Source organism: Sebastes umbrosus, chromosome 4, assembly GCF_015220745.1.
Source record: "Sebastes umbrosus isolate fSebUmb1 chromosome 4, fSebUmb1.pri, whole genome shotgun sequence".
NCBI classification, from domain to species: domain Eukaryota; kingdom Metazoa; phylum Chordata; class Actinopteri; order Perciformes; family Sebastidae; genus Sebastes; species Sebastes umbrosus.
Window position 1 is genome coordinate 32,546,732 of NC_051272.1, and position 60,948 is coordinate 32,607,679.

The window sequence follows — 60,948 nt, forward strand, 5'->3', positions numbered from 1 at the left end:
ACATTACATTCTTGCAGCACTTATTTCTTTCCCCTTTGGCCTTCATTGACTGTTGACACAACAGCAGATAGTCTGCCGGCGGGCTGCTCGGCGTGTTGTAACTTGTCTCCAGAACAATACTGGCTCGAGTGCCCGGGTGACTGGGTGGTGCTGCGGCAGGAAGGACTCTGCTGATGGGGGATTGTGGGGGCGGAACGGAATAAAAAGAGGCTGGAGGAGAACTGCGGGACGTCCCGGCGGGAACATGTGAAAACCTCAGAGCTGACACAGAGGTGGTTGTTGTTGTGCGTCGGGACCCTTGGGATGGGAAGCTGTGAAGCCTCTAGAACCTTGTCAGTTATATTCAGTACAGACTGTTGCACCTTGCTGCTCTGCCCTAACACTCACCTGTGTTTCTAAAGCCTCGCTCCCTCTGGTTCGTTCCTCCGGGACTTTCTAAACAGTGATGTCATCAAGCAGGATTTTTTACATATAAAACATAATCACTTGACCTGAAGTGCACTTTTCAGCTTGTATTTTAGGGATGTGAATGGTCATTTCCCACCTCATATCCAGGTATTTATATACCCATATGAGTTCACTGCCATCACCTCGGTACAATGAAGGTGAATGGAATTTAGTTTGTGGTATTTTTGAAAAAATAGTGATTCCTTTTTTCACTTTTATCTTTGAACACTTTAGTGTATACTTTATACCAAACAAATAGTCCCCATGAAATTAAACTGTGACACTGTTCCTGGACATATTGCTGTAGATTTTTTTCATCATTTTCAATGATGTGAGCCCCAACATATATACTGTAAAAACAAAGTTTGGAAACTTGTGTTTGGTGGATTATTTCTCTGTTGTTACAATGCTAATGGTCATTGTATTTTACATTCTTGGGCGCTACCCACATAATCAGCTGTGCTGCTCATCCCACAAATGCATGATCCTTACAAGTTGGGCATCATTGTGAAGGTAAATAAACAGGCTTTCCAACGATGTAAAATACAATGCCAATTAGCATTGTAACAGCAGAGAAATAATCCACCAAACACAAGTTTCCGAACTTTGTTTTTCCAGTTTATATATATATATATGTATCTCCCTGGGCACTTTACAGCCGCCCACTGCTCCTAAATGCTTAGGATGGGTTAAATGCAGAGGTCAAATTTCATGTTTGTAGGCTATATGTATGTGACGATAGCAATAAAGTTTAATTTTATTTACCTTTTCCGTTGACCTTTTTGACAGGAGGATATACAAGCTATGTTGTTTAAATGCTGACAGGAAAAAATTACTGAATAATTGAAAGGTGCTGATGGAATCTGGTTAATCAGAGGCGCTATTTAAAGCAACAACAACCTGGGAAGCATTAAACCAACCGGACCGATAGCATAACTCAACTTTCTATGGCCCACTTAAATATTTAAGTTGATGGAAACATGAGCACTGACTGACTTATAAGTGAGTGTTAGTGCTGGAATGGTTCTTTAAGTGGAAGACATGACTTCAGGGCCTTGTATTGTTCAACATCCGCCCTGCTGAAGTATCCATAACAAAGACAATAAATATCTTCCGAGGTGTGGCAAGGTGTGCTCCTCTCTCTGTGCCGTAACTCAGCTAACCTGAGTCCAAACTTGATCTGGTGGAATTTTATTTATCATCGAGACTGGAAAGCCAGCTAATGGCCCCTAGAGGCTGTGATATTCATTGCACATTACAATATGATTACAAATAGGTCGAGGAAAGGTGAATGATTGAAAGAAAAAGTCCTCTGAAATGAACCTAAACGTGTGTTCAGACCATTATAATAGTTTTGAATGTTCAATTAGTTTTTATTATATTTGAATTTTGATTTCATTTTAGTTTCAATTTCGTTTTCAGAGTGTGCCTGCTAGTTTTAGATTCAGTTCAGAAAGGTTTAGTTTTACTTTTTATATTGGCTATTTAGTTTTAGTTTGTTTTAGTTTGGGCCAGCTGTAATGTCTCAGAAGTATGTAGCTACATATACATACAAAATACATAGTTGAAGAACTGTAGGAATGGCCATAATGTTTAATGTTCAAAGGAGCAATATGTAAGACTGACAGCTAGCATTTAAAATGGGTACCAGCAGCCCAAAAAACTAAGATTAAAAAACGAAAACGTTCATTTTTTAATTTGATTTATATTAGTTTTTAACCAGGCGATATTGTTTCAGTTTAGTTTGAGTTTTTCCTTAAAGGATATCGTTTTATTTTGTTTCAGTTTCTAGCAATATTTTTCACTGCTTATTTTCATTTTCGTCTCAGTTTTCGTTTACTATAATAACCCTGGTTCAGACAGAACGCCAAGCAAATTGTAGACAGCGCAATTGCATAAAAAGAGGATGGAAAGACGTGCCAGTTATTTTATTGTGCATCTGAGGAGTTTACATTCTACAGTTAAAATTCACATATGGTGGGTATTTTTTATAAGTTGATTCCATGGTTAAACTTAATTCAATTTGACTACATTTAGGCAAACAAAATAATAAGTAGATAAAAGCTTTAGCGCTCTCCCCCAGAATGTTAGTCCTGTAGACCTCCAGTAGACCTCCCATTTGGTAAATAAAATGAACACAGTAAATGTAGAATTAGTTTGGAGGACACGTGACATCAGTAATTCTAAAATCCAGTTACATTACATTACATATACTGGTGTCGAAGGACTGAATGAAGTGTTGTAGTGGTAAATAGAAATGTATAGGGTAAACCATGGCCACCAATCAGTCGTAATTATAAGGAAAAATTACTTCAAATTCAGCAAACTATTAATCATTATTTTTCTTCCAAGAAGTAGGTTGTTTTAATATCTTGCCTCATGATAGGGTGAGTTACCCTAATGTGGGACACCTATAAGCTCCAGTGGCTGTAGGTCTTCCTCAAACAAATAAAAGTAAATAAAATTATTGGCTAACACAAGCTGTGGTGTCAAGTGATCAAAATCACATGACAATCTCCAATGTCCAATCCTAGATCAGTGTGTAACGATCATCAAACTGGAAGCTACCAAATTTCAATGACATAGTGTTTGGACAAAAGTAATGTTAAGGGTTTACATTTCTTATAAATAAAACAATCCTGCTAGTTTTTATCAGGATATGTTTAAGATGTGTTTGTTCATCAAAAGATATTATAATATGGTGTAAATATACTCTATGTTTGTTCCATTGTCCCACTGTAGGAAATAAGGTTTCGAAGATTGGGACAGGATGATTTGCTTAATGTGGGACGGCATGAATTGTGCAATATCAATGGTTATTTATAGGGTTTTAGTCTTTTAATGCATTATTTAAGATATTTAAAGTGAAGGGCAAATTATATTCCATAACTGGAGGTGGCTGCATCTCTGTTAAAGTTGAGTTGAGTTATGAGTTGTTGTTTTTTTCTAATTTCTGCAGGTTGTTGTTTTTAAGACTATGAATTACAGGTTACTCAATAATTACCCATAATGCAGTGTGTGGTAAGCAATGGTTTTATGCAGGTTCAGGTTTAATGTGTTGCCTCAAGGTTTGATGTGTTGGCTTCTAACAGGCCCTCTGCCTGTTACGGTTGTATGTGTTCCCTGTATAGCAAAATAAAAACATTTCAATGGTTTAACATTTTAACTTTACAATGCACAGCACATTTTTATCTGTGCATTTAATTAGGCCTTCTTTGTATAACAGATAGGCTATTTAATGTCTTTTTAATATGACTAAATGATTTAAAACTATTATAGTCTTGTTGTTTTTTTATGTTGTTTGATTCTCCATGTAACATCCACCTATAAACCTAGATTTTATAACAGTAATAACATTGTAAGTGGTAAAATTACTGAACATGGGATCATTGCACATTTAGCCTGGAGTGTTCCCTACATTAATTAAGGTGATTTTTAGGCCTTTTAACAGACTTTTCAGTGTCCCACATTTCGGACATGACTTTCCCACATTAGAAAATCAAGATTTGTGATAGAAAACGTGGCATTAGAGTACTGATATGTCTACCATTTCTTTTATGATATTTGGTGATATTTGCATTTTCTTTTTTTGGTTTGATTAGGATACATCCTGGGGATTTGGGAGTGGTACTGGGTTTGGATTTAATATATTGGCTTCATATCACAATATATTTCAGAAATCTGAAATGCAATATCTATAGAGTAAACCGTGGCCACTGATCAATCGTAATTATAAGGAAAAATGACTTGTGATAAATTCAGCAATCTATTAATCAATATTTTTACGTTGTTTTAATATCTTGCCCGATACTAACAGCCCATTATGATTACCATAAATAATGCAGGTTTCTATCAGCAGGTATTAAAGGTCCCATATTGTGCTCATTTTCAGGTTCATACTTGTATATTGTGTTTCTACTAGAACATGTTTACATTTTGTAATGTTCAAAAAAAACTTTATTTTGCTCATACTGTCAGCCTGAATTTACCTGCATATTTAAGTTCTGTCTGAAACGCTCCGTTTTAGCGCATTTTGAGGGAATTGCAACAGAATTGCGTTGCTAGGCAACAGCTTGGGTCCATGTGTACTTCCTGTCAGCTGATGACATTCACATACACTGCAACGGGAAATTACCTGGGACACATTTAGAATGTTTACGTTTAAAATTATGTCAAGGGTCTAAATATTGTATATTCGTGACATCACGAATGGGCAGAAATGACAGCTTGTTTCAAATGAAGAGTTTCTGAATACGGGCTGTGTGTATTTCCCTGTGGATTGAGTGTTTCGATACTTTCACAGTATTTATATAGGACTTAAGCCTGCTTTATAATAAAGAAACATGAAAATCTCACTTTTTTTGTTTTTTTTTGTTATGTGTGTATTTTTTTGTTTGTTTTGTTGTTGTTGTTTTTTTTTTTAACTCTATTCTTTCTTTTTATCATTATTGTTGTTATTTCTTTTCTTGGTTTTGTTTCGGTTTTGAATGTTGAGGTTGTTTTCTGTACTTGATGGGTTTGTCTGTAAGGTCATCTACTTAAAAGTTGGTTTATAAACTGTTGTAATTACAAACAGTGGATTGCATATATGAAAACAGCCTTGAAAAAAGGGAAAAAACAAAGTATAAAAAAAAAATAGAAAATCTCACTTTTTTTATAATATATAATATGGGACCTTTAATGTTAGTAAACTCTACCTGAGTGATGTCACCGCTTCTTCCTCTCTTAATACAATCACCTGATAATGCATCAACACCTCGTCATAACTCTTCTCGTCTGCGCACCTTCCCAGGAAGATGATGTGGATGTTCGACAAGCTGCATCACTTCCAGTGAAAGAAAAAAAATGAGGACTATTCTCATGAAGTCCCTGCGCCCTCCTCCATGTTTCTCTTTTTTTTCCTCTCAGGAGGAGGAGGAGGAGGAGGAGTAGTGGGGGGTGGGGTGAGCGTGCGCCCTCGGCAGACAGTCAAGCGCAGAAGACACAGGACGGGCTCATCCGCTCGCCTCCCCATTGACGTCAGTCCGGTATCACATGAACCACAGCGGACCAATCGGCGCTGCGCTGCCGGAGAGAGAGAGCTGGCTCCTTTACACCGAGATAGATAGGGGGAGAAAAGAAAAGACTGAATAAAAGGAAACCGTGCCAGTGAAGCCTGTAATGACCACCAAACGCCGCGGAGGAGCATAGACACGGCCGCCATTGGATATTTTAGACCGTTTTCTTCTTCTTCTTCTTCCCGTCCGTCTCTCGCTGTGGATTATTGTGTTTTTACGCACACTGGAGGCGGACGGAGTGGATAAGGCCATGGCCCTAACATACTGAATAGCTCGCTGTTGGTGCTGGTGGTGGTGTTGGGAGGTGGAGGATACGAGACGAGTACCGTGGAGACAATATCTGGGGAGGAAAATGGTGGATTATATCATAAAAAGCTTCCCTTGTCTGGATATCCTGCCGTAAGACGCTGTTTCGTGGCGTTTCTTCTCGTGTCTCAGGTCGTGTTGTAGCGGTCGGTAGGTAGGTAACCCCCACTCCTCCTCTCCAAACGACCTTATCCATTTCTATTCCTCCACATACATGTAGGATTCTTTGTGTCGTTTCGACGCGTAAAGCCTCCCCGTCACCGAGAGGAACATTTGGAGACAATAAAGTGTTGGATTACTGCGTTATGGATTTCACCAGCGGTGGTGGAGGTGGAGGCGGAGGAGCCAACGAGCTGCACAACAACCAGTTCTATCAGTGCGAGGAGAACAAGCCTCTGCTGGGGGAGATGTCGGTGTCGGTGTCGGAGGGCAACAACAACACCAAGCTGAGCGCGGGGCCGTGCAAGAGGAGCCTGCACCACTGCAGCAGCAGCGGCATGCGCTACAAGCTGCTGCACGAGGGCGACATCCAGGTGTGCGTGGTCAAACATCCGCGCACCTTCCTCAGCAAGATCCTCACCTCCAAGTTCCTGCGGAGGTGGGAGCCGCACCACCTCACGCTCACCGACAGCAGCCTCACCTCGGCCACTGTGAGTTGCCTTTCTATCTGGCCTCCTGTATGTGTGCGCGTGTGTGTGTGTGTCACTATATAATATGCTGCGTTTCACATTCCACAGGCAACTTTGGTGTTTGTCTTTTCTTGTCCGGACGCAGCGAGATTACAGGCAGTTTGTTGACGCAGTTTAGCAGAAGGCAGCGTGTCACTGCTTTTCATGGCCTGTTCTTTGTTGATAATTTTGGTTATGCTGTGGCCTTCACTCCTCCTCCTCCTCTCCCTCCTCCTCCTCTCCATCACTTCCCTGTGCAACACTGTACCTGCAGCCCCAGTGGTTCTCACACTGGGCTGCAGCTGGTGCCTTGAAGTGGACGTTGCTGAAGAGGTGTGTGCATGTTGGGTGAATTATAGCCCAATGTGGGAATTTCCCACAAGTAATGTTTCCTTATAATTATGACTGATTTGGTGGCCATGGTTTGCTCAATAGGGTGAATTAAGCTAATTAGTTGATTCATTTTTTGCTTTTCAGATTTCTGGAATATATTGTGATATAATAATAGTAATAATAATAATTATAATAAACTTTATTTGTATAGCACCTTTCCAAACATAGTTACAAAGTGCTTTACATAAGTTAAAATAGTGCAAACATCAAGATAAAAAACAATACAGAATAAAAACATAGGCCAAAATAACATGTTGAACATAAGACTTGTGTACAAAAAGTCAACAATAATGAAATTTAAAACAAGGGATTGCTATAAAAAGGCCTTCCTGTAAAGGTATGTTTTGAGGCGTGATTTAAAAGAAGAAACAGAGTTATGAAGCCGATACATTAAATCCAAACCCAGTATACCACTCCCAAATCCCCAGGATGTGTCCTAAATAATCAAACCAAAAAAAAAAGAGAATGCAGATATCACACTCGTAAAAGAAATGGTAGACATATCCGTATACTCTAATGCAAAGTTTTTTATCACAACTCTTGATTTTCTAATCTTGGACAGTCATGTCCGAAACTTTTGACACTGAAAAGACCGTTAAAAGACCTAAAAATCACCGGAAACCTGAAGTAGGCGAGAATGGAGCAAATATGATTTAAAAAAAGTTATTTTTATAAAAGAAATCATGTTCCTCTGTGTCCTCCGGTGCTCCTAATGGCAACTGTAAGATTTCACAGACTGGAGGAAAACAACCAATCAGAGCTGATCTGAGGTCTGCTGACCAGCTGCAGTCGATGAGAGCCGGCTGTCAATCACTCACGAACTCCGACCAAACGGTCAAACTAGGCAGTGCTGATCAAATATGAATCAATATTCTGTTACTGTAATGCCTATTTCTCTCCTCAAATGTTTTCAGAAACATCTTATAGTGTACTGTTTAGCTGTAAAATGAGAAAGTTTGTGACCCGGCAGCCATGTTGAGATCTGTTGAAGGAACGCCAAGTTCCGGTCACATGACCGGAGCACAGCCAATAGGAACACTCTCTCTCTCTGAAATGACCTGTGATTGGCCATAGTCTCCCGTCCACTTTTACCACTTACAATGTTACTGCTGTTACAAAACCGAGGCTTATAGGTGTGGATGTTACATGGAGAATCAAACAACATCAAACAAACAATAAGACTATAAATAATAATAAATGAACAAAGAATAAAGAGTATAATAGATTTGAAGCATTTAGGCGTAATAGAAAGACATTAAATATCAATAGTTTTATTGACTTTTATTTGTTTGAGGAAGACCTACAACCACTGGAGCTTAGGGGTCCCACTTTACGGCAACTCACCCTATGTGTGTTGTTATTAAACAACAAAGATCTTCTCTTCTCTTATTAGTCCCTGGAAATAAAACCCATCAGCAGGGGATCTGAGGGGCCTGTTGGGTTTGTGACATGAAACCAGTTGAGAACCCCGACTGCAGTAAGCTGCATCCCCATAACCACTAGGGCTGTGACGATTCACCTATCTCCAGATTCAATACTATCACGATACTTGGGTGCCGATTCGATTTGTATTGCGATTTTTAAGTATTGCGATCCTACAAGTATTGTGATTCAATATTACGATTTATTGCAATTGTTGTTAACTTTTTTAACACTAGACCATGGGAAAAAGTTGAATCATACACCTCTAGGGACTTTTACTTTGAAAAATCTCTAAATTAATACATTAAGAATGTTTGATTTTCAGCATGTATGTAGTCAGAGATGTCCTGAAGTCAAATATATCAGTCATTGTCAGGAATTATTTATTAATTTTTTTTCCAGCAACCCAAAAATCAAAGAATAAAGACATGTCTCTCACAAATTAGTGGTATTTTATTTTTAATTTATAAGGGACGTGTAATGTTTTATACTTCTGGTGAATATAATCCAATCAATCTTATTTCCATATATGTATTTTGTATATACGGTTCCTTTTGTTAACACCTTATTTTGAAAACCGGACGTAGTCCCTCGTGTATACTTCCTCTAACTTCTCCAAGGTGGTCTTTAGCTCTCCCCGTCAGCTCCGTTCTCTTTATACATCCATGATCAGCTCCATCGGGGCCGTTTGAATGCATTTAACATAAATGTCAGTATATGGGTGCTCTACAGTTGTAGTGTCGGCCCATTTGACCACAGAGGTGAGAGTGACGGCTGGCTCGACCGCACGTTACCGCGATACGCTAACGTTTCCTGTCCGTGACAGAGTTAGCATCCAGCTTTAGCCGTGATGTCTAGCTCTGCTTTTCATTGCAATGTGTGAAACCCAAAGTGTTTCCATACTTTACTGGATGTGTAGTGTTTACCACGCTGGATTTAACATGGGAGGGTGCAGGTCGTATCCATGTTGACCCTCCAACGTTTTCTACTTTTTCGTTTCAGCTCGCTGCGGTTTGTTTTGGTTGAAGGATACGGAACGGATATGACGTCACGTTACTCAGACTACAACAATAGAAGCGGTAACTTCCTTCTAGCTCTGCATAGACTCAAATGAAGCAAATATATTGATTATGGCATTAAAAAAATCTATTTCAAAATAGTAAAAAAAAAGAAAATCATGATACATAGGTGAATCAGGTTTTTTTTCCCACCTCTAATAACAACGGGTGTTTATGTGTTTCTTCCTGCCTGTCTTATGGAAGGAGTACATAATCATAACTTTAACACATATACTGTATATATATATATATATATATACACACCAGCCTGGAGGAATTATAGACAGTTTAATTATTAACCACAAAAGGAGTCATGTCTGTGGTAATCAATGTAATTGTTAGTATTTCAGCAGAATAATGCCAAAATAATAAAGGCCTTTATTGCCTCTTCTGTTTTTATCAACACCTCTGACATTTCCCACAAAGCCAGGCCCATTGTTTTATCAACACACCTTGCTAGAGGCTTTTTGGATGTCCGCCTATCACACCCAAGCTACAGGAGTGTGCTGCTTACTGCAGAGTGCAATGTCTCGGAGACTGTTATTATTGCAAAAGGACTTGTGGATGTAGTTCAGGGTAAACACACCCGAACCTGGTATACCTGCTTGTCTACAGGAGATTGATGCCTTTTTAGTCCACTACAAATCTCAATAATTCAGCTGAATTAATTGTACAGATGACCCTAATAATAATAATAATAATCGAAGTTATTAAAGGATATAGGCCTTTTATGGGAAAATGCATTCATCAGTGCTTTTCTTAAAGGGCCAGTGTGTAGGATTTGGCTGTATCTAGCGGTGAGGTTGCAGATTGCAACCAACTGAAACTTCTTCCGTGTGCCAAGTATGTAGGAGGACTACGCTGGGTGACGTAAAAATGTGAAAATGTGAAATTGTCCTTTCTGGGGCAACTGTAGAAACATGGCGGCCGGCTCCATGAAGAGGACCCGCTCCCTATGTAGATATAAAATAGGGATGTTAATAATTAGCCGTTTAACCGTTAGCCGACATTAAGAATTTTAACCGATTAATGCTATCGGTGAAACGGTTAAAATAAATATTAAAAAGCTGAGCAAAACTCAGAGGAGCGGCTTGTCTCTTTAAGGAGCAAAGCTGGTCCACCTTAACAGTCCACCTTAAGAGAGTCTGAGCCGGAGTTGCAGGATACAGGAAGTTGGCTCGGGTCTTGAGGAGTTGTAGCATTTATTCACTGACAAATAAACTGTACACACACTGCTACAGTTACGTTCACAGCTACAACGCCACCGACAACACACACACGGTCTGTCGGACACTCGCTAAGCCGGGTTGACAGACCGTATGTGTGTGACAACGGGGCGCACGAAGCCATTAGCTTCAGCCGCGAACGTTACGCAGACACACAGCCTACAACCTGGCAGCTAAACTAAATGATGCGCTGGTGATAAATGATGGATTTAACCTGTTTGTGCATCGGCTTTTCGTTGCAGCTGGGCGGTTTGTTAGGCACTAAAAATAGCACCGCTGCATGCGACGCGCGAATCTTGTCGGTTAATAATCGGTCAACGAGAGTCGGTTATCGGTTAAAAAAATAAACGGCTCATTCTAAGCCAACAAAAACTCAAAGACTTATTTTCAAACATACTCATTAATATTATCATCCATCTCTGTCAATAGATCCCCCGTAATGCTACACACTGTTCCTGTAACATGTAAATGGATTTGGTTTATATTGGTCCCTCATATTGATCACTGACTGGCGGTCACAGTTTAGTCTTCTTTTCATTTTTCACTTACATTGATTACTTGTTGATAGCTTGTATACATGTGGTTGTTATTGTTGTGGGAATAACATGATGATATAAGTGAATGATGCTCTGAAAGTGTATTTTATGATGAATCAATTAATCTATGGAACATACTTGGGTAGATGACAAATGATGCATGAAGCATAATGTTATGTAAGTTTCCTCATGGTGACCAAATAACGGTGTAAACACATCAAAACTGGGCGGCTAGAGGTAGAGGTAGAGTGGGTTGTCCACCAATCGAAAGATCGGCGGTTCGATCCCCGTCTCCTCCAGTCCAAGTGTCCTTAAGCAAGATACTTAACCCCGAATAGCTCCTGAAGGCTGATCCATCGGTGTGTGAATGAGTATTTAGATTAGATCCTGATGGCACCTTTGTGAATGGTTGAATGCTGCCATGTAGTGTAAAGAGCTTTGAGTGGTTGGAAGACTAGAAGAGCGCTATATGAACGCAAGTCCATTTACCATGTTGTGTTTATCGAGAGGTAAGAATTTACAGTTCCAATTAACTTACAGTGTAATATCTACTTGCTGTTTTTTTATTTATTTATTTTTTTCTCTAATATTTCCCAGATGTGGTTTTAAGTGGTGTGCTGTGAGCTCCACTACAAACCAGTGATTTTTTTGTATTGATTGTGGTTGCAATGGGAACAGGGAGCAGCCTTCGAACTTTGGCCAGTCAACAGCAGCCCTCAGTGACGGGCAGGAAATCATCTCTGTGGGAGCAGGAATTAGGCGAACCCTTTCTACATCCCTTAAGTCACAATGTTCATGGAAATTGTTAAAATGTAATAAACAATTCCTGACAGTGACTGGTATATTTGACTTCAGGACATCTCTGACTACATACATGCTGAAAATCAAACATTTTTACTGTATTAATTTAGATATTTCTCAAATTAAAAGTCCCTAGAAGTGTACGATTCAACTTTTAAAACTTTAAAAAAAGTTTTAAAAAATCACAATAAATCATAATATGGAATCGCAATACGTAAAAATCTCAATACATATCGAATCAACACCCAAGTATCGTGATAGTATCGAATAGAGAGATAGGTGTATTGTCCTAGCCCTTATTATTACTAGTTGCTGTTTTTTTAAGGCAACTTTATTTATAACAATAAAAAAATAAGTACAGTGTTCCCGTCTCGTCGGATACCGCCGCTTTGTCACACCCTTAGGCGTCACTAACAAAAATAACACTGAATGCTGTGAACACGGGACATGAACGAACAGCTGATGGCTCCTCACAGGATGCTGATTGGTCCGTGCTGTGGCTTGCCCGACACAATCACATTACTTGAAGCCTGACACGGATATTTCCGTGTGATATGTGATCCCCGGCATCTTGCGTGATCTCGTGACATCGCTAGAATCCAGTTGCTGTGAGATGTAAAGAGGCTTCATCAATTTGGAACTGATTGATGAAAATGTCCTCCAGAAGGACTCCACTTGTGTCATGTAAACCTCGAAGGGTTTCTGTGCTTTAAGAAGACAAGGAGAATACTCTTTTTTTTTTTAAAAAACGATTACCTTATGTGCTGAATTTATTACATTATTCAACTTTTTTTGTGCTTAGTTTATAATGTAATAATGTTCTCATAATGCAATAACTTATAACATTATGCACAAAGCTGTTATTACATTATGCGCTCAAGGTTTTCTTACATTATGTGCTGATTATTACATTATGAGCTTTTATTACATTTAAATTATTACATTATGCACAGTTATTATGAGTTGCTACAAGCTACTCAGCCAATCAAATCTGTGCATTCCGATAAACATTGGGACTCGCGTCAGCGGGTGAGATGCACACATACGGGAGAGACGAGACAAGAGACAACAGTCGGAGAAATAAGTGGCGTGCTCTTAAAAAGAGAAAACAGAGCTTTTTTATCCAGAATGGACAGACTCCCACATGTTCATTCTTCCCACAGGCAGTTCAAAGCCAGTATAGTCTCATATGTTGAGAGACAGTGGCGATAATTAGCGGTAACATCTTTTTTGAAGTGGAGGCTGGCGTCTTCCATCACCTTATCCAACCTCAACACGTATAAACTCGCTTTGGCGCTTCACTTCTTCCGCTCTCTCCAGGCTCGTTCCTAGTTCCCTGCTGCCCTCCAGATACAAAAACACACATCCATGCTCATACGCCACACACACTCGCCCGGGAGAGTGTCTCATGCCGGCGGCTTAATGAAATTACAATTAATATTTATACTCGATGTAGGCAATATAATCATTTACTACATCCTACGTAGAACAAGCCGCAATACATAGTATATATTCGATATATCGCCCACCCCTACTCTGACAGTGTCTGACAACAAATAGTGACCATTATAAGCATAAAGGTAGATCTATGGCAGAGCTGTTTTATTGGATTGCAGTAGATTGTACAGGTGAACCTATTAAAATGGCCACTGAATGCAAACATTTATTCATGTTGCCACTTTCTAATTTATCCCTTGATCTCCAGCCCAGTATTCTAGGGCTGTGTATTGGCAAGGATTTGGCGATACCATATGTATCATGATACAGAGGTTACGATTCAATATATAGCGATATATTGTGATACTGTAAGCAAGGCGATATATTGTAATTTTTGAAATCTAATTTTAGGAAAACTGTCATAGTATAAAGAACACACCACCATATGCATAAAATCTGAGAAAAAAAAATTAACTTTTTTTTATGTAATCAGAACAGTGAGATCTGTATTTACATTTATCACAATCTCTGTAAAATCTAATATTATAACACTACCTAAAGAGGGCTCACACACTGAGAGGGTGCATCTCTTTGCAAATTAAATAAAGTATTGACTGAGTTCATCATGTAAACTATTAATTAAAATTCGATACAGTATTTTTGAGAATCGATACAGTATCACAAAACATAATATCGCGATATTTGATTTTTTCTATATTTTCTTACACCCCTACAGTATTCGCCAGGAATCACGTCCATATTAGACAATTCTGCAGCACACGATTTAGGTCCAATGGCAACATTCAGTACCAATACAGAAAGTAGAATGGCCTTAATGTAGCAAGACAGATAGTAGTAAGGGTATGGACATCCTAGGGTGTAACACGTTAGACTTTCATGCATACGGGACTTTGTGTCCTGTCACAGATCTGCAATTTATGTTTGTGCTTACGTTTAATAAAAAGGCAATCTTTACCAAACCTTAACCACATTGTTGCACAGATGTGCACAGATAGAAAGCGATAATCTAAATAAACTTTGGCATTGCACAGAAAAAAATATGATTTAACATAATCCTAGATGGTGAGAATGAAAGTTCCTTCTTGACCTTGGAAACAGTAGTTTGACAAAAAAAATCTTAAAGGTGCAGTGTGTAGGATTTGGCAACATCTAGCGGTGAGATAACAGATTGCAACCAACTGAAACTTCTCCCAAGCGTGTAGGAGAACTATGGTCGCCAATGCAAAATCTAGAACCGGTGTTTGTTTTGTTCATTCTGAGCTCCTGTAGAAACATGGTGGCCGGCTCTGTGAAGAGGACCCGCTCCGTATTTAGATTTAAACAGCTCATTCTAAAGTAAATAAAACACAACGATTCTTGTTTTCAGGTGATTATACAATAAAGAAAACAAACTTATTAATATTATGTTCCATTTCTGCCAATATATCCTCCGAAATGCTACACAATGTGCCTTTAATTCGAAGTTCACTTACTAGCTTGTGGTTAAAAGCTCCAGATTAAGCTAATTATAGACCTTGAGTTTTCTCAAACTACTGTGTAGTCCACCTTCAAAGACATTCTGTAAACTGAACTTTCGTTGCCTAAATGCTACTATGAAGTCCTTTTCAAGCAGTATCTTTCCAAGGATCTCACATGCTTATAGTAGGTGCTTTATTGTTCTTGCTTCAAAGAGCCAAATGCTAACAGTCACTGACTGTCATAAATGATCCCGTAAAATCCCCGGAGGCTAATGGAAATGTTGTTGTTCTGTAAGCTAACAATGCACTTTGATGCTTTTAAGCCATCAGTTAAATGCCATAAACGCTGCATATTTCGTTAACATAGTAGAGAGGATGAACATTACTCAAAATTGTATCATTTATCATCAGCTGTCCTTTAGTGAACCATAGTCTGCTTTGTTTTTATGGCAGGAAACTGAATCTGTATAGACCCCAGTGCAGTGGCGGATCTAGAGAAATATTGTGGCATGGAGACTTTAAGGGGTGGCAGGAATATATATATAAATATATATATGCTGATTTAATTGCAAACAATCACAGAAATCAATATTTGTTTGGAAAAGCCCCCAAATGAAGATATTTAAGTCAAAAGCATTACATTAGTGTGGCACGAGTAAAGCATTGAATATAAATATCAAAAGTCGCATTATAAATAAATTACTTGTTTCATTTCCAAATATTCTGATAATTTTCATACTCACATACATGTATTTTTTTATTGAACATAAGCCTATCACCTAGCTTAAAATTTCGCCATAAAAGATCATTCAATTATATGCGTTAATTTATGTTTTTTTTTGCATTTTTTCTTTTTTTAATTAATCTAAATTAATGCGTAAAATTTGACTCTCTCAGGTACTAAGCTTTGAATGAACTGTCTCTGCATTTCAGACCTGTGTGGCTTTTTGTTTTGGGCTTAGAGCGAGTGGTTTTAGCCTTTTAAACTGTGTGTTTTTCTACTAATCTAAAATGTAGACATGATTGTCTGCTAAATGAGCAGTTTCAAAGATGTCGGTAGCTGCAGGCAATCAGGAGACACCCGTAAACACCGGAGAATATTTGAGTTTAGTCAGGTTTAATCCGTCCCTCACACAATCAAACACGAGTTACTATAAGGCCCACTAAACAAAATACACTTCAACAAAACCATCTGGCCGCCACTATCGTCCAATCTGTATTTCAACTAGTGGAAGTTGGCAACGCTACACACACCTTTTAGCAGGAAAAAAGTAGGGGTGGAAAAAAAAAACGATTCACATATGTATCGCAATTTTCTTTTTTATGATTTTGAAATCACTTTTTTAATGCCAGAATCAATATATTTGCCTCATTTGAGTGTATGCGGAGCTAGAAGGAAGTTACCGCTTTTATTGTTGTTGTCAGAGTAACGTGACGTCATATCCGTTCCGTATCTGTCAAAAGCAAACGAGAAAGTATAAAACAAAGGGAACTGTATATACAAAATACATATATAGAAATAAGATTGATTGGATTATATTCACCAGAAGTATAAAACATTACATGTCCCTTATAAATTAAAAATAAAATACCACTAATTTGTGAGGGAAATGTCTTTATTTTTTGATTTTTGGGTTGCTGGAAAAAATGTAATAAATAATTCCTGACACTGACTGATATATTTGACTTCAGGACATCTCTGACTACATACATGCTGAAAATCAAACATTCTTACTGGATTAATTTAGAGATTTACAGTGATCATGTGTCTGCGATTTGGCCTGTCGACGATGTCACATATTCTTCGCTCTGTTAAGGCTGAAGTATGAGGAAGCGGGTTTTATTCAGGGTGAAGCATGAATGTGCATTTCCTGAGTGGAGTTGTTGTGCTCGGTTTCGAAACAGAACGGTGACGTGGGCAGAGGAACAATGCTGACCAATTTGCTCTGCTCTCTCACAGAGAGACGTCCAACAAGGAGGCAAAGAGCGTTGACTCTGCGTCTCCTACGACATCCCCACGCACTGCAAATAATTGAAATGATTGTGAGAAAAGATCTTTGTGAAAGTGAGCGTGGCTGCCAAGAGGGAGAGGGATTCCTCTTGAATCCCGTTTCAGTTAAATCAATGTTTCAGCATTAAATGTAGTTCATTTCTTAGCTTTCTCACTATTTTAAGGAGTAATCAACATGGATGCTGCTTCAATCTTCATTTATAAGTGAAAGTGGGAGAGAGAGAGAGAGTTGTGACTCACTTTTCTTTTCTTTGACAGACCTGCCTGCCAGCACTGTAGTCAGAAACCTAACTTACATCACATTTGCGTAAGAAGGGCGCTAGTGCAAGCAAGCACTTCCTGTGTTGCGCCTTGCTCACAAAAGGCCTGAGATGAAAGGAATCTGGTCGTGCTGCTGTCGAGGGGCTCATTATAGGTAGCAAGGCGAGAGACGGGTGCCTTTTTAGAAATCAATCAGGGAGGCTTGAGTGTCTTCCGGTCACGTCTGCAGTGTCTAATTATTGCGTTAGAAGCCGCATCGCTAATCTATTTTAACAATCGTACTTTTCTAGCGAGGCTTAGTGTGATCCTCGGTGTCAGTTTCGCTTTCACTGAAGATCTTTTGGGATGTTTAATTTGCAAAGAATAATCAATGATAAATAATACACTTAACATTTTAATTGGCAGTACAATAATCTGAAACAAAACAGAAGTGTTAATTTGTGTATTTCATAAGAACACTGGTCTTACCTTGTAAATCTAATTTGTGGCATGACGTGTGGGAGATGAGTTTCAAGTTTCAATCATACAACGTATGGGAAATAACCCAAAACACTTTTTTTCTATTCCCACGGTAAAGGGCACAAAGTTGTCATCCACTCCACCGTATTGCATAGGGGTGTAAGAAAATACCAGTAATATCGAATATCGCAATATTATGTTTTGTGATACTGTATCGACTCTCAAAAACTCTGTATCGATTTTTAATTAATAGTTTACATGCAAAGATGAACTCAGTCAATACTTTATTTCTGTTGCAAAGAGATGCACCCTCTCTGTGTATGTGCCCTCTCAAAGTAGAGCTATGATGATGGATGTTACAGGGACTGTAAAACATGCAAATGCAGATCCCACTGTTGTGATTCACTCAGATGTTATACATTTGGTGGTGTGTTTTTTATACTATGACAGTTTTCCTAAAATTAGATTTAAAAAAATCGCAATATATTGAATTGTAACCCCTTTATCGTGATACGTATCGTATCGTCGGATTCTTACACAGCCCCTAGGACTGCATGAAGTTGCTTTAAACTGAATGGAGCTAAAACTGATCATAGACTATAGAAACTAATGATCACACACACTGATCATGTTGCAAAGCTAGAAGCTATTCTGTATGTAAACCCCCTAACCCACTGAACAAAAAAACCCTCTCACACACCCACTAACATCTGGCATTTGTCTTCAGTGGGAAAGGTTACGATCTGCATTCATTCCCGGGACAAATGGCTCCGCTGCAGTAGCGCCCCAGAATGCTCCGCGATTCCCCATTCCCTATATCTATCTAAAGTTTGCTAACATTAACCACCATAAGCTACTGGTCATACCAGACCAAGTATGGCTGTAGCATCAAAACCCCTGAGTGTATTGAACTGAACAACGGTTAAGTGCTTATGAATTTAACTTTTAATATTTAAGAGGAAGAATGTGTTGATTCGTCTCTCAGAATTGACATTGTCTCGGTCTTATCACTCGGTGCCAACAACAGAATCTCTGTGGTTTGTGCAGCACTACAGCCCAGCCGTCATAGCCCCTCTCACTTCTGTAAAAGAGGTTTATACAACTGTGGTTTGATACAAACTTGTTCTCTTTCAAGTAGGCCTCAATCCCAACAATGGCCCTAATCCTAATCTCAACTGTCTCTAAACTAGGCCTAAACAGAACTATTTGATTGGTTACAGGCTGTACATAAGCAGAGGAAACATACACTCTTGAACTGCATGAAGACTTAAATCCTAATAATGTAGGTTGGATTGTCCTTTAAAATGAGTTTACTCTGTGGAAACAGGACAAAGATGGTGGAACAAGACATGTAGCTGTTGCTGAAACAGAACCAGAGGATGTCGTGAATAAAGTATACATCCACATCAGCTGATCACACAGACACGTCACGCTGCTCCTCAAAGCAGAAGCGGCACAAGATAACTGGGCTTTGAAAGACTCCGGGCAGGCCTCCAGGACAGGCTGCAGTACATGTTCATATTCAAACACTGGATCCTCCCAGTTTTGTTTGAACAATGCAGCCATTTGGCAAAGATTAGAGTTGCGGTCGGGAACGATGGCGCTCGCCGCCGACCTATTGATTTATGATATTTAGAATAGATTGGAATTGGACTCGTTCCCCTCATTCTGCCTTGTTATGTGTGTCTGCGAGTGATGGATGACGTGAAGGAAAACAGAGAAACCAAACAAGAGAGTATGTAAGGAGCAAACTCTTGACAGGGAGTGAAGACCGCAGCCCTGCAGCGGTCATTCTCTATTTGTGACTGGTTGCAGTCGTGTCTTTCAGGAGTTGTTTTAAACCTTGTTTAAAGCTTCACTAGGTAGAACTTTTTTGGCTTCATTGGGCAAAAATTCCATAATAACCTTTCAGCATATTGTGTTCTGAGTAGGGATGTTAATAATTAACCGTTTAAACATTAACCAACATTAAGAATTTTAACCGATTAATGCTATCGGTTAGACGGAGAAAAGCTGGTCCACCTTAAGAGAGTCTGAGCCGGTGTTACAGATACAGGAAGTTGGCTCGAGGACTCGTAGCATTTATTCACCGACAAATAAACAAAAAAAAAAAAATCATTTTCATTTAAATATGCCTTTGTTGGACTATGGAGTCTTCATTCGTAAAGATCAACAGATCGTTGGTTTGATGCCCTGACAACTGTCATTGACACTTTCAAATTCTTCTTTGAAAAGAGAAGCTATCGAGTGTGATATTTTTGGAATGTACCAAACTAAGGCCATATGGTGAAATTTAAATAATTTATTCAACATGTAATAACAATAACTTATTTCACCAGTTGGTACTATTGGTCAATTGGGGAACAAGCTGTTAAACAACAAAAATAAGATCCACAAGAAGACAGGAGGGAACTTTTACAACAGCAGCTAGAGTTTTTCAGAGTTGACGAGGCACACCTGAACACACCAGGAAGTCCCTGGTGGCGCCTACACGCTTTACGCTACGGCGAGCATAAACCTGCTTTACCGTACAAAACGATGTAGTCACACAATCAATTTTAAGTGAAGATAGCGCGACCTTGGCTGAAATCACTAAACAGTTTGATGAGCACTGTTTTTCTTTGGTTTGCTCCAGTCTCTACAAACTGCAGTTTTTTCTGTCAACGAGATGTTCGTTGTTTACATAACCCACGAGGAAGGCAAAATGTCGCCACGCCGGTGACTTCAGGGAAGCAGGAGGATTTTCTAGCTCTGTTATTTCTCCGTCATCTCCGACTTCGGCAGTGGCCATAGCAGGGCTCGAGCTTAAGGACGTCCTTTCATCCCGGAGCCGAAAAAATATGATCGAGGAGGATGAAAATGTATTTTTGGACGAAAGAAAAATACCTGTTACGTTAGAATGAGCGGCGACGAAAATGAAACACACACACACGTACATACTGTCAGTGTCCGATCCGTCCCACACTGACACAGCTCAAATCATGTTACTAATGTTAATGTATATATATATATATATATATATAACCAGTTATTTACTTACTTATTCCTCAGCCCCTTTAAGAAGGCTGCAATCAATGAATTTTGTCCGTGGCAACATGCTGCTCCTCTCCCCATGACAGGAGCATCTTGTCCAGCAGTTCCTCCAACTTTAGGACGCAGCACCAGCAGCAGGGCCGGTTGTAGCTTTTGCGAGCCCATCTGCAAAATCTTGTTTTACACCAAATGCCAATTTCTTTTATATATATATATATATAAAAAAAAAACAATAAAATTAAATTTTGAAATAAAAAAAAAAGTTTAGGATCAATTTTACATTTATGAACAGAAAATAAACCACTTTTGTTGTTTGATTTCTGTTAAATGTCACTTTGAATGATTAACTAATAATAATGTAGAAAAACAAAGATTTTAAATTTTAAAGAAAGACTTTGCCTTACTAGTTTACATGATTTAATGATTTATGCACAGCTGTTTCAGCTTATGGTAGCAAGATAAATGTTAATTTTATATCGGCACACCTTCTTCGAATATTATATATAGCATGCTATCAGATACTGTATGTTTGCTAATGTTACTTTCACTCTGGACTGATGACATACCTGAACCTACAACCAGTAGGCTAAATTGCGGGAAACAGCTTGCCTGATTGTGCCCAAATAAAAAATACACCTACCAACACCTTTTTAAATCTCACTAATTAACACATGATATCTTGTTTTTTTTAAATCTGTAGAAAGAAACGAAGAGTAAGTTGTGGTTTTGCAGGGAGTTATATGCTGGAACTAATTCTTGGCCGGAAAAAGGAAGTCACTGCAACGAGCCAAGACATATTACGGCTCATAACTCCCCGTTAAAAACCACAACTTGTTTTTTTCACTTAGCTTTTTGTACTGATTAAACAAACCAGACATGGGCCTCTCGCACGAGTGCTAGCATCTGATAAAGTGGATGACGAGAAGTCATATGAAGTCCTGACACATTACATGCCATTCTGCTTCTTACTGTTGTTCTGGACCGCAGTCAACATAATAGTAGGAACATATTCAAAGATGAGAACGAGCACATATACAGACATCAACTGACAAAGATCATGAAACAGACGGGGGTCAGAGGTCTTTTAGCTTCTCTTTTTCTCGTGATTCCACAGACGACCTTATTAATCTGATAAACTGTTGTCAAAGAAAGAAGAGTGATGTGTGATATCTGTGGATAAAAGAACATTTAAAAAACAGAAAGACAGAGAAAGCAGGGTGGAGGAAGTTGAGTTAGTAATGAGAGGGTGATGTGATGACGGAGAGTCAAGGAGAGGTTAAATGATACTCAGCCTGCGGCATCATGTGGGAACCAGAACTAGATTATGTGAACCCACAGTTCATCTTGACACATAAAAACTGAAGTCAACACTGGTCTCCTCTCATTGGCTGCCTTTTAACACAGTCTGTCATTACCTTCGATCAAGGTTTCACTATTAGTCATTAGCAGTGACCCTGTTTGCATTTCAGAGGTTCAGCTCTACATTCGGGACTAATCAGAGACCCAAAGTCTGGCACTTTAAGATGATGACTTGACACCACCTTCTTTAAATCGGATGTATTTATAGAGTCAACAGTTAAATAAAAATGTTGCATTAAAACAAACAGCAGTAAATCAGGAAACACCTCACTAAAATTTGATAAAATGTGTTTAAAAAAAATTGGCAATAACGGCTTAAAAGTCTCTAATATAAGTCTGTTTTAAATAAAGGCCTGGTAAACACACCCATCATTATTAAAGTTATACTGGCTGCATGGCTTCAAATGCATTCAGAAAGTGGGGGTTAAGTTTGTAGCTTCCAAGACAGTTTTTTTCAGACTCTTGTCATATTCAGAATAATAGTGGATTATTAGTGTGCATGTAAACATAGCCACCGATGTATCGTCCAGCCTACTTGAGATGACGTCTGAAGCTCATTCATCTGTGACCTTGCCAAACCACAATGAGATGTGAAACCACGGCCTAACTTTGAGCAGCCACCCTTTAAATGTCAGACTCTCTTAAAAAATGTACTTTTTGTTTCTTTTTGTAAGCCACACTCATAAGCTGACATTCAGTTGTATCTTATGCAACAAAAGTATTCATCTGTTCAGTTTTTGTTACTTTACAATGTGAAGAAGGAATGCAAATGTGAGAGAGTACCTGAGCGGCCGAGTTGTCGGTCTGCAATGCACTTTTAATGTCTCGGTCTGACAACTTCTTTTTTTTCACCATTTGACCTATCCTTGTATTTAGCCTTCTTGAAACCCCTGTTTGTCACATATCTACCCAGCAGTGCAGGTTCAGATTGACTGTGTGTCTATGGAATGTTGACGCATGTGATTATACTTATAGTTGTACAGTATATATTGAGAGTTAGTGCTGTATTAGACTATTTGCTCTTTCAGTTTTTATTTAAATAACTGAACAGTAAATATATTTAGACGTGTTCACTCCACTGATTCACTTTGTAATGTAACTGTTAGAGCTGAGACGATTCACCTATCTCCCGATTCAATACTATCACGATACTTGGGTGCCGATTCGATATGTATTGGGATTTTTAAGTATTGCGATTCGATATTCCGATTTATTGCAATTTTTTTTTAACTTATTCAACACTAGACCATAGGAAAAAGTTGAATCATACACTTTTAGGGACTTTAACTTTGGAAAATATCTAAATTGATACAGTAAGAATGTTTGATTTGCAGCATGTATGTAGTCAGAGATGTCCTGAAGTCAAATATACAGTATATATAAAAAATAATATATCAGTCACATATCAGTCATTGTCAGGATTTTTTTTTTTTTTTTTTTTCAGCAACCCAAAAATCAAAGAATAAAGACATGTCTCTCACAAATTAGTGGTATTTTCTTATTAATTTATAAGGGACGTGTAATGTTTTATACTTCTGATGAATATAATCCAATCAATCTTATTTCCATAGATGTATTTTGTATATACAGTTCCCTTTGTTAACACCTTATTTTGAAAACCGGACGTAGTCCCTCATGTACACTTCCTTTACCTTCTCCAAGGTGGTCTCTAGCTCTCCCGTCAGCTCTGTTCTCTTTATACATCCATGGTCAGCTCCATCGGGGCCGTTTGAATGCATTTAACATAAATGTCAGTATATGGGTGCTCTACAGTTGTAGCCTCGACGCATTTGACCACAGAGATGAGAGTGACGGCCGGCTCCACCGCACGTTACCCACGATACGATAATGTTTCCTGTCTGTACCCACGCGGACCCTTTCTCGTTTCAGTTCGCTGCAGTTTGTTTTGTTTGACGGATACGGAACGGATATGACGTCACGTTACTCAGACTACAACAATAAAAGCGGTAACCTCCTTCTACCTCCGCATAGACTCAAATGAAGCAAATATATTGATTCTGGCTTAAAAATCTATTTCAAAATCGTGAAAAGAAAAATCGCGATACATAGCTGAATCGATTTCCCCCCCCTCCCCCACGCCTAATGCTTAACCAAAATAAATCAAACTTGAATTTGGGGCCGCCACATTTGAGTTTTAGCCTTGGGCCCTTTAGTGGGTTAACCCATCGATGGTATTGAGACAGAGTATCAAAACACAACAAATTTGTACATTTTAGAAGTAAAGAAAAACATTTTTTAACTTGAAAAGTTGCTTGAGCAATTGTGGAACAATTGTATAAGCAACTAATTATTTTGTCATACTGAGCTATTTTCTCATAGTGCTCTATTGCTATATATATTTTTTTCTTGTCATTTGACATGCAGTCTTACGTCTTGATAACAGATATGGTTCTCATTGTGTAGGAGCTGTTATTAATTTCAAGTTAATTTTGAGTCATGGCTTAGATACTTTCATTTTGGCTTGAAAAGTTTCTTAGAACTTTGTTTCCACAGAAAGTGCCAAACCACAGAACACTGTCACCAAACAGATAACTCCACAGAAGTGCCTCTATCCTTTCCGACTTGATGACAGTGCACTGCAGGTCAACAGCGCGTGCTCGTCCTCCCAACATTTACGAGCAGCAGTTCGGTTGTTCCTTAGCAAATGGAGAAGTAGAGCGGCTTCAGGGAAATGACTCTTTAACGCCCGGCGACGTCACACACGAGTCCAGCAGCTTCGCATGACTTCCTGGGTGTGTGTCCCTAAACAGTGTATGTGTTTACATGTTAGTGTGTGCGATCAATCTGTTGGTCCCACTGAGGGTCTTTGAACAAACAGAGCTATCGTATCACCTCGGTCACCCTTCAAATCTGGGCCACTGATGAATGTCCTTTTTGTTTGGGAGCTACTGTTGTGTGATTATTGGTAAATATGAAACCAGGGCAACACAGGATGTGAAATTATATTGTTTGCTTGATGACGGGAACAGGAAGAAATGTGCACTCAAATGACCTCTTATCCACTCGCGATCTGTCTTCAACAGGAGGGTAGTTGTTGTCACTTTGTGGGATGCAGAAGACCATGGAGGTTTCACGTGAACCAAAGTTGTTTCAGTGTCCACAATTTCTCCGTCTTGGTTGATGTGGTAACATATATATATTAGGGCTTTGTATTTGCATGAATCTGGCAATACGATACATATCACAATACAGGGGTTTAATATATTACAATACTGTAAGCAAGGTGATGTAGTGTGATTTTTTAATTTTAGGAAAACTGTCATAGTAAAAAAGAACACCACCATATGCATAAAATCTGAGTTTAAAAAAAGTTTACTTTTTCATGCAATCAGAACAGTGGGATCTGCATTTGCTTTCATCACAGTCTCTGTAACATCCAACATTACAGCACTACTTTGAGAGGACACTCACACTGAGAGGGTGCATCTCTTTACAAAGGAAATAAAGTATTGACTTAGTCAGTCTGTGCATGTAAACTGTTATTTGTTAAAAATCAATGATGTTTTTGAGAATCGGTACAGCATCACAAAACATAATATTGTGATATTTGATATTTTCAATATTTTCTTACACCCCTAATATATAACATCCTGCTTTTTTACATACTGACGTTGGGACCCCGTGACCGAGTCATGTAAACCGAGCGAATGCTACTGTGCATGTTCCATGTGCCCAAGATCCGGGTTCTTTTCCAGGCGGAAGTCGAGCCATTTTGACTTCATGCGCCACTGAGCAACTTTCATAGGAATGAACGGGGCCCCGCCTCCAACGCTGTATCCGGTTCTCTTTATACATCCATGCTTGAGATGAGGAGTCGTCACTAACACACAGTCTGTCGGACACTCGCTAGCATTACGCTGCGCTGACTAGTGCTATGTATGTGTGTAACAACGGAGAGCACAAGGCCACCAGCAACTCTACAGCTGCGAATGTAGCGCAAACCAAACAGACATGGTCTGTCGGACACTCGCCAACGTTACGCCGGGCAGACACCCAGCTGACAATCTGGAGCTGCAACTTTGCTGCTAACTCTGGAGTTTCTGTTGTGCACAAATACTGCAGCTGGCGCACCGCTGCATGCAACGCACTAATCTTGTCAGTTAACGGTTAATAATCGGTTAACGAGGGTCAGTTAACATTAAAAAAAAATCTAAATTGGCATCCCTGCTGACGACCTATTCTAATCTTGACCATCATGTGAGAGTTTCGCAATATGCGTGTTACCTTCTAGACACGACCTTCAAACCTGCTGCTTCCGCTGCAGCTCAGACTGGTTCAGTCAGCTGTTTCACACCTCCATCTTCCTCTTCAGTTTATCTTTCTTCTTTCTCTATCTTCAACTCACTGTTGTTGATGTGTTTCCTGCTTTGAGTCATCAAAGGCACAATTAGTACGATTTGCCTGCCCTGCCTGCGGCGCTCAGTGAACACAACATATCAGGGAGCTGATAGTGTTGTTGATCAGTGACTCAGCATTTACATGCGCTGACACTTCTGGTTTTCCAACGTCACACCACACGTGAAAGTTAGAGGCGGGCCTTTTTCTATATTTTTCTTATTAAAAAGGCTGTCTTATACCCCGTCTGTGACACGGATGTACAGTAAATTGCCACAAATGTCACAAACATTCATGTTTTTTAAAGACTCAGTGCTTTTCTAAACAGCTGGGCGTTTGTTAGGGACTATTTTCAGTGGCGGATTAATATGCATATTCCTCTAGTGGGTATTTAGAGCAGCAGGATGATATATGTGGGATTGAGTCAAAATAACCACGACCACACCCATTTAGGAGACAGGAAGTGTATACTATTTGAAGGAGATGTTTTCACAGCAATATAAAATAGATATTAGAGAGGGAATTATGACCTGTTTAACTTCCTAGCTCTAAGCTGCTTATAATACATAATTAAATCTACAAATGGCAAGCTTCTGTAGAAAGCAAACAGAGAACAGTGGAAAGACTAACCAAGACAGTTTTGATCAGTTTTATTTTGTTTCTGTAGAGTTTGAATGAAGTGCGTTTTTTACTATCACCAACAATGTCAAAATTATAGTTTCTGTCAATGGAGTCTGGTGCCTTTGAGAATAGTATAATAATGTATGTTTTATACGTTAATAAATTATAATAACTTCCCTGTTGATTTTATTTATTTTTCAAAGGGCCTACATTTTCGATTTCGAACAAGTAAAACATCTCAGCCACTGCAGTAACATTCTTGTATCCACCACATTTTTTTTTTTTTTACAAATTTTATGTTTTCACGTCAGCTGAAGGATGAAACCCTGAAACAAATCTCAAGTCTATAAAAATCAACATTTTGGAGATAAATGGTTTTCACCCAGTGAGACAGAGTTGTTTCATGTGTCCTGAATACCTCATTGTTGCTTGTAGTGATATGATCAGCATTGCTGTATTGAACTGAACTTGAATCTTTGACAATGCAGTGCACAGGTTATGCTGTCTTTTTTTTTCCTTTGTTTTTTTTCTTTGCTCCCAGTCTGCTTCTCCCTGGAAACAAAAAAACATAACATACATCTCCATCCCCTTGTTTCTATGGTAACACAGCAGTGAGGAGAGGAGACAAGAGGAGCTGTAGCCTCCTCCAACTCTCCTCCATGATGAAAAGCAGAACAGAAAGAGACTGATTGAGAGAAAAAAGAGAAAAAGAGAGGACTGGAAGCAGGAAAATGGAGTCGAGTAGAGAGAGAGAGAAAGAGAGAGAGAGAGAGAGAGAGAAAGGCAGGCAATCACTGCATGCTCTTGTGCAGGATGTAGTATCTATGGTAACCTCGGCTGGTTATCAGAAAATTGAAGTCCCTTCTGTTTGTCTCCATTCTGCTCTGCCTCTGCCTATTCAAAAACACCATTTATCTCCTCCTTCGGCACACGATTTCATATTTTGTTCTTTATTTTGCAGTTTGTCTTGTTAGTGTGGCATGTGCATCCAACTCAAGCTTGATGGAAAACACTATTTGGCAGCGTACAAGCAGACAGAAAGACAGACCGACAGACAGACAGACAGACAGAGACCGGGGCTGACGTTTACTCTTCCAAGGAAATGAGACATCTCGCCCAGAACCAATATTTGCTATGGACGTCGTCTGTAATGAAATCCTGTATGCGTGCAGTTTCACAACAGGGATTTGGTGTGTGGAGGGGATGAGACAGAGGAGCCAGCTCGCTCTATCAGCCGCGGAGGGAGGTGTAAATAAAGGAATAGCATGTTTGTTCGTCAGTGGGGGGGGTGGGGGGTAGGAGGCTGCATGAGAGTGCAAATAAAGAGAACCACCTGTCTGCTCGACTCCTCCACCGCAGAGGGACACCAGGGAAAAAGAAGCAGGCATTCGCTGCTGCATCGATGTAACTACTCAGATGTGTTTGTGTTGTGCGGAGCCGTGAGAGGCTGTTTATCTGTCTGGAAGCAGAGGAAGAAGCAGTTGACAGTCCTTGTTCGTTCGTTCGTTCGTTCACTATCAGTATACTTGTAATTCTACCTCTGATGTGATGGATATATTTACATTGGTATCATGTTTATGAGCAACATATTTCCTAAAGATCTGACTTTTTCTAAACAGGTTGCAATGAGGCAATTTGTTCAGATTAGTTCATCACAACCATTAGTAATATCATCAGTAATTATTTTCTTTATTTTACAGGATTATCATTTTGAGGTTTCTCCGGTCTGGGGGAATAAATGGTCAAATGTTAACGTTTTGAATATCTGTAAATATTGGCCTCAGTTGCCATTTTTAACAACAAACTGTAAACAAAAACCTTCCTTGAAAATAATTATTTATAGACAATAATACTGAATTATAAATTGGGTACACATAATGCAAAAAAGTAGCAAAGCCATAACTTGTACATAAACTGTCCAGATCATGTCCTCCTTCAGAGTATAAAGGGTTTCTTGTAGAGTGAAGTTGTGTCAGCTGGTAATAGAGTTCTCAGATCACTGTGGTTCTCCTGGTGCTGCTTCTGCACTGGTGGTTTCTCAGTCTGTGAGGAGAACCTGGCGGGTCCAGGAACACCTCATCACACAGGAGCTTCAGGGCCGAGCATCAGGCCACTCTGATGACCTGTAAAACATGACAGATTCAGTGTCATGTTTTATACTGTCATGTAATAATATCAAGGTGTATGACAGAAAGTATGACAGGAGGTAACAGAACACACACTGCTGGAATCAGCAGATAATAGTATCATCAATGTCCACTTAGATAAATATTCATAAATCTGATTTGAAATCATACAAGGAAGACAGTCCTTAACTTTTTTTTAAGATCATTTATTGGGGCTTTTTATGCCTTTTATTGAGAGAGATAGTGATAGTGGTGAAATGGGGAGAGAGTGAGATGGGATGACAATGCAGAAAGGGCCACAGGTCGGATTCGAACCCTGGGCCGCTGCGAGAGGACTCGCCTATTTGATACATGGGGCGCCCGCTCTACCCGGTGAGTTAACCGGCGCCCCAGACAGTCCTTAACTTTAGGTAACATTTAGATAGACAAATCTGAATTGTGGCAGAGAGATGGCAACACAAAGGCCAAACACTGGGCCAAGAACTCTGTGTCTTCTGCGCAACTTTGTAGTCCTGACACAATGAATCGTACAAATGGGCACACCTTTGGACAATCTTTCCTTGAAGGCATTCATGGTGGTTTTGTTGTTATTGTTGACACGTGCTGCGTAAAGTGGGTGTGATTAGCCGTGTTTCCATTCACATATTTTAATGCGTATTTTGAAGTATCGCATTAGAAGAGCTGAATGGAAACAGCAAAATTCAATAAAACTTCCTCAAATGCGTAAAAAAAGGTTTTATGCTCGCTTGAGGTAGTTTTTGCCTTTGTCAAGTTTATGCGCTAAATGTGTTATGGAAACACCTTTGCCAAATCAATTCTGATGTAGCGAACATTTAACTCTCATGACTGATCAGCTGTTTCCGCTGTTGGCGTCTTATCGGATATGCCCATAACGTGTGAATGCTTGTCTTAGTCTTTGGATAGCATGAAACATGGCCAATACTAGTTGACATGAAAGAACAATTCAAACTTCTCATAGATGGTTAGATGGGCAAGTTTTGTTTCCAGTGCGCAACTTCTACTTCTTTTACTCTGTTTTCTGGCAGATTACAGCCATGCAAGCATATAGCGCCAACTTCTGACAGAACTACCCTGTACCCGAATTGATTCGCTCCAAACCAGTAGACGGATACATGCCTAAGTGACTTTTCTTTTTTTGTAACATTTCAGAAGTTCACTTAAAATGCACTGGACAACAGAATGGAAACACAGCTATAGTCAGATTGTCTGTTTACAAAAACTTTTGCTCAGCGTGCTCAGCATACTCTCCAGTTTTCTAAATGAAAATGCCCCCAGAAAAAAAGTAAATGAAAAAAAAATGCTGATAAATGCCAAAAAAGCATTGCTGACTAATTAGGGTGCAACAAAAGCCACTGCTGATGACGTCTGCTGGGCCCGTATACAGTTAGTCTCTCATCAACAATAATTGGTACTAAGTCATTCAGTGACGCTAATGTCTGGGAAATCAACTGGTGATTCATTTACTGCCATTTCTTCATCGCTGAGGGACACACGTCTTTTTATAGAGCATTGTGGCATTAAACATTTTTCTTCAAACTTCTCCTGAGGGTTTTAAGATATACAAGCTCGGTTTCCTTGTGGCTTTCACTCTGCCTCGTTATTTTCATCTGTTTAGATTTTTTTTCTGCACCCCTCCTTCTCTCTAAAGACTCTTCTGTTCCTGAGTCCGGAAACTTGTGGTCATTTGTCAGCGTTTCTGTAATCATTTTGAGACTAGCACACAGGTTAAGGCCTGTTACTCTGTTGTATCTGCTTCCAGCTCCCACAACGATGAGACTGAGATCAGAGCTCTGCCATCACACCATACTGGGTTTATATGTGTGTGTGTGTGTGTGTTGACTCAAAGCTACATGAACAAAGTCTTTCAACGTGATGTTTGTGTATTTGCGTGATTAATGGCTTTTGCTAAATTGATTTTCCACTTTGTTTCAGCATTCAATGACTATTCAGTTGGAACTACATCAAATGTCACCACAGCTGATAAAGATTACTCTGTGTACTCTATAACAGCGTTTGCCATTCTGCTGTATTTGGAGGTTTTGTTTGGCCTTGTGTTTACCCAGGGCAGGTCAGCCCTGGATATGTTTCTTTTTGTCTTTCCAGCTGACTGCCAGTAAAAATAAATGCCTTTTTCTCCCCCGGCTCTGTTTAAACATGCAGTATGTACTGTAAATGTTAGTCAGTGGCAGACTAATATCCTCTCGCTTTCTTTCTCCTCTCCAGCCCACCGGCTACATGGAGACGTCATTGTCCTACAGCTCCATAGAGGACCTGCAGCTCCTCTCATGGGACAATGCTCCAAAGTACTGTGTCCAGCTCAGCTTCCCTGGAGGCACCGTCCTGCTGCAGGTAATGCAAATGTCTGCTGTCATTTTAAAAATAAGCCAGTGGCTACATACCTCATAAATCTACCAGATCATTTTACTGTTCATTTTACTCCTAAATCTTAGGATGCAATGAGGTCAGCTGTTAATACAGGTTGGAGTAACAAAGGTACTAAATAAAAGTCACTAAATAAATTAGTGACAATAAAACAAAACAAAGGGTACGATATTGTAACCCTAGTTCTATTAGCACAGGTGGGGCCCTCTACTGGGCTCTATGCATACTACTCTCCTCCGATCACACGCACGCATTGGCCCCCAGAGATTTGTGTAAACGTAACCAGCAAATCAGGACCTACCTACTGAATACGTGCGATACCACAGTATGTAAGGTCCATCGTGTCTGGTATCTCACGTCCTTTTCAGTGGTCTAGGTTAGCGAAGACGGCTCATTTACCTGGGTGGGAACGGTAGCTGTAGTCCATCATGTGATGCCGTAGCGGTCGGCGGCGGCAGAAGATATCGGCGGCGGGCTTCCGCGGACCATACTGGACACCGATGAAATATTGTCGTCATATTCCCCTCAGACGAAGCCGGTGCCTCAGCAGGGATGAACGGAGACTACGGCAGAGTGTTGGCGTCTGGAGTGGGGACGTCGGAAGTGAACCCGTCGCTGTTTGGGGGCAGCGCTCGGCAGGATGGGCAGGGCTGGTGGCTGCTGAACACCGCTCTCTGCGGCCTGCGCTGAGGCACTCGAAGCAGGCGTCGTAAAGATCTGTCCCGGCGAGGTTCTTGTAGTGGCGACTCCATCCGTGGGGATGTAGCAGTCAGTGGGTAGTTGCCGATCGCTGAAGAGAAATGAATACCAAGCAGCGCTGGATGCCGCCTTATATATTGTGGTAACACAAGTATTTGGTAGGCACGTCCTGATTGGCCGGCTACGTTTATGCAAATCTCAATGGGCGAACGCGTTCGTGTGATTGGGGGAGAAAAGTACCCATAGAGTAGCAGGGCGGAGCCTGTGTGAGTTAGAACTGCAAACTACCGTATTACTATTTTTTTTAGGCTAGATAGGCACCTATAACAGTTGTGTCCATACAGTCAGAGCTTATTTTGTTTGCAATAGCAATGGCTACAAAACAAGATGTTGACAAGTGTTGGAAAGTTCATTGCTCCAATCAAATCAGTCCAATCAGTTTGGTCCAAAGTACCAATATTTGTTGGTGTTGCTTACTTAATCTTTCAACTTTCAAATATTTCCTGATTTTAATCGTATGTTCCTTTATGGCCATTTCTGTTCAATTAATTTTGGTATCCAACCAGTTGTGTATATCATCAAAAACTGTCTAGTTTGGTGGCTGTAATGTATTAGACTCCTGTACACCTTACAACATGTACCGGCTGAACTATGAGACTTCACATTCTCCACATTAACCAGAGCCGTTCAGTGAGCACATTTGGTACTGTTACCTATTAGCCCAATTACCTCTGAAACACAATCCAACCCATTATTGGTGGTGGGGGTCAACAGTGTATACCCACTTCATCAGTTGTGTTTGCATATGCATGCTGTCAACTGTTTGGACCACTGCCAGACATATTTGGTTTGTGCTTTGAAGGAAAAGCTCAGCTGGTTCCTATAAACAAGCCAAGATCAGTCAGCGTTTCTGCAGCAGTGGAAAACTGGAAAACCTGGTGTAGTTTTCCAGTTATTGAAAGAACATGGAAAATAGAAAAATATTATAATGTCACGGAAAACTGAGGATAGGAAGTCAACTTGAAAATCCCAAACAGAGTGGCTACGGCAACTAATTGTTCATCTGCACAAACTATAGAGCTGCACGGCGTGTGACGTGGTGGCAATAAAAATGCTAAATATGATTTAATCGCTGAGGGAATATGATTTCTGTTCTACTTGGCTCATTGTTGTTGTTCCCTGTGGGTATAAGACTGATGAATGTAGGCCAGGTCATCATCATGGATTCCCATCTCAATTGCTGCATCACTTGGAACAATTCAAAAAGTCACTCGCCATTATTTGGATTTCACATTTACAAGCAGATAGAAGAATGACCGCATCCTGTTTTTTTTGCTTCTGAGTACATCTGTTCACACCTGGCATTACAATGCGTCTCCACATGCGTCTCCAGTGTTCATAAGTGATTGTATCTCACTTCCCCACTCTATAAGCAAATAAACACGTAGTAAACACATGGCTAATACAGCAGATGTTGTGACGTAATATTACAGGAATGTCAGTAGTAATATCCTACATGTTCGTCAATTTGGCTGCATTTTATTAACAGTTTATTAAGAACCAAATAAAAGGTAATTGTATCGGCGGTCCCTGGGGATAGGTATCAGCTCCGTGCAAAGCACCGGAACAAAGACACCAACACATCTCCGACAAGATGATAATAAAGCACTTTGCCTGTCTAGTCTGATAGTCTGTAGATATTCAGCCTTTAGATAAGATATATTTGAATAAAATACAGTTGTACCGACAGGATACAGTAGAGCACAGAAGCCGTTTCCATGCTGCGAGGCAGACAAGCGCTCACGTCTGTCTGTCTATTCACATGTGGAGCTCAGTGACCCAACGAATCCCAGCGGGACGTCAGTAGAGTAGGCGGTCCTTAATGTGGCCCAGGACTCATTCACTACACACTGCTAAAAGAATGTGTCCATATGTGGCCCAGACCACCTCTGAATGTTGTGAAACAACAAAGATGCAAAAATATGTTTGGCCTCTTTCAGGATATAGTTGACTGAGTGGCTACGAGAAATGACAGGAAATGCTTGTCTGTGGTTTTGCTTTCTATTCTCTGAGATCACTTAACAAATCGTTTATGTCTCTCTGCATGTGTTTGTGTGTGTGTGTTGCCACAGGCTGCAAACAGCTACTTAAGGGACCAGTGGTTTCACTCCTTGCAGTGGAAGGTAAGGTTACTGTTTGTCTTTAACTATTAATTGATTTGTTTCATCAGACCCCCCCCGAAACACACACACATACACATACTCTCACGTACTGATGTTTATTGCAGATTGATAATGTTGAAACACCAACATTTTTGTGGTATTACAAATCTTCTCACACTCTGACATGCCATTTTATAGCACTTTACAGACCTTTATGAGGATCAGACCTCTAAACCTGTCAGTACTAGAGCCAGATGAGATGTTTGCTACAGGTGGGAAAAAATATTGATTAATTTATGTATCACAATTTTCTTTTTACGATTTTGAAATTGATTTCTTTAATGCCAGAATAGATATTTTTGCTTCATTTGAGTCTATGCAGAGGTAGAAGGAAGTTACCGCTTTTATTGTAGTCTGAGTAACGTGACGTCATATCCGTTCCGTATCCGTCAACCAAAACAAACTGCAGCGAGCTGAAACGAGAAAGTAGAAAACGTTGGAGGGTCTGCGTGGATACGACCTGCACCCTCACATGTTAAATCCAACGTGGTAAACACTACACATCCAGTAAAGTATGGAAACACTTTGGATTTCACACATTGCAGGAAAAGCAGAGCTAGACATCACGGCTAAAGCTGCATGCTAACTCTGTCACAGACAGGAAACGTTATCGTATCGCTGCGGTTGAGCCGGCTGTCACTCTCATCTCCGTGGTCAAATGGGCCGACGCTACAACTGTAGAGCACCCATATACTGACATTTATGTTAAATGCATTCAAACGGCCATGGATGTATAAAGAGAACGGAGCTAACGGGAGAGCTAGAGACCACCTTGGAGAAGTTAGAGGAAGTATACAGGTGTGACTACGTCCGGTTTTCACAATAAGGTGTTAACAAAGTGAACTGTATATACAAAATATATATATGGAAATAAGATTGATTGGATTATATTCACCAGAAGTATAAAACATTACATGCCCCTTATAAATTAAAAAGAAAATACCACTAATTTGTGAGGGAAATGTCTTTATTCTTAGATTTTTGGGTTGCTGGAAAAAATGTAATAAATAATTCCTGACAATAATTGATATATTTGACTTCAGGACATCTCTGACTGCATACATGCTGAACATCAAACATTCTTACTGAATTAATTTCAATATTTTGTGTGCATGATTCAACTTTTTCTCATGGTCTAGTGTTAAAAAAGTTAACAAAAATCCCAATAAATAGTAATATCGAATCGCAATACTTAAAAATCACAAAACATATTGAATGGCCACCCAAGTTCCGTGATAGTATCGAATCAGGAAATAAGTGAATCGTCTCACTCCTGATGTTTGCTTGGAAGTCACTGGGAGCAGTCCTGGAATTTCATCATTTTAGGGGCAAGGCCACTTGGTGTTGTCAATTTTTGAGTGCACAAAGGCCAATTGCCTTGATGTTGCCCGAATTCAGAATCACAACAAAAGACGCTGTCTAAAAAACAAACTGACAGGAAAGTAACAGAGGAGAAAATGGCGAAATCAGCCGGGGCATCAAGGCCACTGTGGCCGCAGGGCATATCATTTTTTGAGGGGCAGAAAGCCAAACTGAAGGGGCACAGTGGCCATGGCCCTCATGGCCTCCGTGAAATATCCTGCCTTGACTTGGGGTATTGCGTTTTCTTTCCCACAGAAAAAGATCTACAAGTACCGTAAGGTCCTGAACAACCCGAGTCGCTGGGACGTGGTGCTGAAGGAGATCAGAGCGCTGGTGGACATGGCTCTGACCTCACCGCTGCAGGATGAGTCCATCCACCAGTCTCCTCTGCACATCATCTCCACCCTGCTGGCTGAGGTAGCAAAACACACACACATATGCAAATTCATGCATACAGCATATTAGCCTTGAGGACCTTCCCCTAGCCCTTACCATTTCCTCTTTATTACCCTAATCTAAGCCTAATCCTTATTGTCTTTTTTTTTTCTTAATTTTCTTCACTTTTTTGATTATAACTTTTGAATAAAGGCATTTTGGATACTCTTGACGTAGCACTAGTACACAATGCAACGTAGTATAAAGCAGGAACCTGCATGTCAACCACATGTAACCACTGTAACCCTTACTCTTACCTAAACATGACACTAATCCTAATCTTGACTTTTAACCCAAATCTTTACAAAAAATAACACCATATAAAATCCCCCTTTTTTACGTTGCCATGGGGACATTTGGTTACAGTATTACACACCGCAATCCATTCAGTTTTCCTTAAAACTTTTGTCTTCTCTTTGTCTTCCCCACAGAACTCTAATCTCAGCACTCAGGATCATGAGAACATCATTGTGGTGAGTATGAAGTTGCCACTATAAATATGATATTTGATGTCAGGCTGAAGTTAATAATTAACACGCTTGAGTCCGGCCTCCTGTTGGTTTGATCTTAAACTGAAGAAAGATATAGATTCTTTTCATGCATTTATTGAGGACATACTTGTTTTGATTGTTGCTGTCCATGCCCACATGGCGGTATCTGGGCAGATTGAGAGAGGTTTTGATATTTGCATGGTCTCCATGGGCTTTATTTTACAAGAGTCCTGCGCCTGACAGCCCAGATCTATACTGTTGGCTCTCAGCCAGGATAAATAAGAGATAGGATATGGAAATATTCATTTGTCTGTCTTGTATGTGTGTGTTAGGCCATTGCTCCTCTTCTGGAAAACAACCACCCACCACCTGACCTGTGTGAGTTCTTCTGCAAGGTGAGATCACGTGCCATAAACGGAACAACACTGAACATGTAGTTTCTGTAGTAAAGATATATATAGTTTTTAAGCATTTAAAAGTGCTTCCTGTTGATGGTCTTCGCCGTCTGTTGCAGCACTGTCGGGAGCGGCCGCGGTCGATGGTCGTGATTGAAGTGTTCACTCCTGTGGTCCAGAGAATCCTCAAGCATAACATGGTGAGAACTGCTCTGTTCAGGAGCTGCACAGAGGCAGGGAGGAGGGGCAGGAATCAGTTCCCATTTAGTACTGGTTCCACACCGCCTGACTCCTCTTTTGATGCCTGTTTATTGCATGCAATTTCTTGTTTTTGGTCATTATTGTGTAATTTGCTACATTCCCTCAGTCTAGTATGAGAAGAAATGCCTCCAGTAGGTCTGATAAGTCTCATCTAAAACTGTAAAATCCTGAATATAAAAAAATCCTGAATAAAAACAGGATGTTGTGATGTTCATCAGACAGAGCCTGATCAGCCCATAATCAGCTCCCCCCACCCACCCTCTTGTCAACTTTGACAAAGTTTTTAACTTTTTTTCTGTTGTAAAGTTTTACTGTGTTTTTTTTCCCAGACTGTCAGTATTTGCTCAATAGAATTTAGTAGGGCTGAGACGATTCACCTATCTCCCGATTCGATACTATCACGATACTTGGGTGCCGATTAGATATGTATTGCGATGCGATATTGCGATTTATTGTGATTATTGTTAACTTGTTTAACACTAGACCATGGGAAAAAGTTAAATCATACACTTCTAGGGACTTTTACTTTGAAAAATATCTAAATGAATCCGGTAAAAGTGTTTGATTTTCAGCATGTATGTAGTCAGAGATGTCCTGAAGTCAAATATATTAGTCATTGTCAGCAATTATTTATTAAATTTTTTCCAGCAACACAAAAATCAAAGAATAAAGACATTTCCCGGGCGCCCCAATAGCTCAGTTGGTAGAGCCATAGCTGCCCATAGTAACCCATATAACAAGGCTGAGTCCTAACTGCGGCCCGGGTTAAAAATCTGACCTGTGGCCATTTCCCTCTCTCTCTCTCTCCCCCTTTCTAGACTGTCCACTGTCCTGTCAATAAAAGCTTGAAATGCCCAAAAAATAATCTAAAAAAAGAAAAGAAAAAAACATTTCCCTCACAAATTAGTGGTATTTTCTTTTTAATTTATAAGGGACATGTAATGTTTTATACTTCTGGTGAATATAATCCAATCAATCTTATTTCCATATATGTATTTTGTATATACAGTTCCCTTTGTTAACACCTTATTTTGAAAACCGGACGTAGTCACATGTGTATACTTCCTCTAACTTCTCCAAGCTATGAACTATTTCCTGGAGCGCCCTGATGGCTGAGGGGTTAAGGCGCTAACCATGAAGCATAACATAGCTCTAATTTTAACTATCTAAAAAAAAAAAATCAATAAGATGCACCAAAAAGTAATATTTAAAAAAACTCCTTTCCCCATACCAATGCCGGAGAAGAACACCTTTACATTTCTGGGTGTAGTCCTCAAGTTCTGTCTTTTCTCTTTTGTGCTTCGGTTTGGTTAACATGTATTTGTTGTGTGTCTCTTTGGCAGGATTTTGGAAAGTGCCCTCGACTGCGTCTCTTCACTCAGGAGTACATTCTGGCTCTCAACGAGCTGAACGCTGGGATGGAGGTCGTCAAGAAGTTCGTCCACAGGTGAGAAACTGTCATGCACAATAGCACATGTCTGTGTCAACAGGTCCTACAAAATTGTTAATGGGGAACTACACCCATTTTCAAAATTCATCAAGTATTAAGTGTGGAACTGCTCCATTGACATTGAACTGGGAAAGATGTTATAGATGTCACTGAGAGCACCCAGGGAAATGTTCTGAGTATATGGGAACTTTTCCTGTTTCACAACTGACGACACTACAATAGAATAAAGAGAAAAAGAAAACAAATATTCGGTGGGTCCACAAAATCAGTCTCCCATTCATTGTCTATTAGGGCTGAGACGATTCACCTATCTCCCGATTAGATACTTGAGTGCCGATTCGATATGTATTGAGATTCCATATTGCGATTTATTGCGATTTTTGTTAACTTTTTTAACACTAGACTATGGGAAAAAGTTGAATCATACACTTCTAGAGACTTTTACTTTGGGAAAATATCTAAATTAATTAAATCGATTTCAAAATCTTAAAAAAAATTGTGTTACATAGGTGAATCGATTTTTTTTCTTCCACCTCTATTGTCTATGGAGCAGCTACACACTTCATACTTCTCTGGTTTCTGGCTTTGAGAGAGGAGCGCTCACAAATATTGAATGAACTTTCCTAGGCCATGAAAATAACATATCGGAGTTCTTAAATTTAATTGGTGTTCCACTTTAATGCCCTGCTGGGTTACATGTAGACATGTAATCAAGCAGTGGAAGGTTTGGATTTACATATTTATATACATTTGACCAATTACCCAAACTTTATAAACTTTTTTAATTACATTTTAGGAAAACTGTCATAGAATAAAGAACACACCAGGAATACACCATTTTAGAATAGGTATAACACATTTATACTGCATGCACCCAAACTGCATGTGATTATCATAAAGTGGGCATGTCTGTAAAGGGGAGACTCGTGGGTACCAATAGAACACATTTTTATTCACATATCTTGAGGTCAGAGGTCAAGGGACCCCTGTGAAAATGGCCATGCCAGTTTTTCTTCGACATAATTTAGCGTTATTTTGCATTCTTCGCGACAAGCTAGTATGACATGGACTCCTTAAGTTTTGTAGTTTCATATGATACCAGTATATTTATTCTAGCTTTAAAATTGAGCCGCTACAACCTCCGAAAGATTGAATAGCGGCTCGGCCGTCAGTTTTTTAAGAGGTTAATTAAAAATTGATACAGTATTGCTCAACATAATATGGTGATACTCATGTGTATTGATATTTTCTTACACCCCTAACGTGCACCCCTGTGTGTTGCAGCATGCACGGGCCAACAGGGCAGTGCCCTCACCCACGTGTCCTGCCAAACCTGGTGGCGGTGTGTCTCGCTGCCATTTATTCCTGTTATGAGGAGTTCATCAACAGGTCAGTGTACACACACATACATTCACACACACAGAACACAGTGGACTTTGTTGTAAACTTGCCTCACCACCTTCACTTGATGTTGTCAGTTTTTCACCTCTCCCTCCGTTTATCCACTTACCTTTCTGCTCGTGTCCGGACACCTTGTTTATCTGACCGCCGCAGTTTGAGCAGCTCAGATCTGTCAGGCCTGAAGGTCAGAAGCATGGAAGGCTGGAACGAGCTACAGCTCCTCTGTGGCTTCATACTGCTTGTATACGAAATGGCTACCCGAGTGCACTTTCCATGACTTAATGACAGCGTATGCTCATTCCTGACAAAATACTCCAAAGTGAAACATGAGTAAAAGCTGTTTTTATGTTGTCTATACACTAGAGATGATTGATATGCTCATCCAACACAACATGCCTTTTCAGAATGGGCTGAATGCCTGTGGTGTGGCTGCTTGCAGCTTTCTCGAGAACCGTTCATACAACAACTTCACACTCAACACTGTGCTTCCTTCTTTCACTTTAGAGGAAAACATTTACCTGACTCTGACATGTTGCTGGTTGCGTTGCAGATTCAACAATTAAAATGCCAAGATATTTGCAAAATCTGCAAAAAGATATAGCTGGTTTGAGAAAGAAGCTTTGCCACAGCAGCCATTGTTTTTTAAGGTTGACTATTCAACACAATACCTATTTATTATTTTATTATTGCAAGGGAACACAAAATATTGTGAGGGAATGCAAAAGTGTCCCTTAAGGGGCTCTGTACATTACAGAAATGAGACAATTCCACAGATATAAAACCGTTTTCCGTTACCAAGAGAAAGTCACGGCATGTTTTTCTTTCTAAATGACCTCATTGCTGTGGTTTCTATTTAAATGGTCGTGTTTCTTTCTAGTGTGTTCCGTAGGGGCTTTTTGTTGACTGCAGATGTACAAGCATAGGCTATCTTAACTCATTAGCGTCATCTCCTTAGCTTCCTTCCTCCAGAGAGGATCATTCTTAGTCAATTTTTCCAAAACTCCAGCACACAAAGGAACCATCACTCCGGTAGCCATCTCTCCTGGTTATCACACCTCCATTCTGTTATTACACTTCTCTTGCTTATATTTCCATTGCCATTACCGATGTTGTGTCCCTGTGTTGAGTGTAAGTTTTTCATGTGGTCCCATCACCTTTCCCTCTATTTTCCCCTCTCTCCCCCCTCCCCCCCCCCCCCCCCCCGTGCAGTCGGGATAACTCCCCCAGCCTGAAGGAGATCCGAAATGGCTGCCAGCAGCAGAACGAACGCAAGCCCCCGATGCCGCTCCGTCTGCTCCGCCCCGAGCCTCCGACACCACCTCCTGCCACCCTCCTACCCCTTTCCGCCAACCCCAGTCCTCCCCAGCCACCTCCCACCGCCCCCTCAAACCCGGCCCCGTCCATTCCCATCTCCTCCCCAACGCCATCCCTGCCCCTCTCCCCTCCTCCCTCCGTCGTCAACTCCAGCGAGATCCTGGTGGAGCTGGAGCGAAACAACAACTCGGCCAACGCCAGGCGGAAGGGCGGGCCTTCGGGCGGCGACAGCGAACCCAACCTCATCGACTGTCTGCTGGTTAGCCCGGCCGTCAACACTCTGTCCATCCAGCTGCCGGCGCAGGCTGACCGAGTGCTGGGCTGCTTCGCTCTCATCCTCAAGATGCTGTGAGTTTACAGATCAAACCGTCAGTGCTACTGAGTATTAATGGAACAGTTGTTTTCCCAGAGTCAGATAAGAAGATCAATGGCAGTTTAAACACGAGGTACTATTCAGAGAAGAAACAGGGGGCGAGCAGTTTACCCCCTGTATCCAGTCTTTGGACCTATCTCTGTTCTGGACCCTCAAACATGACATGTCTATTAGTCTTCTCATATGACTCTGACTGTATAAGACCACAAACAAGGCATTTGAAGGTAACAAAAACACAAAACATAGTCAGGGTCTAAAATTAACTTTTTTCACTTCCTGCCACTGTGACAGACAACTATTTTTTCTTGTCTGCCACTCAGAAATTTTATCTGCCACTTTTGAAATCTCAGAGTTCCAAGAACCCTATTTTTCCAGGGTGGGAGGGCACTGTACCTAGTACTAGACTGTACTTTGTTATTGTCATCTATAGTGATTATTTGAATTAAATTAAAATTATGATTATTTAAATATTTGTTATTTAATATTTATCTTGACATAAGTAGTTTTAATGATGTAGAGCAGTAGTGTTAGGAAGTTAACCAGATCATAATTCCCTCTCTAATATCTATTTAATATTTCGGTGAAAACATCTCCTACAAACATCTGGATTTATTCAAGTTTCTCGCCAAAATCAAAATTTTACAAGATTACATTTGAACACATCATGATATTGTTATAATTTACCTCCGCCCAATAGTCATTACAATACTCGCCCATTTTTGCTGAACGGAGCGAGAACCCACCATAATGTAACTCTATTCTTTAACCAATCAGGACTGTGCTGCCCGCCAGCTGCTAACAGCTAACGTTACTACATCTCCTCCTGTTGATTTCAACATGCGTCCATCAGGTTTAGTAGTAGTAGCGCCATGCTTTTGAGTGTATTTTTTTCTCTCCGCCGTGGCTCCGGCCCAAACAAACTGAAACATGATGCAGCGTGCGTGGACTGGAGACTCGTGGGTACCCATAGAACCCATTTTCATTCATATATCTTGAGGTCAGAGGTCAAGGGACCCCTTTGAAAATGGAGCTAGTATGGTATGGGAGGTACCTCTGGGTTTCTTAGGTTTTCTAGTTTAATATGATGCCAGTATCTTCACTCTAGCATTAAAACTGAGCCCGCTACAACCTCCAAAATATCAAATAGCGGCCGGGCCGTCAGATTTTTAAGAGATTTTAAAAAGAGGTTAATTAAAAATCGATACAGTGTTTTGGAGAATCAATACAATATTCGAACACATAATATTGCGATACTCATGTGTATCGATATTTACTTACACCCCTACTGTTAGGCCTGTCAAGAAGTCATATATTGAAACTCTAAACGCACCTCAAATTGATCACTAAAGCATTTAACAAAAACCAGATTGGTTTGTTTTCTTCTCCGCACATGCATCTCACAATGACGTTGTCCGTTTACATCATTGGTTTGCATAACCATAGCAAACAGTTAAGTGTTAGCTCACCTATGTGAGGAGACACGCTGGAAGATTCTCAGCTTTATGTCTCGGATATGTCTTCTGGGCTCTTTTGCTCACAATAAAAAAGTAACAATGAAGTCATTACTGCATGTTGAGTTTAGTTTTGTCATTATCTACTTCACTCTCATGCTTTAAGCTGTCCACATGCCCAGTGACATTGAAGAAGTGCATTAAATAATGCAGAAAATAGATCTAACCAGTTCAGCCAGTGACAGTCCCCTGTAATAAAAGGGGACATATCTTGAAAAACTCACTTTTTCAGTGCTTGTGCACATATATTTGGGTATCTGGAGTGCCTACCAACCCACAAAATGTGAAATAAGATGACAGTTGTTTTGGGCTGTCTAGATCAGAAAACATTCAGATCTGTCTCCCCTTCCTATGTCACATGCAGGCTCATTGGAATATACCGCCCACTGCTTGAGAACTACCTTTACAAAGGTGCAGCATTTTATTCTTGCAAGCCAATCAGAGCAGACTCAGATTTTTCGGGACATTAAAACATGTAAAGATGTTCTAGTAGAAACCCAAAATACAGGTATGAACCTGAAAATGAGCATGATATGTCCCCTTTAGCATGAGCAGTCATACACAGTCTCACTCAGTTGTGACACATGAACAGATTGAAAAAGAATATTGAAATCTACTACTTGTTGTTACTACTTCGGGTTTCGTAAAGCCTTTTGAACAAACATCCGTGTCTTGATGAAGCTACTTTAAAGTTACATAAGCTCCAGGACAATTTCATTGTAAAAAAAAAATGACGTGTCAACAACCCAGGAAGTGTCCATGTTTGTAACGGTGACATTCTGTGAGTGTGTGCATGCCTGACGAACTGGTCAGCGTAAATTAATGTATGAGTCTCGGTGCTGATTACACAGTGTGGAAGTGGAGCAGCAATTACGTGTGTGTGTGTGTGTGTCTTTGTGTTGTTGTAGGTGCGGTAACCAAACAGGATGGCCTAAAAAGCGAGCGTTTGTAACAAAGTCAGTGTTACTTAACTCACAGTAATGTGATGCTCTGGCTTCTGTTATATCAACGCCGTAAGTCTGCGTCATCTTGGCGCGGCTCATGTTTCGACTACTCCTCTATTTTTTTGTGTTGTCGAGCCTCACTTCCCCAGGCTACACCCTCCTCTTCACATTGTTACACTGACTCTTCATCTCTGTTTTCTTTGTGTCTGTCTCTGTCAGGTCGGACTACGATGACTGGAGACCTGCTCTTGCCAGCTTGCTGCAGCCCATCCCCTTCCCTAAAGAGTGAGTATTCACACATACACGCCTCAGCATTTTATTCCTTTATCTAGTAACGTCTCATACAAGCAACTTGACATCACTTAAAGAAAAGCTTCAAATGCTCAATTTCATTTACTTAGTAAAGTTTGTAAAAAGCCGCCATAATTCTGTTGAGACAGAGAGAGCTGTTGATGAAAATATTGATACACTCATCTACAATTATTATCTTGTGCTTGCAGTAATTAAGCTTTGATTTAAGCTGTGAGCGAGTAGACTTGGTTTGCCATCTCAGGCAACTAGTGGTGTAAGAAAATATCGAGATATTATATTTTGTGATACTGTATCGATTCTCAAAAACAAAGTTGTGCTATGATGCTGGAAGTTACAGGGACTGTGATAAATGCAAATGCAGATCCCGCTGTTCTGATTGCATGAAAAAAAAAATGTTACTGTGTGTTCCTTATACTATGACAGTTTTCCTAAAATTCGATTTAAAAAAAATCGGAATATATCGTATCGTAACCTCTGTATCGTGATACGTATCGTATCGCCAGATTCTTGCCAATACGTGGCCCTACAGGCAACATTCAAGCTGCCTTATCATTTTAGTGAGTAGAGGTTGGTTGGAGCCTGACTGCAAACATTACTCGGTGATTCAAAGTCTTATACATATATATAGATATAGATATTAAAGAAATAATTTACAGTCCATGGTGGGAGAAGTATTCAGAACCTCTATTTAAGCAGCCATGTTGAGATAAGTTGAGGAAATACCAAGCACCGCCCGCCAGCCGGAACAAACATTTTACAACTAAACAGTACATGACAAGATGCTTCTGAAAACATTGGAGGAGAGAAATAGGCATTACAGTAACAGAATATTGATTCATATTTGATCAGCGCTGCCTAGTTTGACCGTTTGATCGGAGTTCGTGAGTGATTGACAGATGCCTCCGTTGAACGAGCAGCCAATAGGAACGCTCTCTCTCTCTCTCTCTCTCTCGGAAATGACCTGTGATTGGCCAAAATCTCCCGTCACTGGCTAGATTATTTAAAGCCTAAAAACAGAGCCATGAGGAGGTGCAGAAGTCTAGTTTTCTCTCAGAATACTTGAATTACAATATGCTGAAAGGTTATTATGGAATTTTTGTCCAATGTTGCCAAAAATATACTGCCTACTGCACGTTTAAGCGAAATGCAAATTTGTATATACAGTATATGCAGCAGAATGTCTTTAGGAGTTATATTATTATATGTTATTTTATTATCATTATTATATTATTATTTTATTTAATGTTGTAGCTGGATGTAGTGGAGCTAATTTAACCTTCTTTATGTACTGATAGATAGATTAATCTTTAGCAATGTATCAAATTTCATAAACTGATCATATGTTTTGTAAAAATCTTTCTGTGTAAACTATAATAGTCACTACAGCTGACAAATACATGCAGTGGAGTAAAAAGTACAATATTGTAGTGTATGTAGTCACTCAAAATTGTACTTAAGTAAATAAGTATTTGAGTAAATGTAGTTATTCCATCACTGTTTATGGTTAATATTCTCCTAAAACACTCAAAGATTACTGATGCATTTTCATGCATATATACTATTGTGTACTATTAATCATGTTTTCTAAGCTCATCATATGTTATAAATGTCCCTCTTAAATGTAGTCGATAAGATCGTAGATAGATAGATCGATAGATAGTAAAGCTGGGACAACTCACCTATAAAAGTTCAAGTTTAACTTCCTTTTACCTCTGCAAAGACTCAAATGAAGCAAATATATCGATTCTGGCATTCAAAAATGATTTCAAAATTGTAAAAAAAACTAAATTGCGATACATACTCTAGGTAAATCCATTTTTTTCCCGAAAACCCAAATAGATAGTAGCATAAAATATACATACTCAAGTGCAAGCACCTCAAAGTTGTACTCAAGCACAGTACTTGAGTAAATGTGTTTAGTATTTAAGTAGAAAAGTGAAACAGCATTCCCCTTTTTTTTCTTTCTCGGTTAAAGAACCTCTGATTTCATTGTGTCGATGCCTCAGCTGGCCTGTGAGCATGCAATAGTTTCATGGAGTTACACAATGTCTCCACAGCCTGCGTAGTGACAGCAGCGGCAGCTTCAGTCCTCCATCTGTGTTGACAAAGGATGCGTTGAAGCCCAGTTCTGAGTTTAGGTCAGCGCTCAGAACCCAATACACAATCACCTTAGTTATGCAGGTAAAACAGAAGGGAAACACGATCTGAGTGGCATTTCACAGGATTTCTTTCATTTGGTAGAGGGAGATGTGGAGGATGTCACTCACTGACTTTGTTATTAGAAGAAATTGTAATAGTTCTGATTCAAAGTGTAAAAGTAGTACTAGCAGTGACAGCACTTGCAGTAGTATACCGTGTTTCAGTGGAGGGTTTTGGTGTCTCATGACAGTCTAAATGCTGTTTCGAAGAAATGCGGAATGAAGCACTTTTGGTTCCAGGCCTACCAGTGCAGCCATAACCATAATCATATACTGTAACCATCAGCGCAGGCCCAGCGCTACACGTCATCCCTCGCGCTTCCTTCCCCTTTGTCTCCTTCCTCATTTTCTACCCTCACATCACTGTCTCTGGGGATGTATACATGTCTCTAAGAGGGTCCTGCTGGGGCCTGGCTTATGACGTGGATGAGGTACCTCGACACACCTCTGGGGTCATGAACCGGAGGGGACGGCTTTTCTCTCCCCAGACAGCCCACCATAATTGGCTATAAGCAGCCCCGAGTCTTTCTTGTAATTGGCTGGCTGATCCAAAGCTTCATTAGCGACGATCAGCAGACGACTTGTTATTTCTCCAACACTGGGACACACCTGTGGCTCACCTGTGGCTCACCTGCGCCACTGTTGCCTTGTCGATGGCTTCAGTCGTCATTAGAAAAGGCAACAATACTCCCCAGCACCCTGTAGCTGAGGATATAATGAGTCACATCAGTGCATGAGACACACGTACACACACAATGACATCACTTTTTACAGTGTTACAGGAACAGTTCAACATTTTGGGGAAAATGCTTATTTGTTTTCTTTTGCTACTCAAATATAATTGTTATGATTCCCCACAGGGATCATTAATGTCATCTAACCTAACAAACAATCTCTAGAAGTTCACAAGCTCATGCATGTGCTAAAAAAAAATTCATAATAAGCTCTACACTCCCTCTGAAACTGATCTGAGCTGACTGTATCCACCAATATAAAGTAACATGGTGTCATCAGCTTAATGTCAAGCTGAAGTAGCACAAAGGGGAATTCCAACCAAAGCATGTTAAACTGACCTAGAAGTGCTTGTATACACTGTAAATATCAAATCTGAGCTATACTGCTAGCTAAGCATTAGGGGTGGGAAAAAAATCGATTCACCTATGTATCGTAATTTTTTTTTTTAATGATTTTGAAATTGTCTTTTTTATTGCCAGAATTTATATAATTGCTTCATTTGAGTCTATGTAGAGGTAGAAGGAAGTTACCGCTTTTATTGTTGTAGTCTGAGTAACAAGACGTCATATCAGTTCCGTATCCGTCAACCAAAACAAGCGGCAGCGAGCCGAAACGACAAAGTAGAAAACATCGGAGGGTCTGCGTGGATACAACCTGCACCCTCACATGTTAAATCCAAAGTGGTAAACACTACACATCCAGTAAAGTATGGAAACACTTTGAGTTTCACACATTGCAGGAAAAGCAGAGCTAGACATCACGGCTAAAGCTGCATGCTAACTCTGTCAATGACAGGAAACGTTATCGTATGGCGGTAACGTGCGGTCGAGCCGGACCGTATATACAAAATAAATATATGGACATAAGATTGATTGGATTATATTGACCAGAAGTATAAAACATTACATGTCCCTTATAAATTAAAAAGAAAATACCACTAATTTGTGAGAGAAATGTCTTTATTCTTTGATTTTTTCGGTTGCTGTAAAAATGTAATAAATAATGCCTGACAATGACTGATATATTTGACTTCAGGACATCTCTGACGACATACATGCTGAAAATCAAACATTCTTACTGTATTAATTTATATATTTTCCAAAGTAAAAGTCCCTAGAAGTGTATGATTCAACTTATCCCATGGTCTAGTGTTAAAAAAATTAAAATCGAGATAAATCGCAATATTGAATCGCAATACATATCGAATCAGCACACAACCACTCACAAGTATTGTGATAGATTCGAATCGGGAGAATGGGTGAATCTTCCCAGCCCTATTAGATATGCTCTTAATTCATGCTTTCCATCATGAGGTTTTTTGCTTACAATCTCTTTCCAACAAACATATATAATGGTCTGTAATATCTCATATCTCTCTTTGTCTTCACTCTCTCCAGGGCCCTTGCACATGCCAAATTCACAAAGTAAGTAACTCGGACATCGTAAACTGTTCTTCACAGATTCAGTTATATTCCAGTTTGAAAACAAACTCATATCTAATGACTTCTTATTGTTTCTGTCTAAATAGGGAACTGAAATATGTTATTCAGAGGTTTGCGGAGGACCCGAGGCAGGAGGTGAGTGTGGTTGGTGACTGTTTCAACCTTGTAGCTGCAGAGTTTACAGCCCCCTCCAGCCAGTTTATACTTCCTGTTTTCTGGTCAAGAGAATGGGGGTGTGGTTAATAGTCAGACGTAATTCATCACCAAGGCAACAAGATTGCATCGTTTTTTAACCCAGTTTAGATGAAACCAGAGGCCTGTACTACGAAGCAGTATATGCGGTAATCGAGGTAACTTCAGGGTTAACTCTGGGTTTTCCGTACTACGAAGGTTGGATCACTTCTTACCGGGGTAGATCTCCATGGTAACTGATGCTGAACGGCTAACCTCTTATCAGGTTATGTTCCAGATAAGAGATCAACTCGTATGAAAACTCTGCCTACTGACCAATCACAGCTCTGTGAGGTGATCGTATGGTAATATTACACACATATGAAGAAGTTACAGTCATAATCCAGGCTAAAAACAACACAGTTTAAACTGATAAATGCAGGAAAGAAAGCTGGATTTATGCTGTGGGTGTTTACCGCTTTGAATTATGTTTTTATATTTATTTATTTTACTTGCTCTTGAGTCCGTTTCACACCGTCAGAGAGGTGGACGCAGCTGAAAGAAGGTTTAAATAGTCATAGACGCCACATTTTGTTCACAGGATTAAAAGAAGTGTAATCCATTCATCTATTACACTCTTCAAAGCTATTTATATTTAGACGACTACACCTGACTTTTGAGTGTTCCGTTAAATTAATAAGTCTGTTAATTTACGCATTCACACATCGGGAGATTTTTTCTTTTGCCAGCTGTCTTTGGCAGCTTCAACTGTGTTACTATTAGCCTGATTAAGTGTTTAACTTTTTCGTATTTGTCTAATATAGTTCGCTCTTCCTTTGTAAAAAGTGACGCTCTGCCTGTCTGTCTGTGGACTTGTCCATGTCTGGGATTGGTCATATGCTGCAAACACCTCCCCGTACATGTGAACACGCTCGTAGCCAGACTGAGAAACTCTGGGTTGACTTACCGAGTTGATAACCAGCTTCGCAGGACCGCTTAGCGGGATCTCGATTGTTAAGGTTATTGAAGCCAGATAACGAAAATATACCCTGGTATGTTGAACTCACTTCGTACTACAGGCCTCAGTTCAGATTAATTTACTGTTTATCAGACCACAAATGAGACCAGAATTATCTCAACACACAGACTCTCTCTCTCACTCGCTCTCTCTTCTTCACCGTCTGGCTGCTGCTGCACCGAGGAGCCGCACCGCCGCACGCCAGCCACAGCGCACTGGAGGACAGATAGACATGTTGCAGAGGTCCGCCGTTTGAAATGCAGTTTCGGGACGTTTTAGAGGTTCACCGTCCACTAACACCGGCCGATCTCTCCTCAGCTCCAGCACCGACACCGCACCGGGCTGCACTGAGAATAGTTTATTTCTCTAACGGGACTTTTCTCTTGTTTTCTGTTGGGCTACAAGTTGTGCTCCCCGTCGTTCGGACCTGTTAGAGGCCCGCAAACCGCCGGTATCGGCTGCTTTCTGTTATTTTATCTCCAGCAGGAGGAGACGGTAAAGAAGAGAGCGAGTGAGAGAGAGACAGTCAGTGTGTTGTGTTAATTCTGTCAGAGGGATTTTGTATAGACTAATCCACTGTGTTTTTGCACCCATCCTCGGCACACACAAATGCCATGGTGAAAATAAATACACTACATTAAGGTGGAGGAAGTTAAACAATAAAAGGAAAACCCTCAGTTAGCTAATGCAACAAGTTGGGCTAACTAACTACACATAACTAACTAACTGTGTGTGCGTTCATGTGTGTGTTTTTCCAGGTCCATTCCTGCCTACTCAGTGTGCGTTCAGGTAAAGATGGCTGGTTCCAGCTCTACAGTCCAGGAGGCGTGGCCTGTGATGACGATGGAGAGCTGTTTGCCAGTATGGTGAGTTTATGGACACACACAAAGTCACCCTGGGTGCTAACTAATGTGTGGTTGCTAACAACTGACCCGCCTCTTCTTCATCTCCTCCAGGTTCATATCTTGATGGGCTCCTGCTACAAGACCAAGAAGTTCCTGCTCTCGCTGGCTGAAAACAAGCTGGGTCCCTGCATGCTGCTGGCCCTGCGTGGAAACCAGACCATGGTGGAGGTAACGTGCATCCAGAAAGTGTTCAGACCCCAATAGTTTAAATTGTGTTTTTCCCCTTGTCTATGTTAGTCCAGGTTTATGTTTCCATTAATTCTTCTGTCAATGAACATTCTCTTTTAATCTTAATAACTTCTCATGGTCTGATGATATCTATACCCAAAAGTGAAGCCGGAACATCTGGATCAGCGGCTGGCTGGCTGTTTGTTTTAGAAGCACTTGATTTGATATGCAGTAGAGTTTTTCTATGAGCAGAACGCAGATTTTAAACGTCAATATCGCAGGCGATCATGTTCATTTAAATGTGGGAAACCAAAATTGTGATCGCGATTCATATTCGATAAGTTCTGCAGCCCTAGTTTAGTTTATTGTGTCATTTGTTCTTGTTTTATGTTAAGTGTTATGACCCGGCTCTTAGGCCACAACAAGCAGGAGACACACTATGATTAAGTTTTAACAAAAGATATGTTATTGAATCAAATGAGGTAAATTAAAGTGCCAAATAAGGACTGTTAAGATGCTGGGTGTGGATGTCCATATAGTGTAAGTGTGCATGAGTGACAGATGTGTGTGTGTTGTAAGGTACAAGACATAAGAATAAATTGAACCTCTTCCACGGCAGACTTTACTTGTTTCAGGTTGAAGTGGCTCAGTTTCAGGATAAGAGTGAAGTTACTGGTATCATATGAAACTAGAAAAACCTAAAGAATCCATTGGTACCAACCATGTAAAGTTAAAATAAATAACACTACAAAGTTACATTTTGGCAAGGAAAAACTGGCATGGCCATTTTCAAAGGGGTCCCTTGAACTCTGACCTCCAGATATGTGAATGAAAATGGGTTCTATGTTTACTTCTGGCACTTCTACGTGACATCTACTGGTGACCTGCTATCTCCCCGTAAACTCAGCTGATTAAAGTGAGGTTAAATTTACCGAATTGAAGGGGATTTAGTATTGCGAGGGGAAAAAGATTTTTAAAAATTGGTCAAAATCAAAGCAGCAGTGGCCATAATACTTGTCCTTAGTATGGGTCAAGTTCCAAAAATGCTGCATACGGCCTGGTAAACACCTTTTGTAACACAGGCTTCCTGTTATAAATTTGTAGTCTTCAAGCTCGAAGCCAAGACGCACCTGATGAAATCACTATGACATCATCAGGGTTATTTTGTCAGACTTGACAAAGCTCTTCCAGAGAAGACATTTTACAAATGTTTTCACAGGCTTTAGTACAGTAGTACTCCTCATAATGAGTAAACTGATCGCCACATACAGTATACAATCAGTGGAATGCCCCTTTACGGTGTGTATTTGTTTCCATTTGTGTCCAGATCCTTTGTCTGATGCTGGAGTACAACATCATTGAGAACAAAGACACCCAGCTGCAGATCATCTCCACCCTGGAGAGCACCCAGGTGGGCCTCCGCATGTACGAGCAGCTCTGCGACCGACAGAGAGAGCTCAAAGAACTGGTGAGTTAGTGTTCCAATACACACACACACACACACACATTACTTTATTTGGTACACTGAGGCCTGAAATGAACATGGTGCTGTACTCTTTGGAGTCTACAGTCTGCAAATGGGAACTAAGAACATCTTGTTCCAGTTCATCCCACATATCTGTTGGGTTCAGCCTGTTGGAGTGAAGGCCTCTGCAGGACAATCAAATCACCAGTTTCTCATTACGTGTCCTCAGTGACGCATGTGACCTATTTGTCAACCCACAATTCCAACACAGTAACAGTTAAGGGCCCCCGACGTTAAGGACCAAACATGCACTGGATAATATGAGAACAAAGGGAAGACACAAGGTCCATTTAGAGGAGTAATGCTGGAATGATGCAGAAAAAAAGCTCTGGTAGAGCGTAGAGTGGGTCGACCGTTGATCACAACGTTGGGAGTTTGAAAGCAGAGCTCCCCCACATGTTGCAGTGTCCTTGAAGAACGCACTGAACCCTGACGTTCTCCTTGAGACGTGTAAGAAAGAACCCTTTCTACAAATACTAGGTACTCCAAAAACGTATTGATGCTGTGTTGCAGTTTCAAACTTTTGGTTTTACTTTAAAACACCAGTGTGTAACAATTAGGGGGATCTATTGGCAGAAATGGAACATAATATTAATAAGTATGTTTTCCTTATTGTATAATCACCTGAAAATATGATGATTCCCTGGTACCAAGAGACATACTTGCCAACCATGAAAATTTGTGTTTCGGGGACTTTGTTTCCTGCATTCTGGAGACTTTAAAAGAACGAAAAGAACAAAATAATAAGAAGACTTCAACAGCATTTTTATGTTAAACTTTTAATTTGACCTTTAATTCACAGGAAAGAAAACTGAATAATTCACACCCCTCTGGTGTAAACATGTGTGTGAATCTCTGGTATAAACTAATATTCGTTTTTATTAATGTTTTGCCCCTACTTGAGTATTTCTTTCAGATAGTACTCGCAATTTCTCTCTCCGTGCCTCACTCACCGAAGGCCCTTTCAGACATAACGCGACAACGGCATCACTGAGCTCTGAAACCCGTTATTTCCAACGGTAACGTCGCGCCACGGCAGCTTTTCGCTGCGTCGTGCAAAGCCCAGCTGCGGGCGCTGCACGCTGTGATGTATGCTGAACCCAGGGGCGAGCGCAGCTCAAACATGACCTCAAACTGCACTGTGCTGCGAGCGTAGACTGCTCTCCTCCGCCGGGAAACGACATTAGGTAAAGCTCTATTGTCGTTCGGGTGGAAACAGTAGAGCTTATAGACGCTGTACAGAGCCAGAAACAGGTTGAGATAACAGAAAGGGGGGGGGGGGGGGGGGAGTGCGAAAATTTGTCATAAATCTGGAAAAATACGGGAGAATTGTGACGCCGGGAGGAAACCGGGAGGGGGCGATGAAAAACGTGAGACTCCCGGGAAAATCGGGAGGGTTGTCAAGTATGCCAAGAGACAAAGACAATAGTGATTATGCATCAACATGCCACCATAAACAGCCTGTACTGACAGGAAGGAGCCAAATATCAACATGATTTCCTGCTGTCATCATGTCACAGCATACTGTAAATCAGGTTTTGTTGGACATAAACTCATGTGTCTCCACTCATTGCCTGGTTTTATTGATCATGTGCCCACTTAGCTTCATCTGCTGCTGTAGTCCATCAGATTCTACCGCACAAATGTTCTTCACATCTCTGGTCCGGTGGCTTGAAGCAGCCGGATCCCTCTCCTCCACTCTTATCACTAGTGATGTTACGTGCTGTGCCGAGGCTTCGGAGTGTGTGTCGGGTAATCTGTGAAGCGCGTATCGAGGCTTGTATCGTTTTAGACCAATGAAGTCACATTGCAGACGCCCGAAGCCGAAATACAGTTGAGAACTTATTATTCCTGAATAAAAAGGAATAATGTCTCCCATCTATCATTTTCCGTTAGTTCTAGAAGCACAGTCACTGCCCTGTGCCCGGTTAAACCACTGCCACATATCTGTAATATACCTATGTACCTATTTTACACTATTTGACCGATAGGTGGTCTCGTGTGTACATGAAGCCCAGATGAAGCCTCGTGAAATGAACCCTTTTTACGAACTGATTTGCTGGAGAGCTTCAGTGCTTCATGAACTTCATCTCGCCATCACTACTTAGCTGCCGCAGCTAACTGGAGAATTCTTCTACACTTCTCAGTAACACTTGATGTGTGAAAATTCCCAGAGCTCGACTGGACCTGGAATCCTGGTAGAGTGAAGATCAGACCAGTAACAGGAACTGGCCCTCTCAGCTCAGTCTGCATGTTTCACACCCTGAGTCACAGCCACTTGACTCTGTCTGCAGAACTAAGCTATTCATTTATATGTAGAGGTAGCCCAAGGAAGCAACCGCTGAACATGCACTTTGTACACACTTAAGTAAGGGATGATGTACAGCTAGCCAGTCATTGTTGTGAAATAAACCCCGACAGGGCGATGCCGCACCCCGACGCGAAGCCGCACCACGCTTATTACACGGCTACTTACTGAAGAAATCAATAATTTGACAAAAAATTGGTCCGCCAGAGTCCGACATCAGAGCTGCGCCCATAGCAACGGTCTGTTATACTTAGCAACGGTCTGTTATAAAGAAATAAAACTGTAGAACGCCGTGATTGACCAATCAGAATAGAGTATTCAACAAAGCCGTATAATAAACATAAACAAAGACTCATACACTTTATGCGTCGCACTCAAAGAAATCTAAATGTTAAGCAGCTGTTATGGATGTATTGTATTTATCCTACCAGTATATCCAGTACAGTATTTATTTTCCACACTGACGTAATAGCAGCCCCGAATTCATTGGTGAAGACATTTTTGAATTTAGGGGGCTACTACTCAGCACTGTAACAAAATCAGGGAATGCGCCTTTAAATGAAAATAGCTATAAAAACCATGCTGCTGTGTCCCTCCTAATCATATTATTGTGTATAGCTTTTGGCATTTACAGTAATAATATTAATAAATCTCTCACAAATTCTAATGTATGACCTCATTTCCTTAACGAGTTTGTAATTACTGGTTAAATGTAGGATTCATGTTGTCTGTACAGTTCGAATATCATCCGGCAAATATCTCTTTTCCAAAAACATGTAAGAAAAATAAGGAAGCAACCAATTGGAAGCTTCCATGGATTCAAACTGAAGTTTTTTGTTCTCCTTGTGTCCGATTTGATTTTTCTCTCTAAATACAGTGAGAGATAGTACGTGTAACATCATGTTTCAAACAGTATTTTGTTAGAGACTTAAGGTCCCTTTTACTCTCTATGACATGAATGCAGCATGAATGCAGCTGCTCAAACACACCATCTACTGTCTGAAAAGGTTCCTGCAAGGCATTGAGCTTAAACGCCATCTTTTTTTTCTGTCTGTCTTCTCCTCAGCAAAGGAAAGGAGGCCCCACCCGGCTGACTCTGCCCTCAAAGTCCACGGTGAGATTGCACTGATGCCTTCACTGCTGCACACAAAGAGAGTTTTAACCTGTTCGGTCCTGGCCAACACCAATTACAAGACATGGTGTTAAAAATACTTGCTTCACTATTTCAATATTGAATGTTTTTTTTTTGTCCTCAATATTTAGGATGCAGACCTGGCCCGCCTGTTGAGTTCAGGTTCTTTTGGGAACTTGGAGAACCTGAGCCTGGCCTTCACCAATGTCACCAGTGCCTGTGCCGAGCAACTCATCAAGCTGCCTTCGCTCAAACAGCTCAACCTCTGGTCCACACAGGTACGCACACATATAGGAACACAGCACTAACACAACTAAAAAAAACACATTATAGTAATCACTACTCATCCATAGATGTCTGATGTATGTCCTGTCTTTCTCTGTTGTTTTCTTCCTTTAGTTTGGGGATGCAGGGTTAAGGTTGCTATCCGAACATCTGGCCTGTCTTCAGGTTTTGAACCTGTGTGAGACTCCCGTCACTGATGCTGGTCTGCTGGCACTCAGTTGTAAGAAAACACACGTGTGTAAAAGTTTGTAAGTGTACAGTATAGGTTAATTGTGGCTAATCATAACTGTTTGCCTCTTTCAGCCATGAAGAGTCTGTGCAGTCTGAATATGAACAGCACCAAGCTCACAGCTGACACATATGAGGACCTCAAGGTAATACTGCAAATCAACTCACACCTACATTCTACAAATAGGTCATTTGCACAATATTGATTTGAAAATAGATATAAATGTTTTTCCCTCTGTTTTGGCCTACCATCTACACCTTCCATTTTCCCAACTGTGCTTTTAAAAACGATTTTTTTGCATTTATAATTATATTACCAGATTCATTTACATGCATTACCTAGCGAAGACAATAGGGAATACAATTTCAGAAATGTGAAATCTATACACAGGCACAGGAAATATAAAACATTGATCCACAGCATTTACTCAAACTACTTTTTCAGTTACATGTAATGTTTTATACTTCTTGTTAATACAATCCAATCAATCTTATTTCCATAGATGTATTTTGCATATACGGTTCCCTTTGTTAACACCTTATTTTGAAAACTGGACGTAGTCACACGTGTATACTTCCTCTAACTTCTCCAAGGTGGTCTCTAGCTCTCCCGTCAGCTCCGTTCTCTTTATCCATCCATGGTCAGCTCCATCGGGGCCGTTTGAATGCATTTAACAGAAATGTCAGTATATGGGTGCTCTAGAGTTGTAGCGTCGGCCAATTTTACCTCCACATAGACTCAAATGAAGCAAATATATCGATTCTGGCATTAAAAAATCAATTTCATAATCATAAAAAAATAAATTGTGATACATAGGTGAATCTATTTTTTTCCCACCCCTAGAAAGAAGCTTATTTTCTGAAATGTGAGCCAGCCTTCAAACTGATAGTAAGTGTATATTTCAAGGTGTTGATGCAGTCTCCCTTTGTCTGTCTTTTTCTCTGCAGGCCAAACTGCCCAACCTGAAAGACGTTGATGTTCGGTACACCGAGGCCTGGTGATCAACCATGCTCACACAACCCTCATACATAACCAGACACACACACAAACATATGCACACACTGCACACAGGCTCAGATACATTACATGCAAAAGGTGTAGTGATGTCATCTCCATCGTTGCCCATCATTAGACCAGGAACTCATCGTCCCAGCGTGAGGATCACCTGATGTAACAAGAACATCTCTGACGCATTTACATCAGAGGCGGAGCCTCGCCGACCCCCGTAGTGACACCATCACCAGGAGGGAACTGTCTAGTCAGCATCACTTTTTTTTCTAAATGAGAAATCTTTGTGGACCTCGCCGCTCCCCTTACCTCTGTCTCCAATGTTCCAAGGACCTTGTGATCAGAGGACATGCAAGGAGTCGTTATATGGTGACATAAGTGACATTTTTCTCCCTCTGTCTTTATCTTTTGCCCTGTGTTTCATATTACGGTCTCTCAGTTTTCATATTTAGTCAAAGTCCAGCTCTCCAGCCGTTGCCCTCCCGGCTCTGTGTGTCTGTGTCGTGAGGAAAACCTGAGCCTTCCTCTCTTTTTCTCTCTCCTGCCCTCGCGCAACGAAGGCTGGATACAGCAGCTCACACTCCAGCTCTTCTCCAATCCGATCCGCAATGTAGCTCTCCAAACAAGACGTGTTGAACTGTTAATCACTTCGGTCCTCACTCTCGCGCTCTTTTGGCTTCAGTTTTCAGGTTCCGATTCCGGTCTTTTCAAGTCTTTCATTTGGGAAAATGAGGTGCTACCTCTGAGAAAGGAAGAGTTGCAAGACTGTGCCTATTCCTCTTAACACGACACGTTCACACACACACACACACACACACACACACACACAAAAAAAGGAAAAAAAAAAGTTTTTATCAACATATTTTTCCAGACATCTGTGCTTTCATATATTGTGTGTTTCTATATAAAACATATATATGAAGATAACCCCCCCCCCCCCCATTGATGACATTTCAGAAACATTTCGGGAACTCTGCAGGAAAGTTAAACGGCGATTGCAACATCTGTTCCTTTTTCATTTGTTTTCAGTGTACATACTGATGATCTCCCATTACTATTTAATAGGACAGTTGTGTAGCAGTAGCTGGGCGGTCTGGGACTGCCTGATATTTATAAGTTGTGTCTTTAAAGCCTCGTTTACTCTGTCTCTCCTGGATTATTATGTCCAGACAGTAATGAAGTACACAGGCCCTGTTGTCTTTTTTTTTTTTTTTTTTTTTCTAACATACAACACAAGAAGCCAACCAAGAGGGCACCCATACAGTACGTGGATCTCTCTGTACCACCATGCCATGGTGGTTATGTAGACCTGTAAAGTGGACTGCAGTAATTCTGAAGTGGACCTGTAAAACAAGACACATCACCAGCTGAGAGTTGTCTATTTTCATATCCTCTGCTATTTTTTTGGCTCTTTTCGAAACGGTTATGAAAAGAAGAAGAAGAAAGGACACTTGCCAAACGTTTGTCATCGAATTTCGTTTTTTGTTTTGTGCACTTGTTTCTTCAGGCCAACATGTGTGTGGTTTCAGTACTGATTGGTGTATCAAGTGGAAACCTGCCTGTGGAGTGACACTGACACTGTTTTGGGTTCACATCTCTGATCCCCCCTGCTGAGGTCAGGGTGAAGAGTCACAGTGCCTCTAAGTAGAGCTGTGGATGAGTTGTTATCTTTCTATCTGTCATACCACATGTTTTGAATTGTTCTGCTGTATTTATATCACGCCATAATACGTGAGTGACATTTTTAGGCTGTTGGGGATGAATAATTCTCATCAAAGGATGGGACAAAATTATTGTACATATTCTTTCACATTGGGCTATAAGGGACAAACGATTGGAAAAAGGCACCTTTCGGCCATATTTGCCTGTCTACATTCCCTCAAAATGTTGCCTGTTTATTGTGGCAACATTTTCATATGATGTGGTAACTGCCCTGACACGCTTTCAGTCTGTCAGAATCTCTTTTTCCTCTCTTGTCTAGATGTGGTGTGGTTTACTTTCTCTCGGCCCTAGAAAACACAAGACAAGTCCGATTTCCACCCCTTCTTCCAGTCAGCCTCGCTCTGACTGCATCCATCCATCTTATTTATTCGTGTCGACCTCCAGAATGCTCGGGATGTTTGTTGAATTAAGGCAGAAGCTACAGCAGAGGACAGGATGCCGTCCGCTATGAGAGGCTTTGTTTCCTATTTATTGGGTGCCATGACAGTTTTCGGTTTGGCCCGTAGACTCGGTTTGTGTACGGGCCATCTTTGGGTCTGGCTTTAGGACCTCGTGCTCTCTTTCATATCCTGTATGATGTATATACAAGTGTATATAGTCGTCTCCTCCCTTCCTCTCTTTGAACCATTTTTGAATCCCCCCACCCCCATCCGTTTTGTCTTATTCATCCCTTTTCTGTATTTCTCTCAGCCTCCCTTTATTGGCAGGCTGGTGTTGCCTTCATTTTATGTGTGTGTGTGCGTGCGTGCGTGCGTGTGTGTGTGTGTGTGTTTTTTTCACACAAAGTGCACTGTAATCTAACAACTTTTGTTTTCGTAATATCTTTTTAAGTTTCCAACTTCTTTGATTTGATCATTTTAATCAAACATTTGTTTCCTGTGTTAATTTTCTTTTTTTTGCATGTACATGTTGCCGCGTCATCTGGTATTTTTATTTTGTAATTTTTTTGTAAAAGGTTTGAAATATGATAAAGGGTCTGATCACTATGTCACTGAGGTTAAGGACTGAAATGGAGAGATCCCATCTAACTATTTTCTGATTGGTTGTTGCCAGGATCTACCCCGTGAGTCTTGACGGATCCTATTGGTCGAGGCAGTTATAGGGTTTGATTGATATTGATTTTCTAAAAAGCCAATATCAATACTGGTACTGTTGGACTGAAGCTGGCCCCAGCTGAGCTTTAATCATCTAAGTTTGTCCATTTTCATATTAAAAAATGCAAATATTTATTGTTTCCCCAAGAATTTTGTCCTAATCCTGCCAGATAATCATATCAGAAGTGGACCACTGACTGACAGTTATCATTTTTAAATACAGTTGTATTGCTTTCACACATCAGTTAACTGATAGTTCAGCGTAACATTACTGTAGTTTTGTTTAATCCAAGTCTGAATGTTTTAAAGGAATAGTTTGACATTTTGGAAAATAGACTTACTTGCTTTATTGATGACTAGATTGGTACAATGAATGTCAG

The 60,948-nt window shown here is 40.4% G+C and overlaps 1 protein-coding gene across 2 annotated transcripts; it reads left to right on the top strand.

The window, feature by feature from the left end:
• Positions 1–5,127: 5,127 nt before the first annotated feature.
• LOC119486707 (c-Maf inducing protein) lies at positions 5,128–60,701 on the top strand. 2 transcript variants are annotated; one of them, XM_037767020.1, is made up of 21 exons: positions 5,128–6,460; positions 31,300–31,425; positions 34,290–34,340; positions 35,997–36,158; positions 36,608–36,649; positions 37,000–37,062; positions 37,182–37,262; positions 38,667–38,770; positions 40,058–40,162; positions 41,402–41,836; positions 44,536–44,601; positions 48,959–48,985; positions 49,090–49,138; positions 50,951–51,058; positions 51,149–51,265; positions 52,593–52,733; positions 56,165–56,212; positions 56,362–56,508; positions 56,630–56,735; positions 56,819–56,889; positions 57,692–60,701. In XM_037767020.1, exons 1-21 carry the CDS (start codon positions 6,116–6,118, stop codon positions 57,743–57,745), a joined length of 2,448 nt encoding a protein of 815 aa, XP_037622948.1. In that variant the 5' UTR covers positions 5,128–6,115; the 3' UTR covers positions 57,746–60,701. The 2 variants fall into 2 exon arrangements, with proteins under 2 accessions (XP_037622948.1, XP_037622947.1); XM_037767019.1 differs by having other exon boundaries at positions 5,131–6,460; positions 41,384–41,836.
• Positions 60,702–60,948: the final 247 nt, after the last annotated feature.

Excerpts from the sequence above, each read along its gene's own strand:
- LOC119486707 (XM_037767019.1), top strand. The coding sequence starts at position 6,116 with ATGGATTTCACCAGCGGTGGTGGAGGTGGAGGCGGAGGAGCCAACGAG. Across the intron at positions 44,602-48,958 it reads CCCATCCCCTTCCCTAAAGA|GGCCCTTGCACATGCCAAAT; the intron begins GTGAGTATTCAC and ends CACTCTCTCCAG. Across the intron at positions 56,213-56,361 it reads CTCTGCCCTCAAAGTCCACG|GATGCAGACCTGGCCCGCCT; the intron begins GTGAGATTGCAC and ends CTCAATATTTAG.